At 41.2% G+C, this 60,948-nt stretch overlaps 2 protein-coding genes and 1 long non-coding RNA gene across 3 annotated transcripts; 1 reads left to right on the top strand and 2 right to left on the bottom strand.

Moving 5' to 3' along the window:
• Nucleotides 1-25,444: 25,444 nt before the first annotated feature.
• On the bottom strand, nt 25,445-28,512 carry LOC143414551 (uncharacterized). The gene is made up of 5 exons (XR_013095184.1): nt 28,231-28,512; nt 27,752-27,787; nt 27,244-27,394; nt 26,787-26,872; nt 25,445-26,184 (listed from the first exon to the last, which is right to left on the bottom strand). It is a non-coding gene; the product is annotated as an uncharacterized LOC143414551 (long non-coding RNA).
• A 4,739-nt stretch (nt 28,513-33,251) lies between these two features.
• LOC112431932 (uncharacterized) lies at nt 33,252-40,909 on the bottom strand. The gene is made up of 2 exons (XM_024800674.2): nt 40,881-40,909; nt 33,252-34,854 (listed from the first exon to the last, which is right to left on the bottom strand). The coding sequence occupies exons 1-2, from the start codon at nt 40,907-40,909 to the stop codon at nt 33,252-33,254; spliced, it is 1,632 nt and encodes a 543-aa protein (XP_024656442.2).
• LOC112431931 (uncharacterized) lies at nt 40,908-45,919 on the top strand. The gene is made up of 2 exons (XM_024800673.2): nt 40,908-40,915; nt 44,314-45,919. Exons 1-2 carry the CDS (start codon nt 40,908-40,910, stop codon nt 45,917-45,919), a joined length of 1,614 nt encoding a protein of 537 aa, XP_024656441.2.
• Nucleotides 45,920-60,948: the final 15,029 nt, after the last annotated feature.

The following is a 60,948-nucleotide window of genomic DNA, read 5'->3' on the forward strand; positions in this document are numbered from 1 at the left end:
ATTTTGCTGGGTGTTTTGCCCATCCACCGGTGTTAGTTTATTTTGAGTTTTTTCTAGTTATGTGATGTTTGCGTTCAGCATTAAAGCTGTTTTGGTTTAAGTTCTGTCTCCGGAGTCTGCACCTTGGGTCCTATCCCTGTCCGCACACAGCCGTCACCTAACAGAAAGTATGCTGCCGGGCCGCCGCTCGTCCTACAGTTAAAAATGAGTTTACGGCTACATATTAGCACAACAAAACAACGTGTAGTAACAACATGAGGATACAACGTTTGAAACGTCAGCAGATACCATTTAGAACATAGTAACAAAGATAGGTCTGAATAAATAACTGCCGAAATGCGGGATAACAATATAAAATAAATATAAAATATAATACACTAACCTTAAGGACATCACCAACAGCAAGGACTCCGTACTATGGCTGACGCAGGTTCTAGTGAATGTGCCCTGGGATGATATATATATATCATCAAGTGTTTCGTGTCCACAAATTAGCGTTTCGTGCACACGTCATACCTATTTCGTGGCCTCGAAATGGTATTTCGTGGCCACAATTTATTTATTTTTTGTACCATGTCATCAGAGGCGCTCCGTATAAATCACATTTATATTAGGTTATGTTTGATCTCGTATTACTGAAAACCATAGCTGGATGGCCATCGGGCATACCGGGCATTTGCTCGGTGGGCCGATGGTGATTTTTCGTTTTTATGGGCCGATGGGTTTTTTTTTTCGTTTTTTTTCCGTAACAGTATAAACACTGAAAGGTGGTGGATTGGCCAGATGCTGGGAGATGTGTAAAATGAACTCAATTGTTTGGTGGTGGCTATTGCGGAGCTTCTACAGATTCAGTAACATTAGCAAGTGGTGGAGGCCAGCAGATGCAACACGCTGGTGGGTGGATGACGGAAAGGCAGGTGGAGCAGAGACCCGAGGCGGTGAACTGAACTTCAGGTAAGAAGTTATGACCTGCAGTCTATCTGGATCAGATATAAACCAAGTTTAGGTGGAGTTTATTTTCGTTATGCTGACTTTTTACAGTCTGTTACAATAACTCGTACTGTGTACTAGCTAGCATGACGGGGTTTATAGACTGCTTTTAGATCTGACCGCTGCCTTTGATTCTGTTGACCACAGCATCTTAATCTCACGGTTGGAGCATTGTGGCGTAAAGGGCACCTCATTAGAGTGGTTCAGGTCATACCAGTCTGACAGGACCTTCTCCGTGAGCTTTGGCGATTTTATCTCTTCCTCAGCTCCCCTTACTTGTGGTGTTCCCCAGGGATCTATACTGGGGCCAATTTTATTCTCCATTTATATGCTACCTCTAGGTCTAATTTTTAGAAAATATAACGTTTGTTTTCATTCATATGCCGATGACGCTCAGATCTATCTTCAACTGAAGGTTAAACAGTCCTGCCTCACTAGAACCCTTACTTCAGTGTCTCGGTGAAGTTAAATCTTGGATAGCCTCTAACTTCCTTAACTTCAATGAGAACAAAACCGAAGTGATAATTTTTGGACCAATCCCAGCACCTCTCATTTTAACCTGCACAGTCTTGAGCCTTTTGTCAAATCACATGCCAAAAATTTGGGGGTTATATTTGCCAGCAATTTCACATTTGAAAAACAAATTAGCTCAGTCGTACAGCGGTCCTTCTTCAAACTGAGGCTTTTATCTAAGGTGAGACCATTTTTATCTTTTAAAAACTTCGAACGGGCAATTCATGCTTTTATTATATCCCAGCTGGACTATTGTAACTCCTTATATGCTGGAGTTAGCCCGACCTGCCTGGTAAGGCTGCAGTTAGTCCAGAATGCTGCAGCTCGTCTTCTGACACATACTAAAGGATGTGAACACATTTCCCCGGTGCTCGCCTCTCTTCATTGGCTCCCTGTCCGCTTCAGAATTCATTTTAAAATTTTATTGTTGACTTACAAAGCCCTGAATGGACAGGCTCCCGGGTATTTGTCTGACCTCTTGCAGACTTATACCCCCCTTAGATCTCTTAGATCAAGTGATCTTTTGCTTTTAGCCGTACCAAGGTCGAGGCTGGTTCACAGAGGTAATCGAGCATTTGCAGTCGTAGCACCTAAGTTGTGGAATAATTTACCCCTATACATCAAACAGGCTCCTACTGTCAATCTTTTTAAATCTTATCTTAAAACACATTTTTATTTACTGGCTTTTAATACAGCATGAGAGTTATTTGTTATTTTATTGGGTATGTTGCATTCTTGTACAGCACTTTGGTCAACGCTCCTGTTGTAATTAAATGTGCTATATAAATAATTAAACCATTTTGTTCTTAGGCGCACCCAAATTTTTCAATCGCATCGATTAACACCGCAGTTTTACATGTTCACTTTTTTTTATTGCTGTCCATACAGACAATATTGATTTGTAAATGATTAACTAACAGTCTTGTGAACACAAAGTTCTTTATTTGCAGCACTGTTCTACAAGAAAGATAAGTTACTGAGAAAGTGCTTAAAATGCTTTGGCACTCTTTGGCAATATTGCTATATAAATGTTAAACTTAATCATCGCATCGGCCTCCTCTGACGACCTGTTTGCTGCTGAAAGGCAGTGGGGAGAGGGGCCACTTGGGCAGTGCATTTATCGCAGTATATAATGTGTTTTCTGGGTTACAGCTGTGTATGATGTGTTTATCGGGGACAAACTAAGATTTACAAACGTGTGAAATCATTTGTGCCTCAATCCAGACACAAATAACAAAATAACATGAAGTATTTTACAAATGTGTGAATCCAAACTTGATTAAATATCATTTAAAGACACAAAAATCTTCCTGTGTCTGAAAATATTTGTTAGTTTCAGTCCCTGACAGAAAATCAAATATACCTGACACACACCTGTGTACGTGTAGTTTTGCTTTCAGTGAGTCACATTTAGTGTGAGCAGCCAAACATGATGGCAGACTGCCACAGATCACTTCTGAGGAAAGAGGAGGACGTTCAGCCTCCTCGTAGTGTGACTGCTCCAGGTTCCCAGCGACACACAGAAAGCTCTACACTCACATGACCATCATTTACAACCAGCTCGGAGCAACTTTATGAGTCAAACACAATAAAACTGAAACATGAAGCTTTGGTGCTTCAGTGAGTTTATGTTAGCATGGATGCTACACACTGCACACACACACCAACATGAAGCTTCACTCTGTGCTGTACATGTTGTACATGCTGTACATGAGCCAGAACCTTTTTAATCACAGGTCACACACTCCTGTGATTTCAGACTCTTTGTGGAGACACTGAACACACCTTTGACCTCCACCAACACAAACAGCTGCACTAAGAAACAAACAGCGCCTGATATATATGGATGTGATTAATCTGAGAGACCATTATTGTTTCAAAGACCAACAAAACTCACTGAAACTGTGTGTTTGCGCAAAGGCTGAAATGTACATGTGTGTTATTATTTCAGATTCATGCACTGAGCTCTAAATCTGTCATTAAAGTTCACATGTAAACCAGGCTGTTTGTATCACTGCACACTTTACTCAGAAACACATGCAGACACGTTCTTCTGCAAATGAAAGAAGGAAACAGAAGTGGTGCTTTATGTTTATCTCAGCTCTACAATCAGGAACGACAAAGAAATAAAGGACAAATGATCCCATCAGGAAGAAGAAATGATTAACTACACATGAAATCAAACACTGTGAACTCTGGACTCTGACTTCAGATCAGAAACAGATGAAGGTTTTATGACAGTCAGAGAAATCAAACTAAAGTAAAACATTAAACATCAAAACAGCACCGAATGAACAAGACAAGAAATAACTAAACACAATCCAGACGCACACTGAGGAGGCAGCACCACAATAAACTCACAACACAAACTCAAACAAGTCACAGGAAATAAAGCTGAGACAGGAACACAATGAAAACGTCCAAACAGTGAAGCAGCGATGAAACAGAAACACCTTTCAGTAATAGTCAACCTCAGAAACACAACAATCCCAGCGACCAGCACAGACACACAACTGTCTATTTCTAGATTAAAATCAAAGCTGAGTTTGTAAAAGTTTCTTCATACTCATCTTTCCTGGTTGCTTCTTTTGCAGGATGTTGGGTTCTTTGCTGTGTTAGTGTGTAAATGTGCGCTCTCTTTAATAAAGTCTCCCAGTTTATGGATACATTTTATTCTAGTCTCATTGTGTTTGAATTGACACGTGACCGCCGGCCAACACTGACAGTGTGGCTCAGCTGGGACCTGCTGTGAGCTCCTCCATCACCTCCATGCTTTCTACTGACTGAATGTGTGGCAGCTGCAGGAAACAGGCCTGTGGAAACATAAGACGCAGATGTGAAGCTATCCTAAGTGACAAAGTGATATTGTTAAAATATGTGATCAACACATAGAATAAAGACATTTGTCACCACAATTCCAAACTTTGTGATCACCCCAATTCACATTAATTACAGAAATTTCTTCTCCAATTCCTGCACATAACATCAACACTCAAAGGGATGTCACAATGTGTATCCTTCTACAGTGTCAGGAAAAAGAATTCACACTTTAATTTTCATCCTCACTCTGCTATCCTCTCCTCTTCCTCTGAGCCTTTTTGTTAAAAAAATAACAGTAATAATACAAAAGAAAAACACACAAAAATACGAGATTGCACACAAAAATATTAAACAGCATTAGTTATTCATCTGCTAAAAAGCTCAGTTACTTCAAATTGTTCATTCATGAGAACCTGTTGTTAAGATAAGGAAGCCCTTCAGTGTGAGACAGTTTCTCCACTTTATCATCAAACCATGTTTCCCAATTCAGTAACTGTTTGTGTAAAAGAACCTTCATCCCCAGTGTTATTAGGGAATAAGGCAAACATGCCTCACCAAACATCACACACACTCCTTTGTGCCGTTCTGTTTGCCCCATCCAGATGTTTACCATCAAGGACAGTGAATACGACTGAACCTGTGGATAAATTAATAAAAAAAACATGAGCTAACTTTGATGTTAGTGCTTCTTAAAGTCTGGGGTAAAACCCAGAAGTAGCCATGTGTTTCCGCACCGCCACCATACGTCAAACACTTCTGAGCTAAATTTACAACAGAGTGATTGTTTTCTATCACATTTACCTCTGAAAGAACGACTTCATTCTCTGGGTGCTCTCAAAATGTTAAAAGCCTAATAAAATCCCTCAGTGAAGTAAAATGACCCCCAAATCCTACTTTTAGGGTGTCAAACAATGTATCAACGTTCTGTACATATGTCAAAGCAACTTACAACTGTTGTCGCTATGTTGACTAGGATAATCAGGATCTAATGCACTTACACATCAAGAACTGACATGCTAGAAAAGCAGTCTAGCTGCCATACAAAATGTACACAAGCCGACTGTACTTCCTCAGGAGGCTGAGGTCTTTTAACATCTGCAGGAAGCTCCTGAGGATGTTTTACCAGTCAGTGGTTGCTGAAGTACTTTTCTAGGCTGTGGTGTGCTGGGGGAGCAGCACAGCAAAGAAGGGCTCATCCAGGCTGGAGAAACTGATCAGGAGGGCTAGCTCTGTGGTCGGCATGAAGCTGGACACTCTGGTGACAGTGGCAGAGAAAAGGACATTAAAGAAACTGATGGACATTATGAACAATGCCAGGCATCCTCTGCAGACGGCCATTAACAACCAGAAGAGTCTGTTCAGTGACAGGTTGCTTCTCCCCAAGACAAGAACTAACAGACTTAAAAACTCTTTTGTCCCACACGCCATCAGACTGTTTAACTCCTCTCTGGAGGAGAGAGGGAGGGGAGACAGGAGGACAAAGGAGGGGGGAACAACTAAGCTGTAGTGCCTCTTCACCTCACTGTGCAATACCTTTGTGCAATACCTTTTGTTAAAAGTCAACGGTGCAATAGACTTCAATACTTGAAATGTGCAATTCCCTTGTATTCTTATTCCTATTTATTCTATTTATCCCTTTCGTATATTTTATTTATATATGTCTCTGTATTCATATATGTGTATATATATAATATTCTGCTCACGCTCTGTAACTTCTGTCGGTGCTGTGCTATTGGAAACCGAATTTCCCAGAGGAACCCTCCCGAGGGATTAATAAAGTTTTATCTTATCTCTTATCTTAAGTTATTGTTAGTCAGGTAGCTGTGAAACTTGCATACTGTAATTACTTCAGTCTCTTTTAATCAGGATCAGGACTTTAAAAGAATTTGTGATGTTCAGAGAGTCATGTATCATTTGCAAAATGCTGAGAAACGTCACACCAACGACCACCTTAAGTTAAAAACACACTAAACCTCTTGGGCAAAACCGGCCTGACTGTTTAGTCAAGTGTTGTCTGTGGTCCATCGCTGATCCCTTGTAGGTGGCACAGAGTCTGCTCTGCGGTCACTGAGTTGGAGTTTGGCACGCTCTTGTTGGAGGAGACCGCTCTTCCACCCCTGACTCTGTCGTTCCAACGCAGCTGTATGATGAAAGGGCAGAGCACGTCGTACACCCTGGTTGACTTCCTCAGTGTCAAACGCAGCAATCTTTCTAACCCTCTGAGTTATTGCTGTGGTTCTGAAATCTTCTTGTGATGACTAGCAGGACCACAAACGGCATCAACCTTGACCTTAACCCCTGTCTGGGTTGTCAGCCGTGCCTGGAATGGTTCCCGCTTCCCGCTAGTTCTCTGAAAAAAACTTCTCATCCAGTCTCAGTCTGGAGTTCCGCCTCTGGGAGACCTCCTTTAATAGAAGGAAAAACTTCTAACCATTTGGAAAGCACATCAACCATCATCAAACCACATTTTACTTCCAGTTCAGTGAACTTTACTTATAGGTTCTCAAAAGCCTTACCTGAGCATGGATGTACCACCTGTAGAGTTCTAAAACCTGTACATGAATTGTTAATCACACAAAAACCATATCCAAGGTTTTGGGATTCCAGAGAATCACAGTGAGAGCCATTAAACACAAATGAAGAAAACTTGGAACGGTGGTGAAGTTCCCAGGAGTGACCAGCCTACCAAAATTACTCCAAGAGTGCAGCAACGACTCATCCAGGAGGTCACAAAAGAACCCAGAACCGTGGCTAGGGATGCACCGATACCACATTTTCTAAAGTACTCGTACTCGTTAAGAGTCCCCCGATACCGGGGACCGATACCACGGTCTGAGAAATGTTTTTGTTTGAGTGGCGTGTAAGGGGTTAATCACAGGCGCCGAGTGCCCGCCCCCAGGCCCCGGCTGCAGCTCAGAGCGGGGGAGAAGGGGAGGCGAGACATGTCAGCCGTGTGGAACTATTTCAAAGTGAATGAAGACGACAAAACAAAGGCGGACTGCAAATTGTGCTCAGCGAAATTGTCCAGAGGAGGCTCAAAAGGTAGCGCATTTAACACAAGCAATTTAATCAAGCACCTAAAATCCCAACACGACAATGAATACAAGGACTTTACCCACGCTTCTAAACCAACACAACCCACGCTGCAGCAAACTCTTGCAAGACGAGAGAAAATGTCCAGAGACAATCCACGTGCTGTGAAAATAACACAGGCAATTATTGAGTACATTGCATTGAGTGACCAGCCACTCTCGGAGGTAGAAAATGTTGGATTCCTGCGTCTCCTCCATGTTCTGGAGCCCAGATATGATGTCCCAAGCTGCGACTACATGACTGACACGGAGCTGCCTAAACTACACGAGTCCGTGAAAAAACATATCCACAGCCTACTGCAAGCCTCCTCTGCGTTTAGTTTCACCACGGATATTTGGACAAGCAGTGTTAGCCCCGTGTCGCTGATTAGCCTAACCTCCCAGTGGATAGACGAGTTTCACGCCGCAACGAGCCATTACATGCCAAACAATTCCGCGGTTCGCACACCAGCCAGGCTATAGCGCATGTGTTTGAGGAAATGCTCCAGACATGGGGTATACCTAAAACATCAGTGCATGTTGTGCTTTGTGACAATGCCAAAAACATGATTAAAGCCATGAATGACGCAGGGCTCCCATATGTCGCGCACACGCTCCAACTGGCTCTTCACAAGGGCTTATTAGCACAGAGGAGCATAGCTGATGCTATAGCAGGGGGGCGGAAAATAGTTGGGTATTTTAAACATTCCGCCTTAGCCTACTCCCGCCTCGAGGACATTCAGGGACAGCTCAACCAGCCAATAAAAAGACTGCAGCAGGACGTACAGACGCGCTGGAACAGTACGTATTACATGCTCCAGTCCCTCATTGAGAAAAAGCGAGTGCTGGGGTGTCCGAGCACGAACTCCCTGACTATCTCACCGCTCACCAATGGGCTCTTATGGAGACGACTGTTGCCATCCTCGCCCCCTTTGAGGAACTAACTAAAAAAGTGAGCAGCTACGACGCACTAGCCTCTGATGTCATCCCACCTGTGACTGTGCTAGTGTGACTTCTAAACAGAGAAACAGACGAACAAATTTAAAATTAAATTTTGTTTTTGTTTTTTTTCTTTTGGCCCACTCATGATTACAGAATTGGAGGCTTTTCAGGGATAAACCACCTTTTTAAGGTCACCCCACACCATTTCAGTTGTATTCAGGTCAGGACTTTGACTCGGCCACTCCAAAGTCTTCTTTTTGTTTTTGTTAAGGTGGACTTGCTGCTGTGTTTTGGATCATTGTCCTACTGCAGAGCCCAAGTGGTCTTCAGCTTGATGTCATGAACTGATGGCCGGACGTTCTCCTTCAGGATGTTTTGGTAGACGGCAGAATTCATGGCTCTGTTTACCACAGCAAGTCTTTCAGGTCCTGAGGCACCAAAACAGCCCCAGACCATCACTCTGCCACCACCAAGTTTTACTGTTCATTTTCTGAGATGCTGTTACTTTTACACCAGATGTAATGGGACACACACCTTCCACAAAGTTCAGCTTTAGTCTCGTCAGTCAAGATATTTTGGCAAATGTGAGACGAGCCTTTTTGTTCTTTTTGATCAGCAGTGGTTTTCTCCTTGAACTCTTCCATGATTGCCCAGTCTCTTTCTTAATGTTGAATCATGAACTCTGACCTTAACTGAAACATGTGAAACCTGCTGTTCTTTAATGTTGTTCCTGGTTCTTTTGTGACCTCCTGGATGAGTCATCGCTGCACTTGTGGAATAATTTTGGTCAGCTGGTCAGTCCTTGGAAGCTTCACCACTGTTCCAAGTTTTCTCCATTTATGTATAATGGTTCCCACTGTGGTTTACTGGTGCCAAAGCCTTAGATATGACTTTGTAACCCTTTCCAAACTGACAGATGTCAGTGACTTTGTTTCTCAAGTTTCTTTAGATCATGGCTGTCATGTAAAGCAAAACTGAAAACACTGAACACAGGACTAGGAACTGTCAAAATAAAACAGGAAATACGAGACATTCACAAGGGTGCGGATTTGACACTGTGACATGGAGACATGACAGACTGAGGGGAGACAGAGAGGGAACATGGAGCACAGAGACAAGAGTAACTAAAACGAGAAACATGAGCACAGGAAGGGCACAGAGACAGAAACCTACAGACTAGGAAATATAAATATAACACAAGCAGAAAACAAAGGGAACCAAAACCATGAAAAACAACAAATCAAAGAATATAAGTTAAACCAGAATTACACAGACTGGCCCACAGACCCAGGACTGTGACAGCAGCATGATGTGTTGCTTTCTGAGATCTGTTAGTCTGCTTCAGTTTGTCAGTCGGCTTCTGTTGAAGTGAATTGTTGATTCAGCAGGTCAACTCAGCTTTCTAAAGAATGTGTTAATCACAGTTAATTCATGATTTAACAAGATGGACAGTTACTTTTTTACACAGCACCAGGCTTGGATGACTTTTCTCTCTTAATCAATGAAATCATCTTTTATAAAAATTTGTTTTGTGATGTGAAACATGTAAGAGTGGCAAATGTGCAAAACTCAGGAAATCAGGCAAAGACTTTGCCACCACTGTATCATCCATTGACAAACTCAGCACCTTCTTTATCTTCTGCATCTCTAACCTCCAGTACAACAAACAGACAACACAGCATGGTCATCATCTTCCTGCTGGTCATGAAGCTACAGTGTCAGACTTTGTGGGTTAATGTCTGTGTTGATGGAAACAAAGAAGACACAAAGATGTGAGCTGTGCAGCGAGGTAGGAAACACGGGAGATGCTGTGATCATTCTGTAACTGCTCCTCTTTATTAAATCATGAATTAACTGTAATTAAACACATTTTTTAGAAAGCTGAGTTCAGTCTCAGCAGTGGAGGTGAGGCCTCTCCAGAGGTGTAGCACACCGTCAGCAGTGGAGGTGGAGACCCTTAGGAGGCTCAGGAGGAGGTCAGTGAGAGCAAAACAGTATTCCAGGAACACTGCAGTATAAGGGACCAGCAGAGGGCGGCTGAGCTGGAGGTTGAGTCGGTGGAGGCAGCACCATCCACTGGACTCTGCTGAACTGTAAAGTGGTGCCTCCATCAGGCTGGGCAGCATCATCTCCATCACACATGATAAGAGCAAAAAGGCTAGAAGGCTGGTTGGATGCAGTGAGGAAGAACCTGGGGAGGTGTGGTGGCAATCAGGAGATAGTGGGTCAGATGAAGCTGGAGAGTGGGAACTTCCCAAGTCCCTGAGCCACAGCAGCAAAACATGTGAGTGAAGTTGGCCCCCCCACCTTCTTCAAATCCAACAAAAGTGGTATCAAACGTTTGTGCTACGTTTGTGCTGGTTTGTGCTGCAAAAATTTTCGTTTGTGCTACTATCATTTTAAAGATATTAATAAAAATTTCTAGAGGTCATCAGAGGTCAACCAGCCCCCCCACATTACCCAAATCAAACAAAATTGATGTCAAACGTTTGTGCTACGTTTGTGCTGGTTTGTGCTGCAAAAATTTTCGTTTGTGCTGCTATCATTTTAAAGATATTAACAAAAGTTTCTAGAGGTCAACCAGCCCCAGTGGAGTCACCTGTAATGGAGAGGACCTTCCAGATGAGGCAGGTGCAGTAGATCTCCTGGGGAGGGAGGCAAGAGAGGTCCCCACAATGCTCTCGGCTGTTCTCACTACCCGTTGTCATTTTTTCCTGCAGAACCCAATGCAGGAGTCATACCACACAGTGATGCAGCTGGTGAGGATACTCTCAACTGTGCCTCTGTAGAAGGTGCTCATAATGGGGGTTGAATCTCTTGTGCTTCTCAGTTTGCAGAGGAAGTAGAGTCGCTGTTGGTCTTCTCCACATTCAGGGACAGGTTGTTGCTGCTGTACCACTCTGGCAGATGGTTAACTTCACCCCTGTAGTAGATCTCGTCGTGGGTCAGCAGAGTGAAGAGAAGGGAGCTCAACACACATCCTTGGGGAGCCCCCGTATTCCGTGTTCTTGGGCTGGAGGTGTTGCTGTCGACCCGTACTGTCTGCTGTCTTCCTGTCAAGAAATCTAGCAGCCCGTTATACAGCAAGGTGCTGATCCCCAGCAGATCCAGTTTGTGAATGAGTTGCTGGGGAATGATGGTGTTGAATGCTGAACTGAAGTCTATGAACAGCACTCTGACATATGAGTCTCTGGTGTTCAGATGTGTGAGGGCTGAGTGAGGGGCAGTTGAAATTCCATCATCAGTTGAGCGTTTTGACCGATATGCGAACTGAAATGGATCCAGGTTGGGGGAAAGCGATAATTTGATTTGATGCATGACTAACCGTTCAAAGCACTTAACTTAATAATGATGGAGGTGAGTTTGACAGGACGGTAGTCCTTAAAGCAGGAGATAGATGACTTCTTGGGTTCAGTAATGATGGTGGAGGCTTTGAGGCATGTGGGAACGACGGCCTGACCCTAGTGATGTGTTAAAGATGTCTGTGAAGACATTTGTGAGTTCCACAGCATAGTCCGTCAGTGCTTGTCCAAGGATGTTATCAGGACCTGGAGCTTTGCGTGTACTGATTTTGGCAAGGGATCTCCACACACTGTCTGGGGATTGTGTCACCACGGTCTGTAGAGTGGGCTTGTAGTCTGTAATGGTTTGTATTCCTTGCCACTGCCTCCAAGTATCTCTGCTGTCGCTGAAGCTTTGCTGTAGCTGATGTCACGTGACAGGTTTGCCCTTGCTGTTCTTAGACTCACCTAATTCCCGGCTCTGAAGGCTGCATTTTTCAACCTTAGGAGCATTTAAACCTGACCTGTGAGCCATGGTTTCTGATTGGCCCGGACAGTGATAGTCCTGGTCTCTGTGACATCATCGATGCATTTTGGGATGTAGGCAGTGACAGTTTCTGTATATTCCTGAAAGTCTGTGGTGTTGTCGTGTGTGGCGGCCTGTGGTGGAAAAGCAGTGCCTCTGAGGACCCTTCTGGCCACACCTGTACCTGCTTACGAACTGGTTTGGTGACTTTGAGCAGGGGCCTGTGGGAACCCATGGCACACCTAGATTTCTGCCTGTACTGACCCTTATGCAAAATAGGTGGAATTAAGACACAGTTCCAAAAGCAAACACAACTGATCAGTGCTGAGAGTGGTCCTGTTGCTGAGGTTGGGATGATCCTGTAATCTCTTATGAACGACCTCCAACGCTTCTATGACTGGGATGCAAGTGAAGACAGATGTAACATCTCTCTCTCACTGTACATGTACTGTTTATAAAATTAGGGAAACATAACCTGCAAAAACAAAATAATTTGCAGGACAAATGTTTGACATCAATTTTGTTCGATTTGAAGAAGGTAGGGGGGCCAACTTCACTCACGTGTGTTTGTAAGGTTGGGGAAACCTGCAGTCAGCTGAGACTGAAGAAGTCACTTGGATGAGTGACGAAACGTTTCTCCAACTGAAAATGTCCAGATGAACAGAATCAACCTTTTGGGGTTTACTTACCTGGATGATTAAGCACGCATCAAGACGTTATTTTATTAAAAATTTTAAAATGTTAGCAGCACAAACAAACATTTCCATTAATATGGGGGGGCTGGTTGACCTTTGATGACCTCTAGAAATTTCTATTAATATCTTTAAAATGATAGCAGCACAAATGAAAATTTTTGCAGCACAAACGTAGCACAAACGTTTGACATCAATTTTGTTGGATTTGGGTAATGTGGGGGGGCTGATTGACCTTTTGACCTTTACATTTTCATTAATATCTTTAAAACAGAAGCAGCACAAACGACAGTTTTAGCAGCACAAACCAGCACAAACGTAGCACAGTTGATTGACACCCATTTAGTTTGATTTAATTAATGTGGGGGGGCTGGTTGACCTCTGATGACCTCTAGAAATTTTTATTAATATCTTTAAAATGATAGTAGCACAAACGAAAATTTTTGCAGCACAAACCAGCACAAACGTAGCACAAACGTTTGATACCACTTTTGTTGGATTTGAAGAAGGTGGGGGGGCCAACTTCACTCACATCAGCAAAACATCTACAAGCCATCATTGTTCCAGAGTCTCCTCACCTCAGTCTCAAGTGTATATTTATTCTTATTATTCTTATTCTTCCCATTTTTATTGTTGTTCTTTTGCACTGAATGGAACTGGAGCCTCATCGTCTCGTGTCTCTATATACTGAACTGTTGTTATGGCCCTGGGCCAGCTGTGTACTTTTGTTGTGCTGTGTCAAGTCAAGTCAAGTCAACTTTATTTGTCAATTCTGCCACATGTACAGGACATACAGAGAATAGAAATTGCGTTACTCTCAAACCCTAGTGATTAGAAAAATGCAAATAAAATAATTAAAAAGTAAAAATTTAAATAAATACAATACAATTTTACGTATAACAAAAAAAGCTATGCAATATACAACATACAATATACAATATTCAAGTAAGGAGGCATAGTGGTGCAAAATAGGCAAATAGTGCAAATGGAGATTAAGTAGTATACGGTAAGAGAGAGTGTAACAACAGAGTCTTATGAGGTAATGGCAGTCCAATGCTCCACAAAGTGACTGGAGCAGGCCAGTGAGTGCGTCAGAGAGTGAGTGTGTGTGTGTGTGTGACAGAGTTCAGTGAGACCGTGGTGGAGAAGAGGGGAGAGGGGGGCAGAATCGGGAGGGAGTTAAGCTTCCTGACAGCCTGATGGATGAAGCTGTCAGGAAGCTGTCTTTAAGACTCCACAGGTCCTTCCCGATTGGAGAGCTGGCGGCGGCTCATTGGTTCCTGATCATGTGGCTCTTTTCAAAATCCCTCACCAGCAGTTGTGCCGGGGCAGCCACTGACAGCAGCAGTAGACCTGACCCTGGCTTTCAAAACCTGTAACCTTCGTGTTTGAGATTCTCGTGACTCACCGAGCTTTGTATGTAGTGTGTACATTAGTTTTCATTGTAAATAGCACTGGAACAGAAGGGGTGAGCTGTAGTGATGTGATGTTCTGTATCGAGGCTTCGAAGCTTGTGTCGAGTAATGGAGGGGGCGTTTCCACGATGCGCGTATCGAGGCTTGCTTCATTTATGGGAGGAGCTGAAAATGATGACGTCCGAAGCCTCGCTGCCCGGCTGTACCACGTGACTGGTTCGTGAAGTGGTTCGAACTTTGCCGCGAGATATGACAGCGATATAAACCCCTCAGACTTCAATCAAAAATGTGGGTGTTTGATGGAGAGTTGCGGTTAGTGAGAGTTTGGAGACAGTTTGGAGACAGTTTGGAGGTTTATGAGAGTGAGGAGAGAAAGTCAGGAGAGAATGGAGCCAGCTAAGAAGAGGAGGATGTCCTCCCCTGTGTGGGAACATTTTGATCTTATTCCTCCCAACAAGGTATGTAAATTTCTACAGAAGATGTATTTTCATGATACTGATGGTGCAATAAAACCTATGTTAAGCTGTCTGTACTTTTGTACAAGGTGAAGTGTTTGCTATGTGCCAGGGAGCTGGGATATAACAACAACACCTCATCCATGCTTAGTCACTACAGAGCTTTGCATGAGAATAAGGGGAACACCGATTGTGGAGCAAGACCAGGTGAGCCATCAAATGCAATGATAATATAGCATGCAGTAATGTTACTAAATGATATAACAATATTATACAGCTGTAATAAGTTACGTGTGTGATATTTATATTTGTGCTTTGTCTTTATTGTCTTTCCTCAGGAGAACAATCTCAAATAGATGAAGACCTGGTTACCATGGTGATTGAGGACTCACAGCCATTTAGCATTGTGGAGGACAAAGGATTTAAAAGATGTGTTAAATCATTAAATCCTAGCTATGTTCTCCCCACTAAAGGTTATAGAAGCAGTGAAAATTTAGTTTTTACAGAATAAAATGTGAACAGGCAGGACTGAGGCTCAAAGCCTCAGTGTGTAGCTGTCCATACCTCAACGTTACAAAAGCACAACCACTGTCCACACCCCAACCACACCTCACCTCACAGTAAATGATCATTTCCATTTCAAGCATTTCCAAATGATCATTTTCCATACTGCCACTATAAATATACACAGTGTACTGCCATCAATACAATATACATGTTTTACACACTCCTTTTGTTGTTGACATTTACAGGCTGTGTGCAAAAGGCCACACTCTTCAAATTCATGCCAACTACTATTTTTACGTCCAGTAGGTGTCCTGCTAGAGCAAATGAAGCTTCATGAAGCTTTGCACTGGAGTGAACCAATTGGATGAAAAGCTTCAGTGCTTCATGAAGCTTCATCTGCCCATCACTAGTGAGCTGCCTTATTATTTTTTCCTTGTACTGTTTTCTCCTGTTTATTTCAGTGAGGGAGTGTAGCGTTTGTCTTTGGTTTTTGTTTCACATAGGGTTTTAGACAACACCTCCTCTCCTGACTTAGCTTGTTTTGTTTGTTATTTTGGCCTTTGTTCACCCAGGAGTTTCATTTTTCAGTGCAGACAAATAACTCTGCAGACTCTGAGGCTGCAGTGACAGTTGATGTGTGGACACATGGAGGTTTGTAATGTCTATTATACTCCCTAAAGGAAGTGCCCCACCTATTTTAATGGTTCAGCCCAGATAATGTTAGCTGGGGGAGTTCAGCTCTTAGTTTTATCATCATCACGTTCTTTATCCGTCTCCACAGCAGCACAAACTAACAGTTTGTAGCCTCAGTATCTGAATTATTTCTCACATGTTATCTCACCATGTAAACCACAGCAGCCACTGGGGACATTTACACACTTCTTCTTACAACCAGCAGATCTTACAAACACAGTTTATTAGAAAACATGTTTTACCTTTGACTGGTACATAAATATGAACATTTCACAGGTTAATGCTGGGAACACGAGACTGAACACCATCACAGACTTTTGATGTGATATTAACAGAAACAGGCTCTTTGTAAAAAAGTTCATCTGGATTTGAACATAGTTTCATACGTCGGGAAAATCAGGCTGAAGTTTTCTGTATTTAAGCGTTAACATGTATGAAAGCAGTCTGATGGTTTTTAAAGAAAGTGTCTCGTGTAGAGCTGCAACGATTCATCGAGTGATTCCAATAATTCGATTATAAAATTCTTTGCTTCCATGTTTCACAGACCTCCAATAGAAACGTGTTCATGAGCAGCGTGTGAATCAAAGTCTGAGCACATTAAGCCCACACAGCCTCCAGTGTTAAACACAAACACTGATAACAGCAGCAGTGATGATGATGTCACAGTTTAACGTGGAGGCGGAGCCTGTTTACACACTAAAATAATGGATAGCTGCAGGCCTGGTCTCGTGTGTGAGAAGCTGTAAATCAAATATCTTCTACCTGCAAAACTCCTTCAGTTTTATTTCTACAGCAGCAAATGACAACAACAGTCACCTGCAGGAGTTTCTACTGTAAAGTAAAGACTCGACAACAACAGAGAAACTCCACCAATCAGACCACCCCCCTATGAGAACGGTGACGGTGGATCATCCTCGTGTTCTTACAGCGTGGTTACAGCGTGGCTATGAAATCTCCACCATGTTAAAGAGTTTTTGGACACTCGATGGGAAACTGCCCGCTCAGGCCCAGCAGTTTGCTTCAATGACCTGGAGAAGAAGCAGGAAATCCTCCAAGGTTTCCAACATGTTTCAGTCCTGCAAATGTGCAATACTACCTGCTGCATTATGAGCTTCAGTGATGAGCACAGCAGTGGACTCAGTGAGTGTTTCCATCACATCCAGGCCCAGAAGACTTGGAGGAAATGAAGATTTTGTTCTTCCACTTATTTCCTGTCATATTCTGCACTTCTTACTTCTTTCAGCTGCCCATGAAATAATGAAACTTTCTGCAAGAAAGACAATAAAGATCAGTTTGATGGTCAACATGAAGTTTGTTTTTGTTTGACAGCATCAGCTGTTGCATCAAGTAAGGAGTCAAAGGCAGCAAAGAGCTGTTTGTGTTTGTGGATCACTGCGGCTTTATTCACGTGTCCTCTCTACAGAAGCTCACTGGCTGCTGGGAGGACCCGGACATTTCCCTCTGGGTTGTTCGGCTCTGTTGGAACTTTGAGGAAGAATAAATCTGATAAAAGCTGGTCTCTAATAACTCTCTCTGTCATGTTCAGTATATGTGTGTGTGCTGTGATTGGTGTTTTCCCTGTGAGTGTTTGATGTGACACCTGGAGCTTTAGCTCACCTTGAAAACACAGGTTATGTTTGTGGTAGCGTGTGTGTGCGTGTCGTTCTGTGTGTGAACACGACAGCTCGAATAGTTGTGAATGAACTCTGATCAAACTTTGTAGGGGTGTAGAGCGGGCTCATGTTAACCATCTGTTCACATCTGGCTCACATCCACCCAAGTCTTCAAGGTCGACTTCATGATTTATTGATGGAAACTGAGAAAAGCCTCAAACTTAGACAGCAGGATTGGAACAAGTGTGCTGTGGATCATCAACATGTAGAAAGGAGCACATGAAGATATCAGCTCACATCTGACCTCTGACCTCACTTCAAGGTCAACAGATGGATCTGAAGGTCAAAGTGATAATAATGCTCTTTAGAGCCATTTTGGAGCTCTGAGCTCTTTTTCAAGGTCAAATGAGGTCAAACTTCCATCAAATGTCTCGTGTTTCAAACTCTGTTTATAATTCTACTGTCTGTGTTTCTAATGGAACATTTACTTTATTAAACAATGAGATAGTGACATGTTCTACATCCACATCAATCACAACCATAGGAAATGTCACATAGATGTGCTTGTGTTGTGTCCATGATGATGTTAACAAACAAACTGTGACAGAGCCTCAGACGTGATGAAGACGCTGAATCAGCAGAAAGAGCAGAGCAGGAAGCAGCAGCATCCACACAGGTGTGTCTCAGGTGAGTCCTGCTCCCACACTAAACACATCCACATCATATTAGCATGTGCTAACATGTGCTTCTGCTTTATTTCAGTCTGACATGTTTCCAGTCAACATGTCTGCTGTGTGTCTCTCAGCACTTGCACTAAATCTTCCCGTGTGTCTGTGATACTGCGTGATGCTGACAGACTGTAACGTCAGTGAGTCTGTGAGCATCTCTGTCACCTACAGCTTCCCTGTGGAGCTCATTTCAAATGCTCAGGTTTACACTCAGGAACAGGAAATGCTGCGTCTGCAGTTTGTCTCCTTCAAACTAAAGCGTCTCAGACACGAGCAGCACGTGAGCACAAAGATGTTTGTGGTCACGTGGTGGGCACGAGGAGCTCTCAGTGAGTTTGGAGCTGAAACATCTTTGACTCCCAGAGTGTGAAAGTGAAACAAGCAAACGTGGATATTTAGGAGCCTCAGACGGTGTGATGATGATCATGAACCCAGGAAACAAAGAGAGAAAAGAACAGATTGGAGATCAGAGCTGAACACACACTTTTTTAAAAGCATGCAGGAGCCGTGAGGACGAGCACGGATTCATTCATTCATATCTGCACTGTGATCTGAACTCTCTCTCTTTCTAATCTCATGTCTGAAGGTGAGAAGGACACCGCCTCCCTGACAGAAAAGCTTCTCCACCCACACAGCTGAAGAAGATATTTACAGTGTGTACAATGGCATCACTCTTCCACACACAGACAATCACTTGGTGATGCAGCGTGGTCCAGCTGGGAGGAAGGAGGTAGGAAAGCTGAGCCAGTGTTCCCGCTTTAAAGAAGGCACCTTCAGCCAATCACTGACTCCACCCACAGCATAGTGACAAATACTCAGTACAGGCTAAACAGCACCACCCTCAGGCCAACATGGAGAAAAGCATCCACACTGAAACCAGACCAATGATGATCTGGGCTCCAAACATTCATATCCAGCACATGTAAAGCCTTCAAACGTCATCTGCTAATGTTTCTGTTTATTCTATGATGATTTTAAAATGAGCTCACAGCCACCTGTCGTCCTGCTGAGCTCCACCAAGGGGCCACTTTAAGGACCTGTCAGAGAATCTTATTAGTCAATCATCATCTTATCATTTTACAATTCTCTTTAAACTTTCAGCCGTTTAACTTCAGTGATCCTCAGAATGTCTTTGATATCCAGGAGTTTCACCCACGTCCAGTGAAAATGACGATCAAATGAAAACATCCACTTTTTCTTCTTTGAGTCAGTTCCTGAAGAGGGTCTTATACCTGCCAGACTCCCAGAAACTCAGTGTGTTCAAGAGTGAGCTGACAGTCAGAGTCAGTCTGAGCGTGATCCAACCATATTAGTGTGAACAGCATCACAGAGGATTCAGCTGCTGTAAATGGGACAGTGTGAGTAAATAACAGGGACTAGAAAGAGAGAGCAGAGTTCTCCTCAGTAACACCAGGATACCTCACCCCTCTGAGTCTCGCTTCCCCGCCTCCATCGTTTAGTGACGGCCTTCTCTACCATGTCTGTGCCGAGCGCTTTGGTCACCATGGCAACTACAACATGACAGCACTCAGAGAGAAACTTGTGAGCCCACGACTACATTAGATGTTTGCTCTGCTTGCTATGTTTGCTATGTCACCAGGGTGCAGAGGAGGCTAACCCCCCCCCCCCCTCCCCCCTCTGTCCCCTTCTGGCTGCCTCTGCCTCAATTTTATCCCACAACTTAGACATTCACATTACTCACACTCTCATTACACATACATATAGGATCTTGGGGGTGGGCACGCTACACGGACTCCAAATTACCATCAGGGTGTACACCTCACCCCTGGCATCGTTGCCCACCTCTCAATTTTAAATACACTTAGACATTGAGGGCTAGCAGGAGGGACCATGCGCTTACCTGCTGCTCTCTGGCAGGTAGCTCCATGCCCTCCTGGGTTTTAAATGCACCTTAGAACACACATGCATCAACACTACAATGAGCGGGTGGAGGGAGGTTTGGAGTCTTCTCTCACCCCCGTTCTCTGCGGCCTGCTGGAGTGGGGGGGCTAGGAGGAGTTGGCCGTCCGACTGGGGTCTGGAGTGTGGGGCCTCCCTGCTGCTGCGGAGTCGGGGCGGTCTGCCTCTCCCACCGCAGGGAAAAGGGTAACACCACCTGGGTCTGGGTGCAGTTCCCCCCTCCAGGGGCAAGGGTACCTAGACCCGGTTTGTAGAGTACGCTTGGGGAGTGTGATCGTGTATACAGCGTCTCTTTATGTCTGTCTCCACGTTGGTTGAGTGTGGAGTAAGTGCACATGAGAGCATGAGGGTGGGAATGGATGTTTGTATCTGTGTGTGCCTGTATGTCTGTGTCTATATGTCAGGTTGGGTGTCAGACGCCACCTCTCTGGGGACATCTCAGGCCCTCCAAGGTTTGGAGGCCTATCTCCACCCACCACCACTTCCCCTGCCGGTGGCGGACTCCCTCAGGTGTCGGTGCATTGGTGGTTTCTTTGTGTCTGGGGGTGGGCGTCCAGGTACACACCAGCTCACTCCTTGGCGGCCGCTTATCGGGGCCTGGAGCCTGGGGCTCGCTCGGGCCACTTCGGAGGTGCGGTGCCGAGCTCACGGGCGCGTCACTGCAACTCCCCCTGGCTTCTGCTCCGCGGCTGCTGAGTGAGCCCTCATCTGGGACTCTCCTCAGCTCTTACTGGGACAGTGGCGCGGCTGCCCCTCTGTGGGTCTTCCTTGGTCTCTTGTGTTCTGGGGGCCTCTGGATGTCTGGAGTTTTGATCTCCTCCATACCTGCTTCATACCCTGGAGGACAGGGCTGTGGCTCCCCACACTCCCTAGCAGATCGTTACATGGAGAAACCTTTGGAATGCAAGCATGCTGATCCACACAGGTATGCACACAGGTGTACACACGGGTATTCACAGGCGCGGACTAAAGCTTTCTTGGCTGCTGCCTCAAAGCACATTGTGCGCTGTCTATCTTGCGTGTTGCACAATATCGTTTATTATTTAGTATCTACTGATATCTACTGCTAGCTAGTTTATTGTGATGGTGCTGTTTTTTTTTATTATGTTGCTCTTTGTTGTTTGCTTTCTCTTCTGTTTTTTTTTCTCCATACAGGTGACCCAGGAGTTTTGTTTTTTTTGTTTGTTTGTTTTTTTCTTCCCCCCCCCCTTCTCACCATCTCTTCTCCCCTTTGGTTTTCTTTCTCTCCCTCTCTTTCTTTCATTCTTTCTCCCTGTCCTATCCCACAGTCATGTCTGTCCCGTTTGTAGCAACTGAAAATAAAATAAATTCATAATTATAATAAAGGTCAATCAAATGGACCAATATGGCAAGGCCATGATGATCCACTTGGTAAAATAAATCCGCTTGGCATCTTTCTTGGCCTTAAGACAACAATTCTGATGGCTAAAGATCCAAACGGGACAAAAAAAAAAAAAAAAAAAAAAAAAGATGTTTGCTCTGCTGAATCCAGCCAGCCCCTACCTGGCTTTAGTCATATGGGATAAAACGGTAGGGCCAGAGGTGGGAAGTAACTAAGTACAAATACTCTGTTACTGTACTTAAGTAGGATTTTCAGGTATCTGTACTTTCTACTCCTTACATGTTCAAACAGGCTGGTTACTTTAGCTTTAACACATTTGAGGGGAGTTATTATTCCATCAGTGCGAGCCTTCAAACATCAAAGTGATTTGAGCCTAAACAGAAACACATGAAAGGAAATCCTGTAACTCAATATTATCAACATGTCCTAAAAATTCCCTGAAAAGCCTTCAGTTTATCCAAAATGCTGCAGCAAGAGTTCTGACAGGGACTACAAAGAGAGAGCATATTTCTCCTATATCAACACCTTCTCACTCCCAAAGTGTAATATTTTATGCTAGGTGACAAGTCATTGGTATATTATGTTACCGGCACCAGACCTGGGGGAATCTGGACCGGCAGCAAGTGGCACACAGGCTAGAGAGCACTGCATAGCCAAATATGATCAACTGTGGATTAATAGAGAGGACACCGAAGTTAGCGTCTTGCTCAGGCCGGAGATCAATTTATTTCTACATATACACAATACAAATCACACTAGACCATGCATTCTTCCCATAAAATAACAGAGTTCATAAACATAAATAAAGTTACAAAAAGCATTCTCTCAAAAGCAAAATAAATACAAACTAATTCAAAATGTCTTTACATACTCACAACTTAAACAAAACACTCACGGTTAAAGCATAACAACATACCAAAATAACTCATCTCACATTCACACAACCTTTCCCCACATTCGCGCCATATACGCTATTACTTTTGAACATGGCGTCCCTTGAACACAACACAACATGGCGGCAGACGACTGCAAACATTGTTTCACCAACAAAAAGCTTTCCCCTTAATACATGTACTCAGTACTGCTTGGCTAACACTAAAACAAACACTACAACACATTTTCTGAAGTCGCAGGTTGCCACTGTCATAGCATATACTTATAGTGCTACGTAGCATTATAGCATTATGCCGATGATACACTAATACTCATTACAACAAAATACTAGTGATGGGACGTTCTGTATCGAGGCTTCGGAGCATGTGTCGAGTAATGGAGGGGGCGTTTCCGCGAAGCGCGTATCGAGGCTTGCTTCATTTATGGGAGGAGCTGAAAATGATGACGTCCGAAGCCTCGCTGCCCGGCTGTACCACGTGACTGGTTCATGAAGTGGTTCGAACTTTGCCGCGAGATATGACAGCGATATAAACCCCTCAGACTTCAATCAAAAATGTGGGTGTTTGATGGAGAGTTGCGGTTAGTGAGAGTTTGGAGACAGTTTGGAGGTTTATGAGAGTGAGGAAAGTCAGGAGAGAATGGAGCCAGCTAAGAAGAGGAGGATGTCCTCCCCTGTGTGGGAACATTTTGATCTTATTCCTCCCAACAAGGTATGTAAATTTCTACAGAAGATGTATTTTCATAATACTGATGGTGCAATACAATTTATGTTAAGCTGTCTGTACTTTTGTACAAGGTGAAGTGTTTGCTATGTGCCAGGGAGCTGGGATATAACAACAACACCTCATCCATGCTTAGGCACTACAGAGCTTTGCATGAGAATAAGGGGAACACCGATTGTGGAGCAAGACCAGGTGAGCCATCAAATGCAATGATAATATAGCATGCAGTAATGTTACTAAATGATATAACAATATTATACAACTGTAATAAGTTACGCGTGATATTTATACTTGTGCTTTGTCTTTATTGTCTTTCCTCAGGAGAACAATCTCAAATAGATGAAGACCTGGTCAGCATGGTGATTGAGGACTCACAGCCATTTAGCATTGTGGAGGACAAAGGATTCAAAAGATTTGTTAAATCATTAAATCCTAGCTATGTTCTCCCCACTAAAAAGGTCGTAAAAGCAGTGAAAATTTAGTTTTTACAGAATAAAATGTGAACAGGCAGGACTGAGGCTCAAAGCCTCAGTGTGTAGCTGTCCATACCTCAACGTTACAAAAGCACAACCACTGTCCACACCCCAACCACACCTCACCTCACAGTAAATGATCGTTTCCATTTCAAGCATTTCCAAATAATCATTTCCCATACTGCCAGTATAAATATACACAGTATACTGCCATCACTACAATATACATGTTTTACACACTCCTTTTGTTGTTGACATTTACAGGCTGTGTGCAAAAGGCCACACTCTTCAAATTCATGCCAGCTATTATTTTTACGTCCAGTAGGTGTCCTACTAGAGCAAATGAAGCTTCATGAAGCTTCGCGTTGGGGTGAACCAATTGGATGAAAAGCTTCAGTGCTTCATGGGGCTTCATCTGCCCATCACTACAAAATACCACAAAACAACATCATCACTCTCATCTCAAAATATAGCCGAACAGTTATTACTCAACTTACATGACATTTAGAACCAGTTCGGTAACATAAAAGTTTGATTGTCAGTACCTGTGGATTGAGAGGACACCGAAGTTAGCGACTTGCTCAGGCCGGAGCTCATTTATTTCTGAGCTGCGCATGCGCAGAGCCTATAGCTAGTCTCTCTGGTAGTTCCACAGCAGTGCAAGAGCACCATCTACTGGCATAATGAAATATAACCATGGTCTGGCAACACATAACAATGTCAAAATAAGTCACAATAATAAACAAAAAATAAGGGGGTAATTGGTTTTCTTACAAAAATAAACATGTAGCTTTTTCAACCTGCTACAATTACAGTTCTGGGCCCCCAACACATCCCTATATAATGAAATCTGAAAAATGACGAAACATGAGAACTGTTCTGAATTAATCTATATATGTATGTTCATTTTACTGAAATCACTTTGGAAAACACTATCTGAAGTCATTAAGGTTGTGGGTAACATTAGGTTAGCGTTAGGGCTGGAATACATGGCTGGAACATGTCTTACCGCGGGAGCATCATTCTACTGGATTTTATCCTTAACCCGGTCTGTACACTGAAAAAAATATGTTGTTGGATTTACTTAATTCAATGGTGGACATTTGTTGCACACAGATGTTTTGCTTCGGCAGCAACTTAAACAATTGAGTTAAATTAACACAATTTATTCATGTTCAATAAACCTGTGCAATTTGTGTTGATAAAATGTGACTTAAACATGTTTTGATGAAGTAATTTGAGCTCTTGGAATATTTTAATCCTTCACAATTTTCTCACGTTATCCCAACACGATTCAATAACTTTTACCCAATACTACTTGGTCACTTAAATACTACATGTTATCTTCAAATTACATTTTGCTATTATATTCTAGTATCAAATACACAATTTTCAAATGGAGGCCTTATAACAGATTGTATTGTTCTCTTCCAAGATGGTTGCTGGCATCCACCAGTAACCTTTCAAAACAAAATGTCTAATTTCACTGCATTGACAGTAGGTAAAGAATTAAACTGACATTACTCCTCCACTGAATCTATATAAATCAACAGTTAAATAATGTCAGTTCTTCCGTGTTCTCTGGAATCAATCACAGTAAAGAAATTAGACTGTTTCTTTTGAAAAATGTTGGGAAAGAACAAATCAAAACATTCTATTTAAGGCCTCTGACATCAAGATTCAGTTAAACAACAATTATAACTAAACAATTTGAGGTAATGTTAGTTTCCATTAACATTAAATTAGGTTACTGAATTGGCAAACACCTTCCTATTAACACCTCCCATTTTACCCCAATAACTAAAGAAATTAGCACTTGCAGGTCAAAACCTTTATTCAAGGGACGCAAAAATAACATTGATACAGTGACTGTCAAAAATTACAGCACTGATCATACTGTGACATCTTGGTTCAAAACAGCACACTTAGAAATATTCAACGTTCTTTACTTCAACTGAATGAAACTGAAAATACCATTTCACACGACCCATATGGGATATTTAGACTGTATAACTGTTCACGCTACATCTCTTCACTAGTAAAAGAAAGAAAAAATACAAAGACAAATTTAAAAATGCTGCCAAACAGACAAACAGAACTTGTACAGAGCAAAAGGAAAAACAAACAACAAAAAAAACGGCTTGTCCTCATGGCAGTTGCAGAGTATATAAAAATGAACCCTGCGATCCGTTCCTGGAATTGAGCTTCAAAAATGCAGCAGAACAAGTGTGAGATTTAAATGTCCTCTCACCTAGAGCTGATCACCTTGCATGCATAACAGTGAGCTTCGTTGCAGGAGCAGTTTTGTCTTAGTTGTGAGCTTTTCTTGAGAGCTGAGTTGCATCCAACTCCATTACCACCCTTTGAATCACCTCAAAAGTGTAGCAGAGTTGTGATGGGTAACTCATGTTGAAGGAATAAAAAAGGTCCAAACAGCATGGCTACTGCAAAGGTCACGTTATCCAGATCTTGAAGAACAACATCAGAAAAGTCATTGCCTGGCGCATCTCTGGAGACAGATGTTCATTGTGGTTTTCTCAATCTGTGCAGTGGCCTCAGTCAAGTCCTGGTTAAACACAAAACATTTCTTTAAGATTCCTTTTTAAACTCATCTCTTTTGAATCTACCAGTTCTAATGTTAGAGTAATTTAAACCAATGCAAGCAACATAGTAAATAGCTATAGCCAAAGAGTGGCCTGCCATGCTGCCATTCATGGTCTAACAGAGTTTCTAAGAGAGGGTGAAAAACATAATAATTTCAAATGCTTTACATTAGTTTTTGTTAGAAAGACACCGGCCCATCAGAAATCCAGGTTATGTCACTCAGAAGATGTTAGAATTTAGACTTTCAGCCCCACAATTTGGTTAGCTGTTGGTCAGTTGGTCTTTTTTTTTTTTTTTCAAACAAAAGCTAATGTAAATACTGGTGGGATTTTTCTTTGTTCACTAGAATGACAAATTTAAAGTTTTTTCACACTGATGTGACCCCTAATACAGGGGTGGGGGTGGGGCCTCAAGGGCCGGCGGCCGAGTTCACTACCAGGCCTCATGTGAACTTCAAATTATTAAAGAGGACTACTGGTCCTAACCAGTCCAATGAGGATCAAGTGGATAACTAAATGCATTTTTAAATGTTGCAAAGCCACAATCTACTCATAAAACACTCACCATGAACTCCTGCACCAAGATGTTGCAATTGTCTTTCACACAGATGCGGAGCACTTTGATGAGGGACTCCGAGCATTAATGTCATCCTAAAGTATTATAACAAAGAAAACAGAGATTTGTGAACTTTTCAGTAGCACAGAAGAAAATGATCCCAGACAAAAACTCTTGACTTTTTAAACCAGTCAACATGCAACACCAGCATCTACAAAGCAATATCAAAAGTTCCTGTTTGACATCAACTTTATGGATATATCGTTTCCAGAACATTTATTTTTTAAAAAAGATAAATTTTTCTCAGTGGGCCAGTAAATGCATGACGAAAATTATGGCATCCTTTTAGTGGAATCAGTACTCACAGGTAATAGTTGACGGTTTCAATGGATGTAGCATAAAAATCTTTTACTGACCTAATGCAATACATATACACTTTGTAGTTAAAGAATTTTAAAGTTCTTACTGTCATAATGGCAGCTACATCCATTAGCTTTGTGCCCTGTTCCCCCGATCACTTTGCAAACACTTTCAGCAGACTGTCAGAGAAAAACTCAGCTCCGTCAGAAACCTTGACTGTATGCATGGTTGGGATGCACTGGAATGCTGCATTTCATCTGAAATGACATAAAATTATTTTGAAATAACAGCAGGCACTGTGCTTGGTTAATCAGTAATGTTTTGTTGAATAAAAACTGTGTTTCCAGATCTTATGGGATTAAAAAAATCCAAAGATGTTTGTTTCTGATTTGCAACCCAACAACCCACAAGTTACAACCTCATTTCAGTTCAAGTGTGCATTAATACGAGTCCAGTAATCACCTTTCTGGCAATACATACAGGTATAAGTTAAACCTATGGCAGATTTTGGATTTCTCAGTTGTATTAATAGGGTGAGTATGCATGCACCTAATAATTATAAAAAACCTATTATAATTAAGTTACAGAAACGAAAATAGAATATACTTTCTTACCATAACACCTTGAACCCACAATCCATCAGCTGACTCCTGGTGAAATACAGAATAGATGTGGTCTCTCAATGTGCAGCAAAAAAAACAAAAACAAAAAGAAAAGGACAGCAGGTGAGGGCAGGAGGGGTAGGGATGTAAGCTAGCATAATGCCGCTGATGATATTAGCTAAAGCTGTTCAATGTCCAAAATCTCACTAACACCACGGTGCAGTAAATACACAATGTAACTGAAGAGTCAGTTGTCAAATCTATTCACACAGAAAACCAAATTATGTTATGAGTGCCTCGTAATTAGGTTTAATGTGATATTACGTGTGCCAAAGACAAATTCAAATGAAAAAGCGCCAATTCTTTGACAACAGATAAAACAGCAAATAAGCTAACGGCTCTTTTTTAGCATGTTACATGGCGACACTCTAGACGTTTAACTACATTTAGCTGAAATATGGTAAAAATTAATTCAAAAAATCAAGACATACCAAAAACGTAGAGTTGGCTGCTCGACTTGACTGAGATGGATGCCTTTTTTAAACCACGATCCAAAGCCCGCGAGATGAAATCACGCGTGGTTTCACGAGATTTAACGTTGCTATCTTATTAACTTACTTCACCTGAACATGATATGAACAATTTAATACACCCTTTCTGCATATCATGTAGTTTTTACACTATATAGTTACATTTAACTTTAAAACATGAGGCAATTGTGTTAAATACATGCAAGATGCTTACATAAATCCAAGAGATGGCCAGTCCCTTTTTTTCAGTGTAGCATACAAACGTGGAAGGTGTTACAAAATGAATATATTGTTAGTGCTTATTTAGTGCATATTGTTACTTGTTTTTAATATAGTCTAAAAGGGCCAGCTCTGAGTAGAGTCTGAGCCAAAAAGCACTGACAGGAAACTGCATGCTTTTGCAGAGCATATGAGGTGCAGGCGGAAAGTGAAACGAAGTAGAGTGTTTGATCGAAACTTAAAGTGTGCGTGACGTCTAGAGGAAGTATATTTAAATACCATGCTGGCTGCTACCGCATTCAGACTTGAGCTGGTGTCTCTGTGGGCTCAGTCTCCATTTTCCAGAAAATGTAAAATCAAAGATCATTTTTTGAGTTAGAACACTTTGACCTTGACTTTTTCTTCGCCGCCAAAATAATGCAAAGAACTGAATTGAATAAAGGTCACCTTTTCGCATTCCTCCGGAATGGTTCATGCATTCCTAAAGCGGAACGTGACAAATGGTCGGGATGTTACACCTCGGGAGTAAGAATGGGCTCCTTATATTGGCTTCCCTTCATTGGCTCCCTGTTAAATCCAGAATTGAATTCAAAATCCTGCTCCTCACATACAGCGTCTTGAATAACAAAAGCCCCATCTTATCTTAATGACCTTTAGTACCATATCACCCAATCAGAACACTTCGCCCTCACACTGCAGGCCTACTTGTTGTTCCTAGAGTATTTAAAAGTAGAATGGGAGGCAGAGCCTTCAGTTTTCAGGCCCCTCTTCTGTGGAACCAGCTTCCAGTTTGGATTCAGGAGACAGACACTATCTCTACTTTTAAGATTAGGCTTCAAACTTTCCTTTTTGCTAAAGCATATAGTTAGGGCTGGACCAGGTGACCCTGAATCCTCCCTTAGTTATGCTGCAATAGGTGTAGACTGCTGGGGGATTCCCATGATGCACTGGGTGTTTCTTCTTCAGTCACCTTTCTCACTCACTATGTGTTAACAGACCTCTCTGCACTGAATCATACTTGTTATTACAGTTTTTTACAGTCGCTAACAAGCGTTTGTCCAAACAGTTGTCACATTTGCAAAACTCTAAACACAATTAGCACAGGATCGGTCTGTTGTGGCCATACCATTCACACATTTCATGTCGTGTTCACCCAATATGCAGTCAGTGAACACATTTCCACAATGCTTACATTTTCTTAACAGACAAGCTATACCTCCCAACAAAATTATGGACTGTTTTTGTAGTATCTACGAATGTTAACACACAACATCCCACAATAGCAAAAACAATATTCCAAACCTTAGATACAGTATAAAAACCTCTGCCCCTGCAATGATATCAGTACAAAAACAATATCAATACCAAAAATATATCTCAGCTGATAATAAACAAACAATTGAATAATTGAGACACAGCTTATTTATGTTGGGTAAATTGGGCCAACCACAGCTTCTGCCATTCTGGCTTAGACTCAGTGGGGTTTATAAGGCAAGACCTTGAGGAGTGATGTTGTTGGAAACCAAAAAAAGACAAACACTGTAATGTCTGGTCGAGGAAGAGTAAGGGCAAGGGGCCCAGGGAGAAGAGCAGGCCCAAGGAGAGGGCAAGGTAGAGGTGTAAGAATGCGTGGTGGTGGCATTCCAAGGGCTGCAAGAACAGTAGTCAGTGATGAAATCCGTGCCACTATCATTGACCATGTAATCAACCATGGTCTTTCACTAAGAGAGGCTGGTGAAAGAGTGCAGCCCAATTTGAGGCGGTCAACGGTTGCCTCCATCATACGCATCTTTCAACAAACCAACAGGTAAGTATTGCATTTTACATGGATTGTTGCTATTCTCACTTGACATGTCAATATGGTCATACAGTAATGCATATGTTGAATTGTCTGTCTTTCTAAAGAATGCAACGTCTACCACCCTCTGGGGGAAGAGGAAAGCTCCTCAGTAATGATCAGGAGCTTGCCATTGTGGAAATGGTTACTGCAAATAATGCAATAAAACTGCGTGAAATTCAAACTAGAATTGTGGCGGACCATGAGATATTTGACAATATCGATAGAATCAGCCTCACAACCATTACGCGGACATTGTCCAAACACAGAGTGCGGATGAAGCAGCTCTACACTGTTCCCTTTGAGAGGAACAGTGAGAGGGTCAAGGAGCTACGACGACAATATGTCCAGGTATAGTGTATATTCAATCCAATGTCCAGTTCTATAAGCTTTGCACTGTGCAAGTAGGTAACCTACACAATACTAGGTTACAGTACAGTATGGTATACAGTACTAACATGACTTACATAAACTTTGTTTCAGAGAGTTATGGAATTGGAGGCCAACCAGGCCCCTCATGAATTCATATACATCGATGAGGCAGGATTCAATCTGGCCAAAAGGCGTCGACGTGGACGGAATGTAATTGGAAAAAGGGCCACAGTTGATGTGCCAGGACAGAGAGGGGCAAACATTACCATGTGTGCAGCAATTGCAAATGCAGGATTACTCCTTCACAGATGTCAGGTTGGACACTATAATACAGAGCGCTTGCTTGCCTTTCTCAATGATCTCCACCAGCGCCTGGTTCCAGAGCAGGGTCAGGAGGGTGAAAACATGAGGACCTTTGTAATTACCTGGGACAATGTGGCTTTCCATCACTCGCAAGCAATAACAACATGGTTTGGAGTCCACCCAAGACTGGTAAGTCTCTTCCTTCCACCCTGTTCACCTTTCCTCAACCCCATAGAGGAGTTCTTTTCTGCATGGCGGTGGAAGGTTTATGACCATCAGCCACATGACCAGATGTCCCTCCTTGAAGCCATGGATGCCGGCTCCAGGGACATCACAGTTGACGATTGCCAAGGGTGGATCCGACATACCAGGCGGTTTTATCCCAGGTGCATCGACTTGGCTGACATCAGATGTGATGTTGATGAAAACATGTGGCCTAACCCTGAAGATCGCAGAGATTAGATGCAAATTTTTTGCCTTTTTTTAGCCCCCCTCCCCCTCCCCCCCTTTTGATCTTGGCTTTTTGCTGTTGTTTTTTTGTTCAGAATGCTCTTGTGTGTTTCATGGATATTTTGTTCACTGTAAGCAATACTGTAAAACTTTCTCTGTCCTATCATACCGTGTTTCTACTGTACCTCCTGTAGTAAACAGTAAAGAAACAAACACTTGTTTGCTTTTTACTGGAATGCTTTTGAATGTGAACATTACTGTACATGTGGACATACAGTTACCAACCAAGACATTTCTGGTGTCAAAATGGTGGATTTCATGTTTCGCATGCAAATACCTGTAAAACTGAAACATAAAAGTCTATGCAGTTTTTGTAATGTCAATAATAGCCAGTATTTTGGAACCTGGTGTACTTTGATTGACTGCATGTACCTTGTGAAGTGGAAACAAGTGTTATTCTTTGACAGACTAATTTCATTTTGAGTCAGATTCATAGTGTTTTTGTACAGTTAGTGTGTGCAGAGAAAGATGTGTTCTATTTTGAAATGACGGGTTAGTATATATTTAACAAAATGTATTTTTGGGAAGGAAATTATCCATTTGGCCAATTGTGTTTTGTAGGTGTGTGTCTGTGTTAAGAGTTTAGGAAAAGTATCTGTAGTATGGGTAGGCGCTTGTTAGCGATTGAATAAAACTGTAATCTCTGTCTCTCTTCCACAGCATGTCTTTTATCCTGTCTTCCTTCTCTCACCCCAACCAATCACAGCAGATGGCCGCCCCTCCCTGAGCCTGGTTCTGCTGGAGGTTTCTTCCTGTTAAAAGGGAGTTTTTCCTTCCCACTGTCGCCAAAGTGCTTGCTCATAGGTGGTCATATAATTGTTGGGTTTTTCTCTGTATGTATTATTGTAGGGTCTACCTTACAATATAAAGCACCTTGAGATGACTGCTGTTGTGATTTGTTGTTGCATAAATAAAATTGAATTCAATCTTTTGTATCCCCAGGTCGTCATGCTTTTCCATGTTTGTTTGTCCACTGTTATATAGTAAGGCTGTCCCTGTCTAGGTCTCAGTCCTGTTTTATTTTGACAGTCCCTCATCCAGTGTTTAGTGTGTTCAGTTTTGGCTTCCCCATCTCGTTATGTCTAAATCATCCCAGCGGTTTTCCCATGTGTTTCCACTTTCCTGATCACCCTCTTGTGTGTATATATTTTGTGAGTTTCCCGTTGTCCCTTGTCAGTGCATCTGCAAATCTCTCGACAATCCCTCTTTGTGTTTCCATGTTTCCTCATTAAATTCTAATGTATCTCAAGGCATTCCCAGTGTTCCAGGTTTTACTTTTTTTCTAGCTTGTGGTCCGTGTTTGTCCTCTCTTAAAAAGAAACCCACAAACTGCAGCTGCAAATTGTGAGAAAAGCAAACTATTTAATTTCAGTTATTTTATTTAATGTGATAAAACAGATCTTTAGTAGAAATACATTTTTCAAAATCTGTTATGGGACAAATTAAAGCTAAATATAGATTAGTGTTGTCAAATTTTGTAAAACTGTGTTATTCAAAATTCTATTATAGTGTCTTAGTTAAAGTTAATAGTTTATTATCAAATTACACAAAGTTCACATACACCCTAAGCTTTTGGCCTTTAGAGACGGACAAAATACTGCAAAAGATTAAAGAAAGTGAAAAGCACACTTTGAGGAGTCAGAACAGAATATAGAGAAATTGAACAAATCAAGGCCAACATGAAAGGATCCAAATGTTTCCACTCGGTCTCAGAAATATTTCAAGCAGTCATTCAGAGCTCTCAAGTTTTCTTTTTCCCATATCCTGTTAGTTTGTCAAAAAGGTTTGGCTCTGGTTTGTTTGCTTCAGCCTCTCTCTTCTTCATCTTCTCCAGTTTAGTGACTTTCTCTGTGTCTCCTTCCTCCTTCATCTTCTCAATCAGGAAGTCCAAGTGGCCAAGAGTGGACGCTGAATCAGTTTTCAGAGCGATCTGCTCCAGTCTGACAAGATGCTGGTAGGACTCATCCAGTAACTGTGACTTCTCTGCTGTCAGTTTGTTCAATTCCACTTCAAGATTTTCAAAAAGGCTTTGCTTGTTCAGACCTTCAGTTTTATTTATTTCATATTGTTTTTTCATGTCTTCATTGGTCTTCTTAACGTACCTTTTCTTGGTCACATAGATCCACTTGTCTTTCACATGAGCTGATACAGGACACTTCCTGGTACATGCAGTGCAGTGCCCATTTTTCATGATCTCACAGCTTCCAGCGGACCAGGCCACTTTGCATCCAGGATGGTGACAGTTCTCCTCACAGACTGTACAGCAGACAGCTCCTTCATAAAAACCCAAGCCCCACCACCCACCATCAATGGGTTCTTTGTCTTTGTAATTCTCTGGAACTTCTACAGTAAACTTTTCATTATTCTCCATCTGCTTTCTGTAATTGTTCAGAGCTTCTTTTGTCTCTGTGATTTCTTTCTGTTTTTCTTCAATGAACTTGATTCTCTCCTGCAGGTTTTGGATGCAGGCTTTCAGTCTGATTTGTGAATTCAACACTTCAACCGTTGTCTTCAGTTTCTGAGGAGGAGTTTTTTCCAGGAAGACTTTGAATTGATTCATTCCTCTCTCTGTCACCCTCCATGCTGTGTTCAAACCAAACTCATTTTCCTCAGTTATTTCTGTGTTCAGGCAGTTATTAAACAGGAAGTGAGCAGGCAGATTCTTCTCATTTTTAGCACATTTAATTTTTGCTGCTTGAAGAGCCTCAAGAACATTTTTAGCTGGCATTCCATCTGAGTGTGTGATCAGAGCTACAATGTTTTTCTCCACATCTTTTCCAAACAGAGACATCAATGAATCAAAGACGTACTTCTGTCGGTCACTCACTCGATTCAAAGCTGCCTTCATCACCAGACCCACTGCATGAACTTCATGAACTCCATCCTCTGATCGAAACAATTCAAATAACCTTGTAATGACGATGTCATCTTTTGCAGTCCCTCTGGTGTCTCCATATCCAGGAGTATCGATGATGGTCAGAGAGTAGGGCAGAGTTTCATCTTCAAAACCAAAGATCTTGTACACGATCACATCTGATGTCTGACTTTCTGCCTGACTTCTCTTCTCATCCTCTACGATCTGAAACCAGACTTTATCGTCACCCTTCACTCCCATGGTGTAGTTGACCATAGAGTTGATCAGAGTAGATTTTCCTGCTCCTGTTTCACCCACAAGTAAGATGTTTTTATTTGCCTTGTTTGTGTTTTTTTCACCAACAGTCTTTATAGTCAGAGAACCGATCTTAGTTTCCTTTGGTCTCAGCTGGTATACAGCAGGAGGTCCTGAACGGATCTGAACACTTTTGGAGATGATGTCTTTGTATTTGGGGGAGATGTTACTGATCCTAAAAGCAAAAGTAAAACATTACTTGTTTCACATTTACACTTTTAATAGATATTTTCAGTAACATTTCTATCTGCATTCAGAGTCTAAGATTGTTTTTTTGAGTTGTTTACCAGTAAAGGTTGGAACTTGTTGTACGATTTTACATATTTTAATGGCTATTACAGGTTTTTCTAGTCCCTAAAATTAACAGATACCTGGTGCATTTTTTCCTGGCTTGTAAAGTAGAAACTCACCATTTTACCAAGAGCAAGTAGTAGGCTGCTGGTTGCATAATCACATGTGAGCTGTAAGCAACATGTAAGAACTGTTGTGACATCGCCTTAAAGACAAATAATAACTCAGATGCGTGTATGTGCATGTACATGCACATGATCAATGCTTTCATTATGCCTTAAATAACACCTCTGCACAGCAAATCCAGCATGTCCAAATTAACACTGTCGGATTTGATTTCAACACTATTAAAGTGTCTATATGGGTCCACACCAGAGAGTGTTAATTTAACTCTTTTTGGAGAGTTGGTACGTTAACTCTGATTTAGTGTTAAACACCAAATCTGTCTGGAGTTGATAATTTAACACTTGGTGTTAAGAGTTTATATATTAACTCTCAAAGAGTATTTTAGTTTAACTACGTAAGAGTTATCTTCTAATTCATTCTAAAAAGCGGGAATTTTACTGTTCTGAACTTCTAGAAATTTCTTTTGGAAAGAAACATTTACTAAAAAGATGCAATGGTTTTTGAAAAACATTTATTCTGAACTGTGCACCACAATTTCAAAACATTTTCTGAAAGTGTACATGTTCTCACTTTCATTAGAATTTTGTTTATCAAAAGGTCTGACATGGTAAATGCAAATAACAGCATTCTCATCACTTATTTCTTCAATACAATATGCATGTCCTTCATTCATCCCTTCACTTCAACGCACTTCTGCTCTCCCCCATATTCCATCTTCACAAGCATATCCTGTGCAGAGATTGAATAAAAATTATTTGACACTAATTAATGGCACAAATAATCCAGTAAACAATTGCAGCACAGTAAAAAAAAAAAAAAAGGAATCCTCTTTGAGCCATTACTTGTGTAAAGTATTTACCCAAAAGACAAGGACACAGGCAACAGGTAATACTGAACTGACATTGTTTTAGGTGTATTTGACCAAAAGTTTGACTGAAAATTCACATGCAAGCTTTTTTTCAAGGCTGTGGTATTTGCCCGCAAACAATACCTTTCAGCTAGCTAAAACAGAATGTTATGCTATCACCGAGCAACATGGCTAATGCCTTTCACACAGCTTTGTCTCAACTCCAAAGAGCCACAGAAGTAAAAGCTCATAATAATAATTGAAACAATCTCAAAGTGAACTGAGAGGAGTGAGAGATTATTATTCTCGTAAACAGACAGAGGAAAGACCATAAAACCACGGACTTTATTCTTAATCAAACAAATGTTATCAGCAGGACAGCATTGCCTGTCAATAACTTCTTTTTATATGACTGCAGTTGTCATATTGAAAGTGAAAGTGAAGCACAAAGCACAGCGAGGACGGAGAGTTCAGTGCTGACACACGCAGGTTACATCTCATTTCACTAAATCACTTACAGTTTTTTCTGAATGCTTAAACCCTAACTGTGATTCCTGTAGCACAATCTCTAAAACTATTCAGACTTATAGCAAAACCACTCACTGAGTTTGCAAAACTAAAAGCACAAAAACTGCTTTGCACTCAGTTTGCAATTTTGTAACACACACTTTGCAAAACTGTAGGCACAATTCACTGCACAACACTCAATTACCAAATTTCCAACACACTCCTAGCAAAAGTATACACATGTATGGCTATCATTAACACTAATTTGCCAACTGTCTGGCACACTTTCACATGTGAAAACTTTTTTAGATAATTAGTTCACTTTGCAATCAGCCTAAGCACTATAATACAGGTAAGCTGTGTGTGTGGAGTACAATGGAGGGAGCAGAAAGAGTGAGAAGTAGAGGAGGCCGAGGAGGACGTGGAGGTGAAGAAGTAGGACGAAGAGGACGACAAGGACAAGGAGGATTGCACATTGCATGTGATGTAGACAAAATTTTGTGGCCAGATCCAGAGAGACGACGCGATGTAGACTGATTTCTTTTTTTTCCTCAGTGAAATTACTATTTCGTTTTGACTTGGAAATAAACACTTGTGTTTGTTTTGATGTGTTTGAATAAACACCAGTACTTGAAGTTTGCATCTGTCTATGTTTATGGACCTATGCCAAAAGTATGAGCTCAAACTGACATAGCCTACCTTGTGCACAGAGAAAGCAAAGGCCAGATGTGTTTTGCATTCATACCATCAGTGTGCAGTTGGCGCATTGTGTGCTTAGTAGATGATGGCTTGTGTGTACTGTTTGATACGGAAACACCATTTTTACGAAGGTGTGAAGAGTTAATCTAGCTGTGTTTGCTTTTGCAAGAGAACTACAATGTTTTGATTATTGGGTGACAGGTTTTCTTATTTGTGTGAAGAGTTTTGCAAAATTAGCCAATAGTTACAAAAAATGTGCTTAAGCAATCAGAAAAAACTGTAAAAGGGAGTTTTTCCATCCCACTGTCGCCAAAGTGCTTGCTCATAGGGGGTCTTATGATTGTTGGGTTTTTCTCGCCTTGAGGGGACTTTTGTTGTGATTTGGCGCTATATAAATAAAATTGAATAAAGTTGAATTGAAATTGAATCCTTGGTCTGCAGTGAACATCTTACTCTGCCCCCAGCATCTGGTCGTCTAGCAATTCTGTAAAGTAACAATTTCAGTATTTTTACATCTATTGTATTGTTGTGTTTCTCATTAGCATACGGCAGTGCTACAAATCTTAGTGCAAAGTGACTGTACTAACCGATTCTCATTTCGAAATGTCCTTATGATGCTTGCTACAGTGTAGCAGTTCAAGTTTGGCTGAACCCGTTGGCCAGCTTCCCAGGGTCATGCCATGGTTGATTACATGGTCCACTATTGTAGCTCTGATGTCATCAGTAATTCTATTTCTTACTCTTCTTACCCTTTCTCTTCCCCCTCCTCATCGTCTAACTTCACCTGCTTGTCCTTGTCGTCCTCTTCGTCCTACTTCTTTACCTCCACGTCCTCTTCCTCGGCCTCCTCTAATTCTCACTCTTCTCACTCTTCCTGCTCCCCCCATTGTACTCCACAGAGACAGCTTACCTGTAGCTTATTTATAGTGCTTAGGCTGATTGCAAAGTGAACTAATTATCTAAAACAGTTTTCCCATGTGCCAGACAGTTGGCAAAATACTGTAAATAATAGACATAAATGTGTATAGTTTGGTTAGGAGTGTGTTGATCATTTGGAAATTGAGTGTAAAGCAGTGAGTTGTGTTTACAGTTCCGCAAAAAGAGTGCTGTGCAGTGGATTGTACCTACAGTTTTGCAAAGTGTGTGTTACAAAATGGCAAACAGAGTGCAAAGCAGTATTTGAGCGTTTAGTTTTGCAAACTCAGTGAGTGGTTTTGCAATAAGTATTAATAGTTTTAGAAATTGTGCTATAAGAATGACAGTTAGGGTTTAAGCATTCAGAAAAAACTGTAATAAAAATGTACCACTGCATATACGTTGGTTGCGCCTTTTGTGTTCATCATGTGAAAAGGTTTTTGATGGGAAGAACCACAAGCAACATAACTTGCCAGTTTGGGAAATATTGTTTTACTTTTATTGCACAAATGTCTAATAAAAGACTATATTGTCATCTGTGTGATGTCTGGGGGCCAAGTTCGGTTTTTCAACAGCAGTGAATGGTTTTGAGCGTAGAGCTTCATTTTGACCTGACAATACAATGTTTGGGAAATTGGGTGAGATGTTATGGATTTGTGTTTACTGTTTTTGGAATACGAGGCATAGTTTCAAGAAATGTGCTTACAGTTTTTTCTGATTGCTTAAGCACATTTTTTGTAACTATTGGCTATTTTTGCAAAACTCTTCACACAAATAAGAAAACCTGTCACCCAATCATCAAAACATTGTAGTTCTCTTGCAAAAGCAAACACAGCTAGATTAACTCTTCACACCTTTGTAAAAATGGTGTTTCCGTATCAAACAGTACACACAAGCCATCATCTACTAAGCACACAATGCGCCAACTGCACACTGATGGTATGAATACAAAACACATCTGGCGTTTGCCTTCCCTGTGCACAAGGTAGGCTATGTCAGTTTGAGCTCATACTTCTGTCATAGATCCATAAGCATAGAGGGATCCAAACTTCAAGTACTGGTGTTTAGTCAAACACATCAAAACAAACACAAGTGGTTATTTCCAAGTATAGGATTATTTGCAATCGCCATAATGACTATATGGGTTACGTGGTCTGCAGTGAACATGCTTCCTCTGCCCCCTCCTCGTCTTCCTCTTGCTCCTCCTTGTCCTTGTCGTCCTCTTCATCCTACTTCTTCACCTCCACGTCCTCTTCCTCGGCCTCCTCTACTTCTCACTCTTTCTGCTCCCACCATTGTACTCCGCACACACAGCTTACCTGTATTATAGTGCTTAGGCTGATTGCAAAGTGAACTAATTATCTAAGAAAGTTTTCACATGTGAAAGTGTGCCAGACAGTTGGCAAATTAGTGTTAATGATAGCCATACATGTGTATACTTTTGCTAGTAGTGTGTTGGAAATTTGGAAATTGAGTGTTGTGCAGTGAATTGTGCCTACAGTTTTGCAAAGTGTGTGTTACAAAATTACAAACTGAGTGCAAAGCAGTTTTTGTGCTTTTAGTTTTGCACACTCAGTGAGTGGTTTTGCTATAAGTCTGAATAGTTTTAGAAACTGTGCTACAGGAATCACAGTTAGTGTTTAGGCATTCGGTAAAAACTGTAAGCAATTGAGAAAAATTGTAACACTTTCTTCTAATTTATTCTCAAATGCTGTTTTTTTCCCACAAGAATGATGCTAGGAGTCAATTTTGGAGAGTCATTCATCTCCAGAAAAATGCCCGCTCTCTTTCACTGTAATTACAAAAATTCTGAATCTTAAAGATCCAGAATGTATTGAAGAGGTGATGTATTGAAGGACATTCTTTTGGTGGGTCTGATATGTGATTAAATATTTAGTGGGAGTGAAGTGGGAGCATGATCACAAAGTATGATTCAATGGACTATGTGTTACATTTAACATAAGGGAGTTATTGAGATGCAAAAGATGGACTGATAGAGGAAAAATGAGTGTTCTCTAGATAAAGGGTTTTTATTCTATTACCTAGTTTTCTATTGTATGTTGAAGAATATATCTTGTCTGTTGTACTTTAAGATTTTGAATTTCTGAGTGTGTTAAGTGATTTAGTGAAATGAAATGTAACCTGCGTGTGACAGCACTGAACTCTCCGTCCTCGCTGTGCTTTGTGCTTCACTTTCACTTTCAATATGACAACTGCAGTCATATAAAAAGAAGTTATTGACAGGCAATGCTGTCCTGCTGATAACATTTGTTTGATTAAGAATAAAGTCCGTGGTTTTATGGTCTTTCCTCTGTCTGTTTACGAGAATAATAATCTCTCACTCCTCTCTGTTCACTTTCAATATGATGCCTGTGAGCGTATAAAAATGTTGGACTGTCACAATTCTCTAGTCTTTGTGCCATCTCAGAGTCAGAGAGCCTCCTGAAGCTAAGAGCACAGGTAAGATCTTCCCAAATGTTGGATCAGGAGATCAAGATGAAACTAGTGCTGAAAGAAAAAAATACATTATCTCACTGAAAATGTAAAATTGGATTTTATTTCTTCAGCCTAACATTTACTCATAATAATTTAAATGAATGTGATAAGGAAGATTTATCAATGAGGCAACAGGACACTCAGTCTGCAATGATTACCAAAAATTAAAGGTGCCATTAATGTGATTTGTAGAAGCAGATTAATTCAGTCTGCAATTAAAATCTCTCTTTTTTTTAACTTATTTCTATTATTGCAATTCTGAATGATACTTCAGGTAATATGTTTGTTGTTTTAATCCAGACACCCTACTGTACTCACACCTGGCAGTGTAGAGCTCATTCATCACCATGGCAACGTAAGTATGATATGGAACAGTGAAGATAAAATAAAAGCTTCATGTTTCAGAACATGATTGCTCTCCTACTCTCACAAACTCACATCACTATACATAAAAATGTATTAAAAAAGGTTTAATGTTACAAACATAAATTCATGTTGTTATACTACTACTACTACTACTACTGCTACTACTACTACTACTACTAATAATAACAACACATTTTTCTAAAAGGCGCCTTTAACCCTTTAAACCAGGTTGGAGCGGGCACGCTCCGTTTTGCGTAACTATTTGTTAATCCCTGTAGAACCGGAAGCACATAAGATAGCGCAATAATTTTTTTTGTGCATATGAAACCGGAGGAGTTGTACTTACATGTTATGCCATCAGCTTGTCCTAGGTCACAGTTTCCTTCCACATATGGCTTTGCAAAAATTGCATAAAAAGCACTTGCAGCAACAAAAACATAATATTCCCTAAACACGCTTTACTGATCCAATCAGCTGTTCATAACACAATCATGTCTCTGTGTAAAGTCCACATCTCTGAGTCTGTGTCTTAGCGTGTGTGTTGAATTTCCTGTTTTATTGTGAAAGTCTATGTCTTTTCTTAGTGTGTCTGGTTTTGCTTCCCCTTGTCTCGTGAGCTCTGATTTCTCCCAGCTGCGTTTCCGTCCTGTCTCCCATTCCCTGATTGCTTCTGTGTGTATTTAAGCCTTGTGTTTCCTTCTGCTTGTTTCTGGTTTGTCTGTGTTGTCTCCCCATCTTCCTCCACACTGTTGGCCCTGCTCGTCATCCTTCGTGTTACCTCAGTTCACTCGTAGCCGTGACATTTAAGACGTGATTTAGAAGTAGTGAGAGAGTTTGTGGTCTAAAGATTTGGTGGAAGTTAATTTAAAAGGGGCAGAACAACTAAAGGCTACGAGTTCTATGGTAGTCAGGTGAGCATGTGGAACAGACAGAAGGGAAGCTGAAGAAGGCCTGAGTGTATGATAGGGTGAGTATGTATGGAGAAGATAAGATCTATATTGGGGAGCAAGGCCATGAAGCACTTTGAAAGTAAAAAGCAGGATCTTGAAATTGACATGGAGGTGAACTGGAAGCCAATGGATCCATTTAAAAAGAGGTGTCATATGTTCAGTGGTACTAACTGCAGTTTATGGAGAGATTTATGAGGTAGTTTCAGTTTTAATTTGTCATATGCAAGTTGGCACAGGGTCAACATTGCAATGAAATGTATTTGACGAAATATAGTAATAGAAAGAATAGAAATTTAGTAAAAAAAATAAGTTAACAGACTAAGCAGACTAAATGTGTATGTGTACGTGTGTGTGTGTGCGCGTGTGTACGTACGTACACTTGTGAATAGATAAAGAAAATCTTAAATAGGAATGTGACCGTTGACATGTATTGGTGGGGGAGATGGGATATTGCACATGAGATAAAGTGGCAGGAGTGAGCAGCAGTACAAACTGAACAGTACAAAATTTGTATAGTTAGATTTGATAGTTAAAATTTGGTAGTTAGTACAGTATTACATGGAGTAAGGTTTTTTGAACTATGGTATGTGCGTATAAGTGTTGTGGCCATATGGTTTGATGCTAAAAACTGTTTTTAAGTCTTGTAGTCCGAGCAGACAGACTCCTGTAAAGTCTGGAGAACAGCTGATGTGCTGGGTGGCTGTGGTCCTTGATGATGCTGTGTGCTTTGTGGAGGCAACATTAAAGATAGATGTCCAGAATGGCAGGAAGACTGATGTCAGTGATGTGGTCTGCTGCCTTCACTACCCCCTGTAGTGATTTACAGCTGATCAGCTTCCATACCAAACTAATGCAGCTCGTCAGCAAGCTCTCGATCGCACACCTGTAAAAATTTGAGGTTATGTTGGCGTTCATGCCAAACTTCCTCAGCCTCCTCGGGAAGTAGAGTCGCTGGCGAGCTTTCCTGATAGCAGTGTCTGTGTGAAGGTCCAGGAGAAAACCTCAGTGATGTTGACTCCAAGAAATTTGAAATTGCTGACCCTTTCGACCATGACACCGTTGATGTGGATGGGCTGGTTTTCCCTGACTGGTTATTTCCGGTAGTCCACTATCCTTTCTCTAGTTTTGCTGATGTTGAGAGACAGGTTATTTAACCAGGCACAGGTCCAGACAACAGAGTTGTCAATGGATAATGAAAGACTTCTGGTTGGGACTTTAGTCATTTTTCATTTGGTGCCTATTGAAATAAATTTGGTTTTATTTCCATTAAGTTTGAGAAAGTGGTGAGTAAACTAAACCTTGATTTCACTTAAACACTTAGAAATAGATGTGGGTCTAAGAGTAGTTGTGGATTTGGAAGATAAGTGGAGCTTGGTGTCAACTGCTTAGCAGTGAAATTGGACGTTATATTTCTTAAAAATATTACCTAGGGGTAGGAGATGGATAATAAAAAGTAAAGGACCCAGAACAGAGCCTTGGGATACAACGGAATTAACTGGAGTAGATGGTGATCTGTGAGTAAGTAATTAAATGTTGAACGGCCAGAGACATGAGGTAAATCGTGCGAGTGCTGTACAACTGATGCCAATAGATGCTAATCTATGAAGAAGGATGCAGTGGGAGAAAGTATCAAAAGTTGCTGTAAGGTCAAGGAGAATGAGGATGGTGATGAGTCCAGAATCAGCTGCAAGGAGATTATTAGTTATCATTAGTGATGTCCACTGAAAATGCAGAACAAACAAACACTGCATAATGTCAAAGTCATTCAAACAGATTACTGTTATTTTTTCAATAGTCATTTTGTCTTTAAATATTTCCATTATTCTTCTTAGTTGAAGGTTTAAAATTTGTTTTATCCAGAGCATAAAATTTGATCTGATTTTTATTACAAAACAATCATGTTTTCTGTTTGCAGCGAGAATGTTGATGTGAATTACAAAGAGAGATCATATTTCTCCTATTTTAGCCTTATTCCTCAAAATCCAGAATTTAATTTGAAATTCTTCTCCTCTCATACAAAGTCTTGACCAGAGGTGTTATTTAAGGCATAATGAAAGCATTGATCATGTGCATGTACATGCACATACACACATCTGAGTTATTATTTGTCTTTAAGGCGATGTCACAACAGTTCTTACATGTTGCTTACAGCTCACATGTGATTATGCAACCAGCAGCCTACTACTTGCTCTTGGTAAAATGGTGAGTTTCTACTTTACAAGCCAGGAAAAAATGCACCAGGTATCTGTTAATTTTAGGGACTAGAAAAACCTGTAATAGCCATTAAAATATGTAAAATCGTACAACAAGTTCCAACCTTTACTGGTAAACAACTCAAAAAAACAATCTTAGACTCTGAATGCAGATAGAAATGTTACTGAAAATATCTATTAAAAGTGTAAATGTGAAACAAGTAATGTTTTACTTTTGCTTTTAGGATCAGTAACATCTCCCCCAAATACAAAGACATCATCTCCAAAAGTGTTCAGATCCGTTCAGGACCTCCTGCTGTATACCAGCTGAGACCAAAGGAAACTAAGATCGGTTCTCTGACTATAAAGACTGTTGGTGAAAAAAACACAAACAAGGCAAATAAAAACATCTTACTTGTGGGTGAAACAGGAGCAGGAAAATCTACTCTGATCAACTCTATGGTCAACTACACCATGGGAGTGAAGGGTGACGATAAAGTCTGGTTTCAGATCGTAGAGGATGAGAAGAGAAGTCAGGCAGAAAGTCAGACATCAGATGTGATCATGTACGAGATCTTTGGTTTTGAAGATGAAACTCTGCCCTACTCTCTGACCATCATCGATACTCCTGGATATGGAGACACCAGAGGGACTGCAAAAGATGACATCGTCATTACAAGGTTATTTGAATTGTTTCGATCAGAGGATGGAGTTCATGAAGTTCATGCAGTGGGTCTGGTGATGAAGGCAGCTTTGAATCGAGTGAGTGACCGACAGAAGTACGTCTTTGATTCATTGATGTCTCTGTTTGGAAAAGATGTGGAGAAAAACATTGTAGCTCTGATCACACACTCAGATGGAATGCCAGCTAAAAATGTTCTTGAGGCTCTTCAAGCAGCAAAAATTAAATGTGCTAAAAATGAGAAGAATCTGCCTGCTCACTTCCTGTTTAATAACTGCCTGAACACAGAAATAACTGAGGAAAATGAGTTTGGTTTGAACACAGCATGGAGGGTGACAGAGAGAGGAATGAATCAATTCAAAGTCTTCCTGGAAAAAACTCCTCCTCAGAAACTGAAGACAACGGTTGAAGTGTTGAATTCACAAATCAGACTGAAAGCCTGCATCCAAAACCTGCAGGAGAGAATCAAGTTCATTGAAGAAAAACAGAAAGAAATCACAGAGACAAAAGAAGCTCTGAACAATTACAGAAAGCAGATGGAGAATAATGAAAAGTTTACTGTAGAAGTTCCAGAGAATTACAAAGACAAAGAACCCATTGATGGTGGGTGGTGGGGCTTGGGTTTTTATGAAGGAGCTGTCTGCTGTACAGTCTGTGAGGAGAACTGTCACCATCCTGGATGCAAAGTGGCCTGGTCCGCTGGAAGCTGTGAGATCATGAAAAATGGGCACTGCACTGCATGTACCAGGAAGTGTCCTGTATCAGCTCATGTGAAAGACAAGTGGATCTATGTGACCAAGAAAAGGTACGTTAAGAAGACCAATGAAGACATGAAAAAACAATATGAAATAAATAAAACTGAAGGTCTGAACAAGCAAAGCCTTTTTGAAAATCTTGAAGTGGAATTGAACAAACTGACAGCAAAGAAGTCACCATTACTGGATGAGTCCTACCAGCATCTTGTCAGACTGGAGCAGATCGCTCTGAAAACTGATTCAGCGTCCACTCTTGGCCACTTGGACTTCCTGATTGAGAAGATGAAGGAGGAAGGAGACACAGAGAAAGTCACTAAACTGGAGAAGATGAAGAAGAGAGAGGCTGAAGCAAACAAACCAGAGCCAAACCTTTTTGACAAACTAACAGGATATGGGAAAAAGATCTCTCTCTAGGTCAGGTCACCTACTGATCGGAAGGTTGGTGGTTCGATCCCTGGCTCCTCCAGTCTGTATGTCATGTATCCAACTCAACTTGCTCTCCGATGCATCCATCGGAGTATGAATGTGTGTGAATGTACTTAGAAAGCACTGAGTATAGATAAAGTGGTTGTGAGAATGGGTGTGATTGGGTGAATGTGGCATGTTGTATAGAGCGCTTTGAGTACTCCAGGAGAGTAGAAAAGCGCTATATAAGAATCAGTCCATTTACCAAAAAGAAAACTTGAGAGCTCTGAATGACTGCTTGAAATATTTCTGATGACTCAGACAGAGTGGAAAAATTTGGATCCTTTCATGTTGGCCTTGATTTGTTCAATTTAATTAAGCTATTCTGTTCTGACTCCTCAAAGTGTGCTTTTCACTTTCTTTAATCTTTTGCAGTATTTTGTCCGTCTCTGAAGGACAAAAGCTAAGAGTGTATCTGAACTTTGTGTAATTTGATAATAAACTGTTAACTTTAACTAAGACACTATAATAGAATTTTGAATAAAACAGTTTTACAAAATTTGAAAACACTAACCTATATTCAGCTTTAATATGTCCCATAACGGATTTTAAGATTTGTTTCTACTAAATATCTTTTTAATCAGATTAAATAATATCACTGAACTGAAATAGTTTCCTTTTCTCACAATTTGCAGCTGCAGTTTGTGGGTTTCTTTTTAAGAGAGGACAAACACGGACCTCAAGCTAGAAAAAAAGTAAAACCTGGAACACTGGGAATGCCTTGAGATACATTAGAATTTAATGAGGAAACATGGAAACACAAAGAGGGATTGTCGGGAGATTTGCAGATGCACTGACAAGGGACAACGGGAAACTCACAAAATATATACACACAAGAGTTTTTTGTCATGTACTGCGGCATTCCTGAGGAATGTGAAAATGTGACCTTCCACGGGTTATGGATAAAATCCAGTAGAATGACGCTCCCGTGGTAATACACATTCCAGCCATGTATTCCAGCTCTAATGCTAACCTTGTCCCTAATGTTGCCAGGTTTCTTCCTGTCACCACTGTCACCAAAGTGCTGCTCATAGGGGGTCATACGATTGTTGGGTTTTTCTCTGTATCTATTATTGTAGGATCTACTGTACAATATGAAGCACCTTGAGGTGACTGTTGTTGTGATTTGGTGCTATATAAATAAAATTGAATTGAATTGAATTAAAATTGAAAGTTAACCACAACTTTAATGACTTTTCATAGTGTTTTCCAGAGCGATTGAAGTAAAATGAACATACATATGTAGATTAATTCCAACCAGTTCTCATGTTTCTTCATTTTTCCGATTTCATAATATAAGGATTTGTTGGGGGCCCAGAACTGTAATATACCAATGACTTGTCACCTAGCATAAAATATTACACTTTGGGAGTGAGAAGGTGTTGATATAGGAGAAATATGCTCTCTCTTTCTAGTCCCTGTCAGAACTCTTGCTGCAGCATTTTGGATAAACTGAAGGCTTTTCAGGGAATATTTAGGACATACTGATAATATTGAATTACAGTAGTCCAGCCTAGAAGCAATAAATGCTAAAAACTAATTTTTTTTTAATGCAAAAAATAGAGGACATCCAGGTCTTTATGTCTTTAAGACATTTCTGCAGTTTAACTAATTGATGTGTGTTGTCTGACTTCATGGATAGATAGAGTTGGGGGTTATCTGCATAGCAATCGAAAATGTATGCTATGCCTTCTGATGATACTGCCTAATGGAAGCATGTATAATGTAAACAGAATTGGTCCTAGCACCGAACCCTGTGGAACTCCATAATTAACCTTAGTGTGTGAAGAGGACTCTTTTTCAGCACCCCTAACTATTAATCAAAGTTTTGCTAAATAAAAGGATCCGTTTTGTATCAGTCACATGACGACCATTAACCAATGATCGCCCTGGATGGCAGAGCGGTGGTTATGAGCCGGAAACGAGCTCACAAAGAGCACGTGCATTTTTTGAGGTCCGGAGCTGTAGGAGAAATACAAATTAACTAAGAGACACAGACTGATGCAACAAAACCAGTAAGTAGGTGTACAGCGTACACTGTAGTCTATAGCACACAGAGGAGTATTAGATTATTATGTACATGTTGGTAAGTTGTCTTGTGGCAACTGACGAAACAAATGAGCGTGCTGTGTGTGTAACAGCATGAAAAACATTACCTATCCTTTTATTAACTGCACAAGTAGTGCTGGTCATAGCTGCTAGCTAACTGGGTAATGGTGTCATGGGTCTGTAGCTCTGTCCACCGTTTTAGTAAACATATTTAGTTTTAAAGTAATTTACAGGGGTTTTCCTGCCTTTCTGGGGGGATTATATTTCACTAAAAATGATGCCATATGCATATCCACATAATTATGGATTATTATAATTGTGATATATAAAAAACACACACTGTATTTTAAAGAACATACGTTAAGAAACAGATTATATTAGATTTATATTTTAAATATGACAAAATGCTAATTTTACAGCAGTAAAATTATCCAGCCATGAACCCTACATTTGAAGATTGGAGTGAAGAGGCTCCGAATTCACCAGTGTCAGAGTGGAGCGCACCCCCCTCACCACCACATCTGTGGACTATGGCCACCGACAATGAGGAAGATTTTTTATATTTCGGCGACTCTCCCGACATTGATGAGGTAGACTGGGCATGGCCACGCTTCCAAGGCCCTGAGGAATTACCTGAATCACTATGGGATAAGGATGAGGACTTACCCTATGTACTGTGGAGAAGGGAAATTATTTTACTGCTATTGTTAAATAATTGTCATTATTACCATTGCATTAATAATATAATCTGCAGCATGGATATTGCATTCAGAGGTTTAAACAGTGTCTCTTTCAGAAAGACTGAGTTGCAGGCTGACAGGAAGTTGTATGCAGAAGTGAAAGCAGATAGTTATTTTGAGCCGCAGGCTAAGACGAGGCTTTAACAATGTAACAGATAGCTTTAAGAAGGCCTTAAGCAGTTATGACTATTTCATACACAATGCATATCTGTGCTTATTAAAGAGTTGGAGCTCGGTCAATTAATTGGGGGTCGGAAGCTTTGTTCGGCGCGATGTTCGGACAATCTATTGTGCAAGTGACTTGGAGCCATAGAAGGAATTGCAATACATGCTTACAAAACACTTATATATCAGATCATTTTATATTAAGCTTTTAAGTAGAGGTTCTTGGTTAAAACATTTATTTAGTAGAAGACATACACATAGTCTCAGTGAGCCTCTGGTCTGGTAAAAGGTCAGAAGTGCAACAGGTGAATTGAGAAAGAGCATGTGAGGTCGTGACACACACACATAGAGTTAAATTTATTTAGAGGAGAGATTACTCATGTCTGGTTGTAACTGCAAAAGTGTCTCGGTAAAAGAGGAACCGTTCCTTGTTGTCTCGGCAAGAAAGAGGAACAAGACAAGAACTGAAAGGTAGACAGGAAGGGCTAGCCATGAAAATAGAAGATGATCTTCTGGGGTAAAAGTCTGATCTATGTATAAAATGTATCTGTGACGCATGAAGGGGCGTCAGTAAATCAAACCCTGATGCTATAAAATATCTGTTCATGCTTTGATTAAGTCGAGGACTACTGGCTGTCTGCGTACAGAGTGTCTTCCCACACGTGTGTTCATTAAAATCATTGTTTGACCGAGATCCTCTGGACCATGGGTGGTGTGTACTCTCCTTCCTCAATTTTGAACCTTAACATTTGGGGGCTTCGTCCGGTGGTTGAGGAGGGAGAATTGGAGGTTTAGATGGAGAAATTTGGTGGTCTCTGAGGTGGTCTGACGGGCAGACATGAATTCCAGTGGTCGAAGTGAGTGGGCATAAGCCGGCTTATCCAAAAGGTAAGGCACTACCTGTTGAATTATTTCCAAAGTGTGCCAAATTGGATATGATAAAATTTAAGTCTACTCACTGAAGTTACTGGTGGATGTCTGTTTTGATTTTGATGAAAAATCTCATGAGTTGAAGCAGTTAGAGTTCTGCTAAGAAGAAAGAAGAAATGAAAGCAGTAAAGTCTGCTAAAGCAGTTAGAGTCTGCCAGGAAAAGTTTAAATACTGGGTTGAAGTCCCAAAGAAATTGAGTTAGAGTCTCAAGTAGTTTGGTAGGGTATTTGGTCATTTTGTGGGTTAAAGTCCCGGTTGGTCATTAGGTCAGACCTTTGTTGGTCAATTTGTGGGTTAGAGTCCCCATTGTCCATCAGGGTAGATCTGCCTCAGTCATACACTTGTTTTGGGTGTTGATTGTTGTTTCAAAGTATTATAAATTATTCTAGAACGGCAGTTCGAGTCTGCTAGGAAGCGCAGAGCCCGGAGGTTATGCTCCCTCCTTGTCGTGGACGCGCGACATTGACCTCTCGGCGAAGAGGGTTAGTTCAGTTTGGCTTAACTGTGGGGTACAGGGCATCCTGGAATTAAGCTAGGAGTTAGAGTCTCCTTACCGTTTGGAACGGTACCTGCGCTTTTTTGGACAGGAGAAGTTGGACTTCGGGCGTGTAACTTTAACTTAACATTTCGAGGTAAGCCTTGGCTGTGAAACGCCAAAAATAGAGCTTCAGGCAAAGTTTGGGTTGGTTGACGCTTTTAAATTGTGTTAGGGATTTTAGAGATGAGGCCAGAAACAGTTAAAGTCTTGATACTGGTTAATTGGTCGCAAAAAACTCAGGGAGTTTATCCGCTGGGCGGTTATTTAAAATTTGTCGAAATTGTGTAGGCGCTAAAGCTGACAGATCTGACAGTGGTTGTAAATATAAGACGTCGTTGTAATATAAAATAAGAGATCTCTGTGTGAAAGGAGTTTGAGGCAATGCTGGAGCTATTTTTAGACGGTGTGTGTGTGAGTGAAAATGCAAATGAGTAAGCAGTGAACTGTTTAAACCACAGTTGGTTTTACAAATACTGCTGCAAACATTGTTGAGTGTGTGTTTAAAATGCCATTTATGTTTATTAGAGGACTATAAATAAAGTTTTGAGTTGCCGTAGGGGATGTATAGTAATTGACTGAAGTTGGATGTAGATATATAAATATATTGAGTGCACTGTGTATACTTAAGATTAACATATTACTTTCAGCAGTAACTTCTCTCCAGCAATAGTTGCTGGTGTGTTTTATTTTTTCAATTTCTTGTGTGAATGCGGTGACTAGAAGGTTTTGAATGATGAATAAAGGTGTGAGAGGTATTTCTTGGGTGATGTAAAGTAGGATGTTTTAAAGTTTGAAAGTGTTTTTAATTTAAGAGAGGCATGAGTGATGTTATAAGAGTTTAGTTTATTTAAAAGGTGTGTGTGAGAGGATTATGAAATCATTGTGTGAATGATGCTACATTTTAGATCAAAAGTTAGTAGAATTAGAGAGGGTTTGTAGATTGTAAATACAAAATAAGTTTGATTAGCCTGGAGAAACAGCAAAGCAGCTTGAGCTGCTCTGAGCAGCTGCGTGCGGTGTGTGTAACAGGAAATGGTGTGGGTGACAGGAAGTTTGCATGCCCATATAAGGTGACGAGTGAGCACCCAGAGAGAGAAACAGATGAGCTAAACTCTAGGCAGATTAAGTATGGAGGTTTTGAGAAAAGAAATGAAAAGGATATTAATTGTATGTTTTAGTGTGTCAACACAGATTACAGATAAATAAAGGTGGACTTCTCTCAACCTGGAATTTTGAGTACGGCGCCAAAACCACTAGAGTAGCATAATTGGGAGAAAACAGGCCAGATTTTGGCTTAAAATTTTACAGCTTGACCTCGCACTTGTCCCCATCCTGAGAAGAAGCTCAAAGGACAGTTAATCTCCTGATGAAGACCGACAGAACATCGTGGACTTGAGAAGAATTAATAGCAGGCAAAAGACAGTGCAACGGAAACCACACTGACGACACCAGCAGCAGCATGTAAGGAACCACGAGGTGGAAACATGTACTGTAAATTACAGGCTGGGCAGTTGAACAGTGGGATAATGAACGGTGGTAAAGCACTGGACACTGATTGTCAGATTTGTCTTGCTTGGAGTAATCTTGAAAGGGACGAGTGAAAGGATCAACAGGAAAGAAGAAACCACGTGATGAAACATGCACGGTGGACAGCAGGCTGGTAAGAACAGTGTGACATGACTGTTTAAAGGCACTGAATGTGGTATTTTGCCAGGCTGGGACTTGATCCAAAAGGAAAATACTGAAGAGAAACAGAGAAGAAACAGACTGTGTTTGCTGGAATTCAAGACAACAAAAGGACACTGAGAGAAGAGGACAGTGACCAGTGAGAGGTGAAGCCGGACGAGTTCGACTGTGAGAATACAGGGTGTAATTGGACTGAAAGTGAAGCTTGAACTCATGATGGTTTAGAGATGTCCACCGTCACAAAGAAAAAGGGGTAAACAAGAATAGAAAACACACATACACAAAGTGTTACATGTGAAATTATTTCTGGAAAGAATCAGAAGTGAGATAGTTTTGAATTAAGAAATCAGAGAAAAGATGCATGAATTAAACTTGACTATAACATATAGAGGCAATGAAGAAAGCAGCTTACACTTACTGAACATTAACAAAATACATAGGAAAAGCAATGAAGACCTGCTTACACGTATATACATAACATAAGTTGGGATTTCTGACCAGAGAGAGGGAAACGGGTAGTTTAAGTATATATGAAAATAATGAAAATGTCTCAGTTGTGTTTCTATAGGGGCGAAACAGATCTGGATCAATTTTCCACGTGCAGTGGTCGGAAGAAACCTGTAGGTTAACTTGACTGGACATGCCAAGGCAAGTTTCTGGTTGAATTGTTTACAGCGCCATGTCTCCATAAACATGACAAGTGGGCCCTAGCTTCTGGCTGAGGAGCAGGAATAAGGTGGGAACTTAAAATTTGGGTTAGCAAATTTGGGAAAGACAACTGACGGCTTAAGTGGAGAATTGTGCAGGAGTCTGACACACTGCAAAAGCAACATATGCAAATTCACACACACAAACAGAAAATGCATTAACCTTATAAAGACAAGACAAGCTCATGGAGTTTAATGCATAGACACTGATTAAACCTGGCTAAGAACACAAACATATGCAATGAAGAACAGCTTGCTATTTTGTATGAATGATACAATGGTGTGAATGTTTAATAAAATACATTTGAGTTTGTAATTGAGGAATAGAATAAGCCATATGACAAAGGGAGTTATGAAAACAAAAAAGGGATTAAAGTAGTTTTAAAAAGAGTGACTTAGGAGTACTCTCTCGTACTGCGTGATCAAAACCAGTGATCACTGTAGAAAGAAATAAAATGATTTAATGAGTTGGGAATGTTTAAACATATGTTTCTGTTGTTACAGCAACTCATTGAGAGATGACTCAGTATGCAAATTAGTTGGAGTGAGTAGTGACGAAGGAACTTCCTGTGTGTGTGTGTGACTGAGGAAGTGACTTTCAGGAGAGGAAGCACGGCAGACAAGAGGAGTGCAGATTTGGGTAGGAAATTTATAGTTTAGTGATAAGTTGTCGTAAGGGGGTTTTATGCTGAATTGAAGTAGGTTACAGAGCATAAGGGGGTGATTTTTGTTTGCAAATTGTGTGGTTTTAATGAGACTTTCGGTGTATTGAGGAGGTGAAATTATGTGGTGGCAAGACTTGTGTGTTTAAGGTTGTTGTGGTGACGGGTTGAGTTTGTCAGTTAGGTTTGGGTTGGTGTTTTTGTTTTTAATAGAGGGAGTTTTAGGAAACATGGACATGTCTGGGAGGGGCCCATTATTTTGTAACAGTGCACTTAAAGAAAACCTGTCAGGTGATTTTGTTTTGTTTTTATGAGCTAACAATCAGCTCTATCTTTTCATTTCTGTTTTAAGCAGGCCTGCAACAGTGAATAACGGCGCTGAAAATTCTCGGGAAGAGCAAATATAAGGGGGCTTTCCAGATTTCTATTGGCTGAGGAGAAAGCTACCTGGGGACTATTCAGGACGTAAGTCCCTGTAAAAAGGATTTTATGCGAGTCAATCCAGTCCAAAAGCATAAAGAAATATTTTCCTATGGAAAATAAAAATGACTGAGCTCATTTTGCTGAGGGTGGAGTATCTGATCGTGCGGGAAGCTCCACTATCAGCAAATACATGGTGTGACTGCATGTGAGTGAATGTGTGACTGCATGTGAGTGAGGATGAATTAATGTGGACAAACAATTTGTTTTTACCAGAGAAAATTTCTGTTTTGTTTTGTTGACTGGGGTTAGATTATGGGATTATAGTATATTGTTGGGAGAATGCCAAATGTTAAAGGGGAAATATTTTTTGATGTAACTCAGTTACCATTAATTGTAGAAACACATGACTGATAACTGTTCTGTTTTAAGTTTATTTTTATGATATAGATTGGAACATGAGTGAGGAAAACTGAGCATTTTGAAGTTTTGTATAGTATCTTGACACATGAAATGTATCAAGATAAAGGGGGGTTTAGGGTTTAATAATTTAATTGTTTAATAATTTAGGATCATTTTAGGACCTTTTGGGTTTTTGATCATTTGGATATGGTAAAACTGAAACTGTTATTTTTAAGTTAAGGTTAAAGGATTAAAAGTGAACTTGTCACGGTTTGCGAGGCAAGCCGTGTGGAGTTGTAGAAAAGGACCCAAAAGGCGGCAGCTCTGGTGCAGGTGAATATTTATTTACAACGGTGGGCACAAAACAGCACTGGTGGAAAAACAAGAAACCGGAAACCTAAACTGGGTAAGCTAATAACACAAACCAGAAACGAGGATGCAGGGAGGTCCGGGGAAATACACAAGAGACGCAGGGAGACCGAGGGGAAACAACACAGAGGAACCAGCAACTACCATAACAGAAGACACAACTTAAATACACCCAGAGAACACAGGGAGATTACACACAGGTGGGGAACAGAGGTGACACTGATAAACATAACGAGACAGGGCAGGAGTGAACACAACATTACGCATACTGACGAGAGACTGTCAAAGTAAAACAGGAAGTACACAGAGGTTCAGACAGGAGGAGAGAGAGCACGGGGAGAACACAGACATAACAGGCTGGGGGAAACATGGAATAAACACAAAGAGAGACGAGAGCTCATAAATACACAGAAGGGCACAAGGGGGTAAGAGTCACAAAGGGAAAAAACACTTAGGGAACACCACAACAGGACACCTCAGAAAACCTGGCCTAAATAAGGAGCGAAAATACAAGGAACCAAGAATACTGGGCCAGCATGGCCCAGGACCATGACAGAACTGAATCCTGTTTAGAAGATACAATGCCGGTTTTTCAAAGCTGTGAATAAATCTTAGAGGGAAAATTAGTGAGGGTTGAAGGAGTAGAACAGGTTTGATTTTTTGATCTTTAGAAGTAGTGGTTATAATGTAGGCTTACACATACAGATATTACATAGGAGGTATTTTTAGGATAAAGGGGGAGCTTATAAATAGAAATGATTTTTATACATATTGCATTTTTTGATATGAGTTATGGAAGTTATTGAAGGATTGCACACGCTTACAGACACAGAGTTAAGAAACACACATGACAGTATTGATTCCAGGCAAAAGGCCTCAAATTCATTTAGCTTTTTGACTGAACTTAAAGAAGGACCAAAGAGGAAGGAAAGCATATATTTTGGTTAAGTCTGATAAATTAGAATTAGAAGGTATTGTTACATTAAAGGGAGCAAAAGAAATAAAAAGGCTATACCAAAAACAGGTGATAACATAGGTAATGTGAGGTTTTAAAATGAAGTTAGTGTTAACACACAGGAGTTGTTTCAAGGCAGCATTTAGCTATGATGAAATGTATACAGGATGTTGATGATCAGATAGGGGAAAATAGAGCGAGCAACTGGACGTGAAAGCCTAATCGGTGATGAATTGTGAAGTTACAATTCTTTTCTGTAAAAAAGCATTTTTATTTTTGTATATAAAAAAATAAATGTTGATGTTGTGCGACGGGATTGTATGTTTCAATTTTACTTATAATGTGCCAAATCACTACAACAGGCGGCTCAAGGCATTGCCGTCCAGAGTGAGGATGACCCCAAATAGAAACAATGCATTTTGCTATAAACTCGGTTGTTATTCTTCAAAATCTTTAAAACAAAGAGTTGTAATATTTTCATATTTGAGGTATTCCTCATAAAACATTTTTGTGACATGAGGCCCTTTGCATTTGTATTTATTTTTTCATTAATTTTAAGAAATTGCAGTTTTTGTATCACTTCTATCACTTTTGTATGCTTGCTCTGCATATACTGCTGAGGATGTACTGAGGATGAATTTCTTTTTTTTTTTTTTTTTTTTGTGTCCCGTTTGGATCTTTAGCCATCAGAATTGTTGTCTTGAGGCCAAGAAAGATGCCAAGTGGATTTATTTTACCAAGTGGATCATCATGGCCTTGCCATATTGGTCCATTTGATTGACCTTTATTATAATTATGAATTTATTTTATTTTCAGTTGCTACAAACGGGACAGACATGACTGTGGGATAGGACAGGGGGAAAGAATGAAAGAAAGAGAGGGAGAGAAAGAAAACCAAAGGGGAGAGGAGACGATGAGAAGGGGGGGAAGAAAGAAAAAAAAACAAAAAAAAAAAAAAAACACCTGTATGGAGAAAAAAAACAGAAGAGAAAGCAAACAACAAAGAGCAACATAATAAAAAAAAGAACGGCACCATCACAATAAACTGGCTAGCAGTAGATACTAAATAATAAACGATATTGTGCAGCACGCAAGATAGACAGCGCACAGTGTGCTTTGAGGCATCAGCCAAGAAAGCTGTAGTCCACGTCTGTGAATACCCATGTGTACACCTGTGTGCATACCTGTGTGGATCAGCATGCTTGTATTCCAAAGGTTTCTCCATGTAACGATCTGCTAGGGAGTGTGGGGGGGCCACAGCCCCGTCCTCCAGGGTATGAAGCAGGTATGGAGGAGATCAAAGCTCCAGACATCCAGAGGCCCCCAGAACACAAGAGACCAAGGAAGACCAACAGAGGAGCAGCTGCGCCACTGTCCCAGTAAGAGCTGAGGAGAGTCCCAGATGAGGGCTCACTCAGCAGCCGCGGAGCATAAGCCAGGGGGAGTTGCAGTGACGCGCCCGTGAGCTCCGCCGGCAGCCAGCTGTGCCTGAGTGACCGAGCCCCAGGCCGAGAGGCCGGGGGCAGCCCACCTCCGAAGTGGCCCGAGCGAGCCCCAGGCTCCAGGCCCCGATAAGCGGCCGCCAAGGAGTGAGCCGGTGTGTACCCGGACGCCCACCCCCAGACACAAAGAACCACCAACGCACCGACACCTGAGGGAGTCCGCCACTGGCGGTGGGTGGAGATAGGCCTCCAAACCTTGGAGGGCCTGAGATGTCCCCAGAGAGGTGGCGTCTGATACCCAACCTGACATATAGACACAGACATACAGGCACACACAGACACAAACATCCATTCCCACCCTCATGCTCTCATATGCACTCACTCCACACTCAACCAACGTGGAGACAAATATAAAGAGACGCTGTACACACGATCACACTCCCCAAGCGTACTCTACGAACCGGGTCTAGGTACCCTTGCCCCTGGAGGGGGGAACTGGACCCAGACCCAGGTGGTGTTACCCTTTTCCCTGCGGTGGGGAGAGGCAGACCGCCCCGACTCCGCAGCAGCAGGGAGGCCCCACACTCCAGACCCCAGTCGGACGGCCAACTCCTCCTCCTAGCCCTCCCGCTCCAGCAGGCCGCAGAGAACGGGGGTGAGAGAAGACTCCAAACCTCTCTCCACCCGCTCATTGTAGTGTTGATGCATGTGTGTTCTAAGGTGCAATTAAAACCCAGGAGGGCATGGAGCTACCTGCCTGAGGATGAATTTCTGCCTGCAGTTGACCAGGAACAGGTCCCATATGTAGCAGAAAGCTGCCAAGTGGTTTGTATTCAGTCCATAGGCTCTGGTCCTCTTGTCATCAAAGTGCAAGACGGGCAAATATCTTCAAATCTTTGAATTGACATAGTGGCCTTGTACAATGGGTTATGCAGAGGACTCCCAAAAAGCACACCGACTGGTACATCCCAGTTCTTCTCACTTCCTGCAAGAATGGTCAATCAAATGAAGGCCAGGAGCTTATGTTTGATTACATTTTTCCACTCTTTTCCCCTGTCTGTCGCTTCTCTTCATGCCTCCATATTTGTGCATGTCAGCACCTCTTCTATTATATTATCAGACATGAACATCTTCCATGCATCTATTTGGGAGACAGTACTAAACCCAGGTGCAAGCCCTGGCCGACTAATTCAGAATATTGTGGCTAGAGCAGTAAGCGGGGCTCATTCTGTTAGACTTAATATTAATTTCCTCTTCAGAGGACTCATCAGAGGACTCCTCTGTGTCTGACTGGCCTTGTTAAGTGGGGGGGACAATAGTCTGGGTCCTCTATATCTGAGATGTCCGATGTCCGAGTCAATGCATCCGATGGGCTCTTCATCCCATCCATCCTGGATCATTTGTAGGGCAAGGTCCACAGGGATCCTAGCTGGCCTCATAGCAGCCATGTTACTTTAGGTATTTAAAAAAACATCAGAAAGTACAATGTTTGAAATGCACAGGAAACTATAAACAGGGCTGCACATAAATGGTCCCCAGGTGCGCATTGGCTGTCAAAATAAAAGACGCGCACCAGATAAATTGTAAACGGTAAATGGCCTGTATTTATATAGCGTTTTACTAGTCCCTAAGGACCCCAAAGCGCTTTACATATCCAGTCATCCACCCATTCACACACACATTCACACACTGAATGTGTGTGATAAGAAGTTGGAACGCTCGTTTGCGTACATTAGATGTTCTGGAGGAGGACAGACATTTGTTCAGAACTCTTAAAGATGTTGAAGAAGCAAGCTCTGTAAGCAATTACTTTGGTGTTCCTCCACCACAAAAGAAGCGCGTATTCTCTGAATTTCAGGGCATACTTTTTTTTTGACAGCCAATGCGCACCTGCAGACCACTTATGTGCAGCCCTGTCTATAAATCATATATGTTACTGTGTAAAAATTAATTCCTGATCCTTTAGAAGTGTAAGTGGGACAGTCAGAGTTGCTAAGAATGAAAGTTTCATAGAAGATTTCATAGGAACTGCTTGGGGTCATTTTCGACCCCACTTGTGGAAGAGTGGGGTAGTGACACAAAAACTGCATTTTCTTTAAATTAATGAAAAATATATAAAAAAAAATGCAAATGGCATCATGTTACAAACATATTTTATGAGGAATATCTGGAATATGAATATATTACAACTTTTCATTTTAAAGATTTTGAAGAAAAACAACCCATGGGGTCATTTTTGACCCCACGTGTGCATCTAAGGGTTAAACTGGGTGTTTAAATCTCTTTACCTCTGTTGTGAACTTCACACAAAGTTTGTGGTAATAAAATCAAACTGACGAGGATCTCGTTTGAAAAACACACACTCACGAGACAAAATAAAAACAGACTGCTCAAAGCAAAAGCAGAGCCCTCACAGCTGGTAGTACAAAACACAGTGACAATGTGCGTATTAGATACTGTGGGATTATAATATTATTTTATGCCATGTTATACCCCTAATTAAAGATTGTGAATTATTATGTAGTTTTAGTTTGCATTATTCTCCTGAATTAGAAGAAGCTGACAACTATTGCATTTGTTAAACTGATTTGCATTACATTAGACTGCTGATTTATTGTGAATGAATGATATTGTTTATGATGCATTATACTGCTGAGTTATAAGAAATACTGTTGGCAGAAAGTCATCGCCTTATTTGTCTGATTAGAAGAGAACGGAACATGCTGGAGTTTTCTGCCCCATTTCAGCAGGAGCAGATAAACAGGGAGCCAAGGTCGTAGCTTAGGCGCTGTGTGAGAGAAAGAATGTGAAGGTTTAGGCTTTTATGAAGGGGTGGGGGCCACTAGAGGCTATAAGAGTTTGATCAATGCTCCACCATTTTGAGATCTGATGCTGTCTGCGTACGGTGTCCATCTCCCACGCGTGTGATCATTAAAATCATCGTTTGACTCAACCCGGCCTGACCAGTGTTGTTATTGTGGTTTTTCCTCTTGTATCCATCCACAATATTTGAATCCGTAACAGTTTGGGGGCTCGTCCTGTAGTATTGGGGTGGAAGTTGGAGGTTTGGACTGTCCGAGGTTGTCGAACGGACAGGCACGAGCCAGTGGTCTGACGTGAGTGGGCATAAGCTGGCTTATACAAAGGTAAGGCACTACCTGTTGAATCTATTTCCAAAGTGTGCCAAATTGGACATGATTAAATTAAAGTCTACTCACTGAAGTTACTGGAGAAGGCCTGTTTTGATTTTGATGAAAAATCTCATGAGTTTAATGCAGTTAAAGGCTGCTAAGAAACTAATGCAGTTAGAGGCTGCTAAGAAGTTAATGCAGTTAGAGGCCCAAGGTAAAAGAAACATACTGGGTTAGAGGCCCAAGGTAAAAGAAAAATACTGGGTTAGAGGCCCAAGGTAAAGAAATTGGGTTAGAGGCCCAAGTAGTTTGGTAAGGAAATTGGTCATTTTGTGGGTTAGAGGCTCCATTGATCATAGGGTTGCACCTGCCTCAGTCATACTCTTGTTTTGGGGTGTTGACTGTTGTTTCAAAGTGTTATAAATTATTATAGGACGGCAGTTAGAGGCTGCTAAGAAGCACAGTGCTCAGAGGTAACGCTTGCCAAGGCCAGGGACGCCTAGGCCTTGTCCTCTTTGAGGGATAGTCAGTTGGTCACTGTGGAGCTTGGGGCACTCCAGAATAACTAGTGGTTGCACCACTTTACCGTTTGGAACGGTATCTGCGCTTTTTGGAAAAACTAGTCCATGCATTCATCTTTAGTAGGCTTGATTACTGTAACAGCATCTTTACAGGTCTACCTAAAAAATCAGTCAGACAACTACAGCTCATTCAGAACTCTGCTGCTCGAGTCCTCACTAAGACCAAAAAAGTGGACCACATCAGTCCAGCTCTGAGGTCT

Source organism: Maylandia zebra, linkage group LG3, assembly GCF_041146795.1.
Source record: "Maylandia zebra isolate NMK-2024a linkage group LG3, Mzebra_GT3a, whole genome shotgun sequence".
Taxonomy (NCBI): domain Eukaryota; kingdom Metazoa; phylum Chordata; class Actinopteri; order Cichliformes; family Cichlidae; genus Maylandia; species Maylandia zebra.

Excerpts from the sequence above, each read along its gene's own strand:
- LOC112431932 (XM_024800674.2), bottom strand. The coding sequence starts at position 40,909 with ATGGTGATGAATGAGCTCTACACTGCCAG. Across the intron at positions 34,855-40,880 it reads AATGAGCTCTACACTGCCAG|GATCAGTAACATCTCCCCCA; the intron begins GTGTGAGTACAG and ends TTTTGCTTTTAG.